This window comes from Pteropus medius, unplaced genomic scaffold (genome assembly GCF_902729225.1).
Source record: "Pteropus medius unplaced genomic scaffold, Ma_sr-lr_union100, whole genome shotgun sequence".
NCBI lineage: Eukaryota > Metazoa > Chordata > Mammalia > Chiroptera > Pteropodidae > Pteropus > Pteropus medius.
Window position 1 is genome coordinate 10,393,149 of NW_024349803.1, and position 71,271 is coordinate 10,464,419.

Sequence of the window (71,271 nt, forward strand, 5' to 3'; positions counted from 1 at the left end):
CCTTCAGAGCAGCAGGTGGACGTGGAGACGCAAGGGGCACAACAGTTGTCACCAAATGGCTGCATGGCTATCCAGGAGGCCAATCAAAACCTGCATCAAACTGGGAGCCCCAGAGTGGCATGAAGAACTCAGGGCAGTAAGGGTGAAGCTCTCAAAATAATAAGGGATGGGTTCCTTGGATGTGTAAAGCTGGTTTCAAGTCGTCGTCGAGGTCTACCCACAAAAAGAACATCTTCAAAAATGACACTGATAATAAAAACTACCATGAGATACCACTTTGACCCAGTTAGGATGGCTATAATAAAAAAATGACAGACAATCACAAGTATTAGTGAGGATGTAGACACACTGGAACCTTCATACATTTTTGGTAGGAGTGTAAAACAGTGCAGCTACTTGGGAAAACAGTTTGGGGGTTCTCAAAATGTTAAACATAGTTAGTGTATTACCCACAATTCCACTCCTAAGTATGTATGCAAGAGAAATGAAAACATATGTTCATATGAAGACTCGTACATGACTGTTTAGAGCAGCTTTATTCATAATACTCAAAAAGTACAATCTGTCCATCAGCTGATGAACAGATAAACAAAATGTGGTGCACACATACAATGGAATATTATTCAGTCACAAAAAGGAATGAAGCGCTTCTACAAGCTGCAACTTAGATAAACCTTGAAAACATTGTGCAAAGTGTAAAAAGTTGGTCACCAAAGACATCAGTTGTACGATTTCATTTATATGAAATGTCCTGAACAGGCAAATCCATACAGACAGAAAGTAGATTGATGAGTGGTTTCCAGGGTGTTGGGGTCTGGGGAGGCAAGGAGTGACTACAAATGGGTACTTTTTGGGTGGGGGGGGGGGAGAGGAGGGAAAGGCTGTAATGAAAATATTCTGGAATTAGATAACGAGGGTTGCACAACGTTGTGAATACACTATAACCCACTGAATTGTATACTTCAAAAGGTGGAATTTTATGCTGTGTGAATGATTTTTTTTTTTTTTAAGGGGAAAAAATGACGCCAATAGAGGAGTTAGCGGAACTGAAACAATGAAATAGAGCACGAGTGTTGCCTGTCCTGGTCGCATCCATCCAAATGAACTTTGGGCCCAGGAATGGTGTATCAAGAAGACCTGGAGAAGGGACGCTGGAGGCAGGATCTAGGGAGATACGAGTCCCAGGATTCTGAGGAAACGCGATTAAGGTGGCGATTAGGAATCACTTACGAATGGGAAGGCGTCCTTAGGCTCAGAAGTTGGCCAGGCCCAGCAGAGAACTCAAGGGAGCACGGAGGCTCTTAAAGAAGCCCGGGCGAATTCCCATTCTGCGTCCACCTTAAAGCCCGCTCCCTGGAGCCACGGGTCAGACGGCGGTCAGTGTGCGGGGCCCAGGCGGGAGGGGCTGAGGCTGCGGTGCCAGCCGCGTTCAGCGGCCGGGCTCGCGCGCCCTGCGGAGTCCCAGGACCTTGGCGCGGGTGGCTGTGACTCCGCGGGTGGCTGTGACTCCACGGGCTGCGTGTCCTGGAGCGTGGATGGAGGCCGGGGCGGCGGGGTCGCGGCGCCAGGCCGGCTCCCCTAGCCCCCCCGCAGCGCTCTATTTTTAGCAGGCGCTGTTGTAATATAAGGAATGCGCCGCGCGCCAAGCGCTCCGGGCGCGCGCGGGTGCGCGGTCGCTTTAAGGAGGCGCCGGGGTGGGGACGGGCCAGAGCGGCTGGCGGGCCCGCGGGTCGGGAGCCGTCAGTCCCGCGCGAGCATGGAGGCGGCCTGAGGGCCAGAGCCCAGCCGGGGCCGGAGCGTTTGGTGAGTGGTCTGGCCAGCCGAGCACGCGGGGGCGGGAAGGGGGCGCGCTGCCCGCGGCCTGGGCTGGCGCTTTGTTCCGAGGCGGGAGGTGTGGCCGCCCCCCGCCCGGCCGTGCTCTCCTAGCGGAATGCGCTCTGGGACTGGCGATGAGTGGCCTTTTGCCCCCACCGCAGGCTCCCGCATAACGGCGTGCGATCGAGAAATCGGCCACGACCGAGACTCCAGTGGGAAGGGCCTGCCCACCGCCCCAAAAGCCCCTGTTATGATAACCGTCCTTGGGCTCCTTGTCTGCCTGGGCGAGAACCCGCGGAGTGGTGGGCAGCGGGACTCGGGAAGAGGGGCACTTTGTCCCCTTTTAAAATGGCGTTAACGAGCGCCGAGCTCCGCCGGGGGAGTTGTCAAATCCAGCTGAATAACAAAAAGCAGCCTGCTTCATAAACAGCCCTTCACTGTGCCCGAGGCTTGAGGCTTGGGGTTTTGATCACGAGTAGGGCCTGGCCCATTCATTGACCGGACCTGACTAGGGCTCCCACCGTGTGTGGGACACAGTGCCAGCCAGCTTCCGCTCTTCGGGGAAGATAGGGGCACAAACCGAGAGACAGCCCAGCGTGGTCGGTACTGGCCTCAGGGAAGCATAGGAGTTGTGGTAGCAGACAGTGTGGAAAGTCAGGGAAGGACCGCTAGAGGAGGTGATGCCTGGCAGGAGCTTGGGCACTGGACACCCAATTAGACTGTCTGTGGCTGGGACAAAGCCTAGTCTGGAGAAGTGGGCAGAGGGCCACTTTATCAAGGCCCTGATCACAGAGCCCTGGGCTTGACCCTCTTGCCTCCATGGGCCCCTGCTGGTACCTGACTTCCTTGGGCTAGAATGGTTCTTGCCCCTCCAGGACTCAATTCTGTCCTGGGTCTGACTAGAGAGGGTGACTGATAAGGTTCAGAATTGTGGCCTCAAAGGAGTGACTTCCCTGGCAGCAGGAGTAATAAGGTGATCTGACTTAAAAAGCCCTGAAGCTCCATTGTAATAACCGCAGTCAGCAGGGCTTACACAGACCAGACTTGAATGTGCTTGCTCATCATTTGACAAGACTCCTTCAGAGGTTTTATTATTATCCCCATATGCATGTGGGAGACTGGGGCTAAAAGGGTCAATAATGTGCCCAAGAGACCATGATTTAGACTATGCAGCTGTCAGGCCCCTCTGGTGAGGGTCGCGGTCCTGGGCTTGAAGGGTCCAGGTGCAGCCTGTGTTATGCTCTATTGACATTCACTGGTGGGTTGAAGGGTGGGGTGGTGAGCCGTTAGTATTCATGACTGACATGTGTCAGGGGCTTTGCTGTGAATAAAGCACTTTCACTGAGACAGTTCTTAGAGTTTCTCCTGCTTCTCTTCTGAGGGAAGAAACTTGAGCCGGCTAACATTTTGTAAATCTCCTAATTTCCTGTAAATTGCATGTCCCTGCTGACTGGGGTTGAAAATGTTTCAGGCCATGGTTTTCACCCTTGGGTCTATTCTCACTGCCCAGCAGCCAATTACCTTCTCTGTCTGTGATTTATGGTGTAGTTTGCCCTTTTTCTGCCAGGGCAGAAGGCATGGGGCTTTAATGCTCTGGGGTTTTCAAGGCTGCAGGGTCTGCCAGCCTCTTTCTGGGGAGGAGGGGGTGTTGAGTAAGCCAGGAGCTCTGGTGGAAACTGCTCCTCCCCCCAGTGGCCTCAACATTTCCTTATGGAGAAGGGGGGTCAAGGCCCTCTGCTGAGCCCTGGTGAGGCAAGCAGCAGTCTTCCAGGGTTGCCAGCTTTGCTCCTGTATAAGGCAATTTGTATTTTTCCACTACTCATGTTTTCACCTACATAAGACGTTTTCGTGACAGGTATAACTTTTATTTTATTATCAGTTCTAACCAAAAGTGTTTCATGCTTTCAGTTATTTGAGCTGTTTATAAAGTGACAAGTTAGTTATCCCTGGGGTTGGTTCCTGAGCTTGACTGATCACCTGGAACCAGAAAGGACCTCTGGGCTCTGATGAACTGAACTAGCTCCTGGGGTGACTGACCCTAATATCAATCAGAATTCCATGTTGACTAGCCTGCTGGATTGAGTGAGTTCTCGGGGAACTGTGACCTCCATTTTATATTTCACATCTGGTATACTCATTGCTCTACCCACGAAATGCCCCTAAATGGAGTGTGCCTCCCTGCAAGTGATTGAAAACATACCTGCTCATGAGCGTTGTGTCATTTATGCAAACCACACTCGTGAACTAAGTGGGAACACATTCTTGTGGAAAGCCGAAATGTGCTCAAGTGTCCAGAGAGTGAGCATTGAGTTCCAGGAGTTCTGTACCTGCCAGGCCCTGGGCAGGCATCTGGTTGTCTATAATGTACTGTTGCCTTTGGGGATGAGAAAAAGGAAGGAGCTGGGTGAGCTCCCGGTGTGCCCTGGGACATCTGGTAGATGCCCATTGTCTAGAGACTGAGCAGAGAGAATTCACCTTTTGAGGAGAAATTTGTTGGTGGATCCTGAGGCCTTGCCAGCCCTCATAGTCTTAGGCGATGCCCCTGGGCCCTGTGGTACTCGATCAGTGGGGATGCTTTTGGTTGCAAATAACAAACTTCAGGTAATAGTGGATTAAGCAGAGTTTAGATTTCCCAAAGATGCTCTCAGTTCACATGAGGTCTGTATACACAGGGAAGGGATATTAGTGCCACTTCCAGCAAGTTCTTGCATGAGACAGGTAGCCAACAAGACTGAGGATCCAATGTGCAGAGCAATGGATTTTACCTTTTTTGGGTCACAGCCTCTTTAATATGCCAGTAAGAAGCCCAGGGAAAAGTTGTTTGGATATACAAAGTTGGGCATGCAATTCAAGGGATTGATGGATCTCAGGTTAGATCCCTTGGTCTAAGCCACATTACTTCACTACTGTTTACCTAGGACCTACTGTGTCCCTCTGCCCACCAGGATAGCATGCCATCCTGGTAGAGACAGGTGTCAAGAATGAAAATAGAGAGGGACGGCTGTCAGTTCTCAGCCTGTGTTGAAGTCTGTGCAGTCAGCCAGTGGGTCTGTCTTGTGGAACTGTGACCAAGAGGGCAGTGCCGCTGCTGCCTCATGCTTCATACTGGCTAAGATGACAGCCACGTTACACTCCTTGGTGCCCATCTCCAGTCTTCTAGGTAGTATTCTTGCTGCATGTGATGAGATTGTCCTGCTTATTTTCAGAGACTCCACCCCCTGGTCTTCCTTGGCCTGGCCCCTACCCCTGAGCCCCTAGGCCTTTTTAGCTGTTGGCATGCTTCAAGGCAGCTTTCTGAAGCCATCCATCTTGTAGGGGGTCATGAAATATCAATGTGCATTTACCTTCTTAATGTCCCTGTCATTGTCATTTAGTATTCTTGGTAGCTTTACTAGCTGGGGCTTGCTGATGGCCTGTGGCCAAATGACAATGTGGGTCACTGCTGGTTGCTGAAGTGACATTCTGCATCTCATAGGGGCATATTCTTGTCAAGAGAGCCTGGCATCCAGTCATCTAGATGGATAAAATATCATGACTTACATCTGGGTTGTATTGCTCATGAGGTTTTGGAGAATGCCAGGAAAGGATTTGGCTGTGCAGCCAGTAGTGGTAGAATGATAGAGGGTGGGGTGGAGAGCTGGGAGCTCTGAGCTCTGGTTTGGGTCCTCTGTGACTATCTATAGGGCCTTGGGCGGGTCCTGAGCTGCAGGGGCCCAGGCACCATCTGTGACTTCTCTGCCCAGCCTTCAGGGTTGTCATGGGGATTAGATAAAATACACCGATGAGAACATACTTAGGAAGCCAGAAAGGGTTATAAAAATGAAGAGCATTATCAGCATTCAAGCAACCTTCAGATAACAGAATCATTATCCCAGAGGGGGCCCCTGGAGCCTCTGTGGTCTGGATTCAGACCCTGTAGAGCATATTTCTCATAGTGATGAAGGAGATGATTTTAGGTGGGACACATACAGCATCTTTTATTTTACTCTGTACTTGTTTATATATATTATAAAAAGTGTAGCTATCACATCCAACTTTTTTTTTTATAATAAGTATTTAGCTCAGACTAAAGCTAAAGAAAGATTTTTAAGTGACCCCTTGAGTAAAAGCTGGGAAACTTTCAACAGGGAAGTCCCTCCCACTCAGCCTTCGAGGCTTCAGCCGGGCCCTCCTAGAGATAGGAAGATTGCCGCCCCTCAAGTCAGGCCACTCCATTTGAGGATTCTCTTATCTTTGCAAAGTTCATTCCTTTCTTCCCTTAAGCTGTCTCATTGGATCTGTCCCACGTGAACCGTTGACAATCATGTTTTTTCTCTAGTGCCAGCAGCACTGCTTTCTTCAACTGCTCCTCAGATGATGTGATTTAAAGACAGCTTCTCTGTATGTCCCCCTGCCTTTCCCTCTCTCAATCCCTCCTCCCTTCCGTCTTTCCTTCAACAAAGACTTGTGGGCTAGACACTCTATATTCACCATCTCTCAACCTAACAATTTTACTGTTAGCCTTTTGCCAATATGGAAACCAAGGCCCAGGGAGGTTAAAGAAACCACTCATAGTCCTCGTCTGAGAAGGAGTCTGACCAGGGTCTGCCTGGTCTCGAAGTACACATTCCTTCCATCACACTGCACTGCTCCCAGAACTGGATGACCAGAAACGACCTGCCTCTTCTCTCCTAGTACTCTTGGGACATATCCTATGGGGGCACGATCATACGTAATCAGTGCTGCATTGGAGCAAAGGCTTCAAGAGGAGAGAGGACAGAGCAGCCTGTGCACAAGGACGTTAGGAGGCAGCAGAAGCCACAGAGGTGCAGAAGCAGCTTGTTGGCAGAGAGAGAGCCTAGATGGCAGTGGTTATCCCTGACTCTCATTAATCATACAGGCAGCAATGAATCCCTAAATCATTTGCGCACTTGGTAAATTTTTTTCAATTTTGAAAAATAAGAAAAGGAAATGTAAGGGATGATGTAACAAGCACCATGTACCCATTACCCAAAACGAACAGATGCAACTGTTTGGTCTGTACTTGACCCTTTTCAGGGTAGGGCAGGACCTAAAACATATCCCTCATCGTTAGGCCTGGCTGATCTGGGCCTGTCCTCAGCCTGTGGTAGACTTTTGGAGCCTTGTTCCTGAGTTTCCATGTGTTGGCTCTTTTAGCTAATATTCCCAGCTAATTCAATGAAAATGCCACCTACGTGTCCATCAAGGTTGCAGCTGTTTCACTATTACTATCTCAAGGTTGTCGATACCTATGACCACACTGGGGAGAAACCACCAGAGAGTAGGATGAGTATGCATTTTTAGATTTAGCCCTTTTCAAAAAAGTTGATTGACCCTCAAAAAACACCTGCCTTGACCCTTGTGGACTCAGGCCAGGCTATATATAGAGCATAATTTAGTCACAGCCGAACTGAACTGTCATTTAAATGGTGAATATTTGGAAAAGAGAGAAAAAGATGATTTTCTTTTTATAATTAGATGACAATGATTTGTTAAGCAGCTCATATTAAAAGATCTTTAACAAAATGCGTTTTATCATCTAAAGTAAAGAACTACTTTAAAGGAAGGAAAACTACAGTACAGCGTAGAACCTTTCTAATCCCTAACTTCGTCTTTGCAAAGCTATCCCTTTACTCAGCTTTCCCAGAAAAAACACTCAGGTACTTGGTCCTTGGTCCTGGGGTGGGGGTGGGGTGGGGGACGCAGCTCTCCAGCTGCAGAGGGTGGACGCTCTCCATGACAGTTTCTCACCCAACTATTCGCGGCTTCTTCTTTCCACCCCCTGACTGACTCTCCAGCTGGAGCCTGATGCCATCCTGCTTGCATGGAGCTTGGGCTTGAGTTAGAAAAGCAGAGGAATACCGCTTTTTAAAGCTGGGCAGAAAAGATTCGAACACATCTGGAAAAGCCTTTTACACCCAGGCAGATCTCATTTTCAGGGCGTCACGCATGATAGGGGACAAAGATTTAAATGAGTTTCATAACAGAACACTGGAAAGTCCTCTTTATTAAGTGATAAGAATGAGTTGAAATGTTTTCTGTCCCTGGGTTGCCAAAAAGGAACAGTAGTGCCTGTATCCTTTTCCCTTACTCTGATGGAGATGCTGCAAAGCCAGCGAGGGCTGGGAGCCCCAAGACCTCAGGAAGACCTGCTTCGTTGGTGTTTGTCCCACCATAGAAGCCATCGGAGCCTGTACCAGCGAAGGCAGTAAACCATATTACAACACCAATTCCTATTTGATTATACAGAAATGTACATACATGTTATATTTACAAGCACACTTTTATTTTTTCTCCAAATCCTGGTAGTTTGGGTTATTTCTTCTTAAACTTCTCCCTTCTAGCCATCTCTCCTTTGGCCCCAGGCTTAACATCTCTCACTTGGATTACGGCAATAGCATTGCAACTGTTTCACTATCTCTAATTCTGCCCCCTCTAAATCCATGCTAAAGTTGACCAAAATGAAGTATTTCAAAATTACATTGGAGCATTGCTTATAGACCCTCGATGAGTAAGGAGAAAGGACTAGTCCTAACAGATGTGTCGTTCTGGCATAGGAATAGACAGGTAGGTTAGTAAAACAGAATAGAGTACCTCCCCTAAGCGCAACCCCCCAATATTTTTATTTGAAATGAGGCTATAGGGCCACTTTTTAAAGAAGTGTTCTGGTTTTAAGAGAATCTGCTATACATACTATGTATTAGGCTTCCCAGATTAAAAGTGAAAGTATATGGAGGTTGCTGAAGATGTGCTGGACTTGGGGGTGCCCACTCTCCCCTTAGGAGCTGGCCATTTTGGGGGAGTTCTGGAGACAGGCTCTTGCTTCCCCAAAGCATTACATATTCATTTTAAAAGCAAAGTTAATTTTAATTCACGTTAGGGGTTATTTTTCTCTTTTTTCTTTAAAATTTCAGAACACCTTTTTGAAAATATCTCCCCTTTTAGATAATCCACAAACTCACCCCTTTATATTTTCATTACACTGGAAATGAGGTCCCAAGGAAGAGGTAGAGGCAAACCCGTCTTTCTGGGTGAGTACCATTTTCTCACAAGTAGGCTCAGCAGCCCAAAATAGCCTCTTTCATGTTCTTTTTTCAATGCCTGCTTTATTGTAACAGCAGATGATAGAAAAGGGTGGAGTCACTGTCCCCAAGCCTCGGGGACATATATGAATAAAATAACTTGTATGAGATCTGTCTTCTCGGCCATCCCTCCCCACCCACATTCCGCAAGTTGAGATTCTTGGGGCCGCAGAGCTGGGAAGGCCTTGCGCTCTTCACACCCAAGCCCCTCTCTTCCTGCTAGAGAAGCCAGGCCCAGGTGCCCTGGTGGCACTCCCAGGGGCTAGGGTCAGCTGGCATCAGAGCCTTCCCATCCACGCCCACTCCCTGACCCGCGACTCCACCCACCGCAGTGGACATCGGCCTGAGTCCACTTCTCTGGGACTGGGTGGGTGTTTCCTGCATGTTTGAGATTTTACAGAGGAAATCAAAATAAAGAAACAAAGCCTTTGTTTTACTTCTGGACTCAAACTGGGGATGGATGGGTAGAGGGATGGAAAAGGGGAGCAGGAACAGGTCACTTGGCACTTCAACAAGATAACCATTCTAATAAAGCATTTAATAGGGACTTTTTCTATTTGGGGTTGGTGTGAGTGAATAGGAAAGCTGCTGGGAGGGGCTCTGTGTGGAAGGAGAGGGCCCCAGGCTCGGTGTCTGGCAGGGTACTGGCCCACCAGCAGGGCCTGCAGAACAAGCAGCCAGAGGGTCTTGAGGAAGAGGTTAACAGCTCAGTCCTCCCTCCCTTCTTAGAAGACCCACAAAAGAGTGGGCAAGGCCATGGGCCTGGGCTCTAATTTCTGCCCCCTCTTTGTTATCTGTGTGACCCTGGGCAAGTCTCCCACTGCTTCGAGCCTCCTTTGCCATGTTTATAACAGGAGACAATCCTGCTGTCCCAGGTACCCTGTCCCTCTCTTTGCTCTAGTCCAGTTATATGGGGTCAGACCCTCATCCCACGTATGTGGAAATGGGGAGGTGCTCCCCCCAATATTTCTTCATTCTTCCCAAAGGATTTCTCCTTGGAGAAGTTCTCTGAGTATATCATTTATTTTCTTTAAAAATTACCCAAGCATTGACAAAATGCTAGTATTTCTGGGGATTTCAAGGTGGGGACTGTGCCCACTTGCCGTCCGGCCTCTGGCAGGGGTCAGCTGCCACACTTTGCATGTGTACGGTAGTCCTGGCTTTCCCCATTTCCTAAGCCCCACCACGCCATGGCTGTTGTATATAACAGGGCTTATATACACACCCAAGGGCCTATAAGAAAGGGAGTTACCCATCACTCAGAACAGGGCTGAAGTTAAAACTTTTCAGACATCCCTTCCTTCCCTGCTCACACTGTTGGAGAATTTCTCCCTGGCTGTCTCCTCAAGCCTAGTTTACTAACTAGGATACTTTCCCCTAGAATTTGTGAAAACTCAAAATTTCCTTTACTTTTGATTGCAGAGCAGTAATAACATCTATTCTAGACTAGGCTGTGGACCTAGTCGACATCTGAAAAGAGCCATTGAAGGAAGAGCTTGTCTAAACAAGAGTTATGCACCCTAGTTCTGCACCTTCACCTGCAGAAAGAGCCCAAGGAGCTCTGGGATTATTACTATCATTAATACTCGCTACATCGAATTCCTAAGTTAGGCCTTCTTTCCCAGTGACCAGAGCAAACCCAAGTGTTAATTTTTCTTTCCTCTGAACATTTTAAGAGTAGCTGTGAAGATTAGAGCTGATGTAGGTCAACAAATATTTATTGAGCACGTTCTTTGTTCCAAGCATGTGCTGGAGGCCAGACATACAGTGGAGAATAAAACAGGACAGGCCCTGCCCTAGTGGAGCTGCAAGTCTAGTGTGGATGTCATATTACATCATATACAATTAGGCAGTTAAGTACCAGCATGCAAACTACTGCCAAGACAGACAGCTGGGTGTTTTGTAATTGTGTAACAGTTATCTCACCTAGTCTGGTGTGAGGAGTGGTGGGGGTGAGTGGGCAGGGAAGTATATGTAAAGTGCTTAGCACATGGTCAGGACTTAATAAACAGTTATTATAATGATCATCCCTGGCCACAGGACTCAGCCTGATTCCACCTCCAGCTGGTTGCTGTTACCATCCACCAACACCAGTTTTGCCCAAGAGAGGTTTATAATTTTTCCAAGGTCACCCAGCTAGTAAGCGGCATAACCAGGATTTAAAACCTGACCTGCTGGAAGCATTTCCACGTTCCTAACATCTGCCTCCCGCTTTCCCCGCCAGAGTTCGTCCCCATCAGATGGGATGTAGGGTGGGACATAGCTCTGCAGCTTCCCCCTTCCTCAGCACCCCTGAAACAAGCCAGCACAGATTGTGGGTCACAATTATTTCTCCAGTCATCAGAAATGAAATGCGCTTCCTTGTTGAACCCTGGGGTAGCCCAGCAGTAATACTTCAGCCCAGCCGAGTGGCTAAGGTCTCCCTGTAGAACAAGTTGTAGGAGGTGAAGGAAACACCTGCCTCCCCTTGGCCTGAGTGCTTTGGGACAGCCTGGAAAACAGCTCGTTTGGCCCCAGGCACCCTTCTGGCCACTTTGGTAGAGGGGTCATTGGCAAGACTTCCTGCAACATGCTGAGGATGATAATCGTAGCAAACACTTCACGTGCCAGGCACTGTTCTAAGTACTTGCATTATATTAGATCATTCTGTCCTTAAAACAGCTCTGTGAGGTAGATACTGTTATTAACAGGTGAGGAAACTGAGGTACAAAAGGGCTGAAAAATGTGCCTGAGATCACACACTTAGCAGAGGGGCAAATGCTGTGGTCAATGACTTCTTATAAAAGTGTTATATGTAGAGTAGAAAGAAGAGGGATGAGAGGCTGGCCCACCTGCCAGTAGTGGCTTCTGGATGGGTCCTACCCCTCGGCAATGGAGCAGGTCTGCCAGCTCTGCCGTTTGCCCGACTCTGCTGTCCAGGGCTAGCCATCCATCCAGGCCAGGCTGCTTAGGAGGGCAAGAAAAACACAGCAGCTATTTAGAGCTTGGGGAGAGAGATGTGAAAAGTGGCTTCCTGCCTTTCCAGTTGAATGGGCTTAAAATCCTGAGTGTAGAAGGGCCCCTGAGAAGTCATCCCACCCGCCTCTGGCCCTGGTTCAACCCTGCAGAACCAGGCAGCCAGACCCTCCTGCCTCCCAGGCCTGCTGCATAGCCTTTGCCTAGAAAAATTCCATACCGCCTTAGGCTGCTCATTGCCATGCCTGCCTCGTTTTCAGGAAGTTTCTCTCTTATTTTGCTCCTGCTCAGTTCTCTAAGTCTGGTTACTCTTTTAAAATGGAGGTTAGATCATCTGTCCCCACTCCAGGGAAGAGCCTAGACCCTGTTTCTTCTCATTTTGGGTCAAACGTAAAAATTGCCACATTTTTCAATAACGGTGTTTAACAATTTGAGTATAAATGGTGGAAACAGATCAAAGCAACGGTCATTTTTGAATGTACTTTTCTGCCCTCCGCCTCCCTGGGTTCTGATGCACTCCTGGAGTGGCTGAGCCCCCGCCTAAAGGCTGTTGGACTGGAAAGTCTCCCACGGGGCTGAGTAAGCCCCGCCCGCCGCCCCACCCGCTGCTCTCTGCACGTATCATCTGCACTTCCTCTCATCTCACAGCTCATTGCTGCCAAAGCCAGGCCAGGCCAGGCCAGGCCAAGGCAGTGCAGAGTGGTCTGCTTTGGAGTGGCTGTGCCACTCTGTGTTCATGCCAAGAAGCATGCTGCAGGAGGTCAGGTGGCAGCAGGTGCCTTTGGGGGCTGGGGCCACCCAGCGGGGGGGAGAAGGGTTAGCTTATTAATGTGTAAAACTTTCAAATCGATAGCCAACATTAAAAAATCAGTTTCATAGAAAAATTCAGATTTCTGGCTACTCTTAAAAAATTTAGACTATCTGGCCAACCCCGTTGCAGATATGCTCACGTTGCAGCCGTCAGCTGGTGGAGGGCGACATGCTCGCCTATTTGCCACAGTCCTCACCTTTTTCTATTGCCTGTACCCGTCCACTTCTCTCATTTATCAACCTTGCTTCTGCCAACATGCGAGTTCGGGTTGTCCATCTGTTTCCTGCTGTAGGGTAAAGCCGTTGAGATGGTGGGCAGCCAGTTCTTGGAGGGCTGGGGTTTGGAAGTCTCCATCTGCCTGCCCTCTGATCTCTGTCACCACCTCTGTTCTTCTCCTGAGCCACTTAGCAAAGGCGACTGGTGGGGGCCTCGAAGTCCCTGAGACAAGACCTCTGGGCTGGGACAGTCCTAAGGGTGAACCCATGAAACTGTATTCTAATTAGCGCCCCATACCCCCACTCAGGAGAAAGATAGTATGAGAAAATTTGTCTTGCTATCATCAGAAGACTCTGGGGTTGGGGAGTGGTATCCCCAGCCCAGGAGGCAGAGATGGCCAGGGAGCTGCTGAGGGCTCAGTGTTTGGGAGTGCAGGTGGCAGGGAAGGAGCTCCTCATTGTCACCTGTTCCTCCTGCTGGGCTGGTGCCCGTGTGTGTCTACTGGGATTGTTCCCCTGGCATCTTCCTCAGAAGGGCTGCTACCACTCCTGGATCTGCGTGGCCCATGGACACGATGCCCATAGCACCCCTGTCTGTCCTCTACCCAAGCCAGACTCCTGGCCGGTTCCCAGTGTCAACCCTACATTTTGGAAATGCAGGCAGCGGACACCTGGAGTGTCTCCGTAGAAAGTTGTGCAGGGCTCTGGCAGGACCCTTAGATAAAGAAGACGAGGTATAGCCCTCAGCCCTGCTGCCCAACCCGAGCAGCGGAAATGTGACAGTGAAACAGCTCCCAGCTCCTGGAGTTGATGGGAGAAGTGGAGGGGCAGTCTCTGAGAAGAGGCAGGGTTGCCATGTGGCTGGGAGCGTGTGGCCACTTGTAGATGGAGAGGTGTGGCCTTGCACAAGCCACAGAACCTCTGTGATCTCAGGGTTCCTCATCACTAACAGCCTAAACAATGCCATCTCGGTAAGGTGGCTGTGAGGAGTCAGAGGCCATAATGGCTGCAGAGCACTCTGGCTGCCGCCTGCCGCCTGGCTGGCACTCCGCAGATGCAAGCAGGGCAGCTCAGTGGCAGGAGGCCTGGGGAGGGCGGAGGGGGCCCAGGAGGGAAGGGTCACTTTGGGAGGCTGGGTTTAAGAAAGGCTTCCTGGGGAAAACAGGGAGGCTGCTCCTTACAGAGGGGGCGTTTTCACAGAGGAATGGGGATGCAGCAGAGAACAGTCACCGGCAGACAGCACCCTGCCAGGGGCTGGGGCCCTGACAAATCAGGAGCCATCCCTGTCATACTAGGAATCAGTGGGAGCAGAGGCTGCATGAGGGGGGAAGGAGTGCTAGGGGCAGCTCAGGGAAGGTCCATGTGCCATGTCGGCAGGGAGAGCTTCAGCCACCCATGGGTGGTTTTTCCAGGAGGAGCGGTGTGCTCAGGGGTTGGCTGAAGGGCGTTAAAGCTGGCGTGGTGGGAGGGCACGGGCGGCCCAGGCAGAGGGCAGAGCCGAGCCACTGAGGTGGACGTGCCTCACGTGGCAGAGTTGCTAGGCCTTGGCCTCAGATGTGAGTAAAGGGATGTTCGAGCTGCTGAGGGAGGAAGAGAGAGCGCTGAGCAAAAAGGAAGGAAAAGGGGTCTAGAGGCGGAGTGGTGGGGGGGCCACTGAGTCCAGTTTGTAACAGGTTGAACCTGAGCAGCCCAAAGAGGTACTGTGAGGAGGCAAGGGGCTCAGAGGAGCCCTCCCTGGGTGTGGGATGAGGGACATTCTGATGGGGTGAGGTAAGTCTAGTGGCCTGCCAGGCTTTGGGGAGTCCGAGGGCCCTCAGTTTTAGGAATCTAGTCCTGAAGCTGGCCCTCCCTGGTGGGGTGACTAGCAACAGGACCTTCCCAGTGGGCATGGAGATTTCTCTCTAAGGCTGAGAAGTTCTCCTTAGCTAGGGGTGAGACTGCCCCAGCCCTAGGAAAATATTAATAGGCCCCCAGGACTGAGAATGAGAATTTAATTGTAAAGCCACTTTCTGCCCCTAGCTGCTACCCAAGGAAGCTATGAGCAGGTTCCGACAGAGGCGGGGTGGTAAGCCTGGCCCCTCACCCCTAGATGGAGTTCACTCCTACCCTCCTTGTCAGTACTGGGCATGGGGACACAGGTGGGGGCTGGAGTGGGACCTCTGAGGTCGTGAGGGCCAAGTGGCCAGGTGGCAACATCGGATGACTCAGGGATGCCAGTGGGGTGTGTCATTCCGAAGGGTTGTGTGGACTCGGGACACTGGGGCCCTTGTCAACCCCTTGGTTCTGAGAGCCTCTCGGACCCACCAGGCTCCCCGGACTAGCCGGGTGGGTGAGTGGGTCAGAGTTTTAGTTTTTAACTGCCAGGTCTGGGTGCCAAATCTCAGCTTTGTCTTTGACCAAGCTATGCCCTGGGGCAAATGCCTGACTGTCCCTGACTCTGTCTCTCTGCTGGCAAAACGGGGAGATTAAATGCCACCCCGCACATTCCTGCCCTCGGGCCTTTGTGGCTGAGCCTCCCTGCCTGCGCGACCTTCCTGCCCCCACGTGACCCCGGAGCCCTTTCCCATCCGCTCTTCCTCGCCTGTGAGCTTCTGGAACACTTGGAATTCGCCGCATGCTAGTTATCTGGTCTCCTCTGGGCTTTTCTTTCTGGTTAACCTCACTGCGGTCATCAGGAAGATTGGTGGACCCCTTGGACTGGGCAGCCACCCAGCAGGCCGGCGTCACACTCCTGTGGGCCTGTGGGAGAGGCATCACATTGCTTGCAGTACCTGGTGCCTCCTGAGTGCCTCATGCCTCCATGCTTTACGCCTTTGCAGCTTCTGATCCTCACATAGGGCCTGCTTGTCTCTATTGTTCACCTTAGCGAATGCTGACTTGGCCCCGTTTTGGCCCTGCTTCCAGAAAGCCCTCTGCAGTGCCCTCAGGCTAGGTGAGAGGCCCCTCGCTGCTCCCGTGCTCCCACATGACTTAGCCCTGTGCCCTGTCACCCGGTTGGTGCACCCCTCCCCACACACACTGGGAGCCTCAAGGCCAGGGGCTGGGGCTCATTCATCCTGCCATACCCAGCTCGCAGGACTGAGACAATTTACTGGAGGTGCGAGTCTCCTGGAGTCTGAGCATGTGTGTATTTTGGGGGAAAGGCGGCCAACACTGGTGGCTTGTCCAGTTTACTCTTCCTGGGTCAAAAATCTGGGCCCTTTCTTATGTCACGTGCCCTGTTTTTTCTTTCCAAGGAGGCACCCAGAGAGGGACTAGGTTTACAATGGAGAGCACTTCTGAGTTTAAAAACCAAAGAGGGAAAACCATATCTAATACTGAGTTCCCAGCATTTTGATTTCTTCCACAGTCTATTCAGTGAACAAGCATCTTCTGAATACTTGGGAAAATGTCTTTGAGGAGCTTAAGTCCCATCCGTCATTCAATCAGCAAGCACTTGGGGGCTTGCTGTTCTCCAGCCTTGTTGTAGGGATGACAGTGGCTGGCTGAGATGTGATGCTGTCCTCCGAGGCAGAGTGTGGGAGCCGAGACCAGCCTGCAGCTGGTGTGAGAGCATATCGAGGAGTGTGTGGTGAGGGGCTAAGATCTGTTGAGCTGTCTATGGAACTTGCAGTTTGTAGGCGTGAACTCAGGAAGGACTCTGGAGAGGCAGGAGGGCTTCCCGCAGGAGGGGAGACTTGGGGTGGACTTGGAAGGATGCTATTGATAATAACGACTTCGTTTATCAAGCACTCACTGTGGGCAAGACACTGGGCCAAGCAAACAAATGTAGCCTTTCACGACCACCATGAGGCAAATGCTGCCACGTCCCCACTTTTACAGAAGAGGTGACTAAGGTACAGAGGTAAATAACTTGCCTAAGGTTGCAGGCGATCTGAGTCCGTAGCTCAAGCTCCTTGGTAAGGGGTTCCAGGTGAGGGGCCTGCCCCAAACTGGGTGGGGAGCTGCTGGCTTGTAGGATCACGAGGAGACAGGCCTGGGCTGGGGCAGGGGCCAGCACAGCAGAGAAGGTCCTAAACAGAGGTGCTGGATAATGGGGGGCTCAAAGCACCTGATGTTCCCACAGTGCTGGCCAGCCGCCTGATTCCCCCAGCTGCCCCTGGTCCTCAGGGCAGGAGGCAGCCTGGCTGTACCAGCCCTATGTCCTGTTGGCATACTTGTCCCAGTTGGGATGAGGGGCGTGTCTGTTCCCAGTGACTAGCACTTGCCCTGGGTGCCTGGCCTCCTCAGCTGCTCCTCCCACAGGGACAGCGATCTGGCCTCGGAGGCCTCCCTGACTCTGACGCCACCTCCCCTGCTGACCTCCTCCGGGCACTCCTGGATCTGCAGCCTGGCCTGATTCCACACCCACTCACCGCTCTGCCATCCACAAGAGGATGCCTAACGTGAAGGGCTGGCCGTGGGCTCTGGCCACACTACATGGTTTCGGATCCTGGCATTGCCACTTTCTAGCTAGGTGACCTTAGAACAGTTATTTTACTTCTTTGTGTCTCAGTTTCTTCAACTGTAAAATGGGGATAATCAAAGTTACACCTTATAGGATTTGTTGTGAGAATTATGTGAGTGAATTTTGTAAGATCTTCCAACGGCATCTGACACATTGCTTGCATTATTTAAGTGTTCCTGTTATTTTTAACATGATCACTATTGTAATTCTTATGCCAGGTGGTTTCTATATACCTACTCTGGGACTCATAGTCCTGGGGCATAAATGGCTAAGCTCCAGGTCCTGTCCACGAGGCACTCTCACGCTAGTGTTAACAGTTGTGATACAAGGAAGCACATGGTACTTGGGGATCGTGAGTAAGCCCAAGGGCATTGTGTCCCTCACCTGGACTGGCCTTTGCCTGGATCTCTGAACTCCTGTCTGATCATTTTTGTCCAGCTGCCTGCAGTCCAGGTGTGATCAAGGCAGAGGAGTTTGGATTCGATGGGGTAGAAAAGCAGGGCCTGAGGTATTAACAGAAGACTTAGGTGATACAATCTGTTACTTGTATCAGCAGAAGACCTGGTTCTCTCCAGAAATAACCAGTGGTGCAGTGACAGTGCTGGGCTTGGGTTAGTTAGCAGAGGCGTCAGACAAAGGGCTAGAATAGTCTTGAGGAGGGGAGAGTGAAGCCTTCAGGGTTATTTGCAGATATAACCAGGCAGGCTACCCCAAGGTCCCGACCCCTTCCTATGAAAAAGATGGCCACTAGGTGTGATGTTTTGAAAGGAATCAGATGATCAGTGGGTTAGATCTGGGATGGCAAATAGGTTTCCTCTCTGGACCAGTCACCTGGTTCTGGCTGCCAAGGATGCTGCATTGAAAAGGGTTCTAAGACTGAGCAGGAAAGAGGACCCTAATTGATTAGTGATGTCTGCCATGGCTCTGGGAATGGGAGGGAGGGCACCCATGCCACATACTCATCATCTAGATCTGATGATGTCAAGGTCTTTTACAGCAGGGGTCCCCAACCGCTGGGCTGCGGACCAGTACTGGTGGCCTGTTTGGGACCGGGCCGCACAACAGGAGCTGAGCAGTGGACAAGCAAGTGAGCAAAGCTTCATCTGTATCTGCAGCTGCTCCCCAACGCTAGCATCACCACCTCAGCTGCACCTCTGATCATCAGGCATTAGATTCTCATAGAAGCACAAGTCTCTGGTTCCAAAACGTTTGGGGACCGCTGCTTTACAACAGAGAATAACACACACGATTGAGCGAGTGGTTCGTCTCAATAATGGAGCGAGCCGAATGCACTGGTGGATTCCTGAAGAGGTTGAGTGGTGCGTGACAGTGCTGGGCTTGGATTGGTGAAGGTATGAGACAAAGAGTCAGGGCACAGTCTTAGGGAGGAGAGAGTGAAGCCTTTAGGGGTGCCAAGTGGCCTAGACCCCGGCAGGGCTGCACACCATTTATGCATAGCCTGCAAATCAGCAGCCCTGGGGAAGCTGCCCATTTCTGGGAATTGTGCAGAGGGGAAGGGCAGCTCTTGGAATGCAGAGCCGTTTCCTCTACACGGCTTGGGTCACGCCTCCCAGTGTGTCCTCATCCCCAAGCTGGGCACACCCAGATATCACAGAGATAAGATAAGCTTTCCAGGGCTGATTTGGCTCAGTGTAAATGGAAGTCCGTTCACTCCCAAGAGCTCCATTAGTCGTGAACGTGTCCTCCTCTTCCATCTTTATTTACCTAGAAAACTTGTAGCTCAACTCATGGGGTTTGGGAGAGTCTTTAATATAATTAGTATAGAAATAGAGAAGCAAAAAGCGGTAAAAACTAAACCTTAAATAAAGTTGGCACCATTTTTGGGAGAGGCCACGGGTTGGCCACTATTCCAGCTCTGAGAATTTGTTGTCCTGTAGTCGGGGCCAGGGAAGCAGCCACAAGGATGAAGAGTGCTCCGTAGATTAGGAAATCATGACAGTCAAAGAAAAGTCTTGCGATACTGCAAAACTAATTTCCAAAAGAATTTAAGGCAGTGTCGTGTGATGGTTCCAAGTATGACCTTTGGTGTCCGACCAGTCCACCGTAGATGTCCACTGAATGGTGGAGATGTTACTGCTCTGTAGCCTCTCCCGGACACTGCTTGTTCTGGCCAGGACTGTATGACACTGCTTAGGAAGTGGCGGTGGCTGGTGGGGTGGGGTACAGGGAGAGGCCAGGAAACCCATGGACCCCTTGACTGTGTCTGCAGCCAAAGCCATTTCTGTCATATGTGTCCACTTAGAAAAATGGGCTGTGTTTAGGGGTATTCTTTTGGGAAATAAGCTCTGTAGAAGCCCTGGAAACTGGGAACCTGGGGTGAAGGGGCAGATTTGGTGATATTACCACTGAGCACTGCTGACTGGGGGAGCTGCTAGGGCTCACTGCTATCCTAGGCATTTATATCTGGTACAGGATTAGGTCCCCTGGCAGCCCTAGGTGGTACAGGTGCTCTTAGGGCTATGGATGGGGCAGGTGAGGGTCCAAATCACAGGGGTCTACCTGATTAGAGGAGGCCAGGCGCCCAGCTACTTGGCATGTCAGTGCAAATATGCCTTTGCTGGGGAGCCCTCCAGTTTTTGGAGTTTTTTTGTTTTTATTTTTCCTGGGGCCTCATACATTCTTGAGCATCCTGTTCCTCTGTTTTATAGATGAGGAAACTAAGATTCCAGGTCACACAGGGAGCCCATGTTGGAGACATGAGTGGAACTCAAGCTGCCTGGCTGCAAAGTTGAAGGCTGTTACTTATATGCCCACTCCCCACAGGCTGTCTCCCCTAAGAACTGAGGGGGGTTTTGCACAAGACTTCTCCCAGGAGGTCTTAGACATGCCCCCCCAATATAATTTGAAATTTTCTGGGTGGAAATGTTACCCTGGGGTCATCAGTCTACCCAGCCCCACCTCCCAGAGGCATGAGTCTGCCCCTTCTTGGCCCAGGGAGGGCTGGGTGGCTGGAAGGCTGCAGTGGGGCAGTACGAAGTCATTGGATAGACCCTGAGCCTTCCATGTGTTGGGCTCTGCCTGACCCTGTGAGAGGCAAGGGAATGAGGAGACGTGACTCTTGTCCTCATGGAGCTTTTAAGCTGCTTGGGGAGGTGAATCTGCCATTCAGGAAACAACTTCAAACTATGCAAGATGGTGCTAACCCTGAGAAGAGAGGGAGCAAAAGACAGCAGCCACCAAAGCTTATTGCTCAGCTTAAAGATGCTTCGCGTTTTCGTACACATGTTAAGATTGTCAAGGCAGCGATATTGCCCTTTAGGAAGAAGTTTCCGGTAGGAGTGAGGGTTTGGGTTGCCTGTAGACTGGGAGGGACTCTCAGCTGGAGTTGCCATAGGAACCAGCACTCAGTGGCCAAATGGCTGCTCTTCCAAAAGTTGGTTTCTGAGTGGAGGGGGCTGCCTGGAACCTCAGAGCCATTTCCCATGGAAACAGTGTTCTAAATGATGGGTGTCGTTCCCACACAGGCCTATTTAATCTGACTGCAATGGAGCCGAGATGAGATGGCAGCGGGGGAGGAGGCTGGGAACTGGGGGGGGGGCCTCAGAGCAGAGGAACCATGGGAGAGTCAGATTCATTACCTGCCCCCGTACACACACACACTAAACAAGGCTAGAGAACAAACATTTGAGCACCTTCTCTGAGCTCGACACATTTCATACTTTTAAATTTTATGCTTAGGGCAATGCTATAAAATATGACTCCTAACCAACCCCATCTTGCGAATAAGACTCTGAGGCTGTGAATGGTAACTTGCCCAAGGTCACTCAGTTGGTCAGTAGGAGAGAATCCAGCACAGAAAATTTGTGGGGAAACTTTAAGGAGAACCTCAGGTCTATCTATACCCCCACTCCACACGCACTTCAGAGGGGCCATCCATGACTCCCAAATGGTAAAGAACTGCCATTCTAGAGTGATCTCTAAGATGCTTTCTAGTTGAATAGACTGGAGAAGAGGGGTGTCGTGAATGTAAGCAGTTTGTTCCTTAACCACCAACCAGCTTTTTATACTGTAGTGACTTTTGTCATAGCCTGTGGTGACTTTAAAAAAATCTTTCTTTACACCACGTGAGAACAGCCTGTTTTGTAGAGAGTGATATACGCCCTTTGCCATTTTGACTGCCCTCCCCACATTTACAAAGACATCATTTAGTCAAGGTTTATTTGGGGGAGATTGAAGACTAGAAAAACATGCCCGTTGCCAGAAGATCTGGCTGAAAGCCTTTATGAATTGAGGGTTCTCTGGACTCATTCTCCCGCCCTAGTAACCCCTTATTTTCTTCCTGGGCTCACAGTTGCTACCAGAAAGGTCTTATCTGTGTGACTGGTCTGACTTGGTAGAGGAAGGGAGACAATCCCAACTTCTGGTTGTGAGAGTTGCCCCTTAACCCTCTGCATGGTGAGGGCCAGGGCTGTGGCTAGTAAGTTGTCTGACAGTCGTTCAGAAATTCCAGTGTTGAGCTTCCAGTTCCTTCAGCAAGCATCTGCTCCGTGCTGGTGCTATGCCAGGCTTTGGTGCTACAGACAGGGACAAGATGCATTCCCTACCCTTTTGTGCATAATGAATGTATAGGAGATTTTAGGTGTGATGGTGGCCTCTGTACTAAGGACTTCAGGGCTCAAACCTGTGCTAGAGGCAGTCCCAGGGGAGGCGATTCTGGGGCCCAGGACTGTTAAGAGTGCGTGCTCTCCCAGGGGCCCTGGGAGTGAGCAGAGGACTCAGTGTGGCCACAGGGCAAACTGGGAGAACACAAAGCCAGTTGGGGGAGAGAGTGGAGTGTGAGGGGCTGCAGCACAGGTACTGCTAGAGAGGTCAGGGGCGGAAGACAGTGACAACAGCCTTGATTGTCTGGTGAAGGAGCCCAGACTTGACCCATCAGTTATGAACAGCACTAAAGATTTTTTTTACCATGAGCAACCCAGTCAAATTTTTGTGTTAACTGTGCACTCTAACCCTGTTCCATTGAAGCTGAGTTGGAACTCTCAGTTGGCTCCCCGTGGTCTCTCTGGGGCTCAGCCCCTGGTGCAGGGCACCGTGAAAGGAAGGGGGCCCTCACATGACCATTTCCTGCCAGCTGCCTTGCATGGCAGGCAGAGGGCAATTTTTAGCAAGTCCCCAGGTGATTCTGCTGTGAGTGGTCTCAGCACCGACTCAAAGGTTCAGTTCACGTCCTCTATCATGTTTACTAATGTATTTCTTATCTCGTTTTACTTTGAGAAGAAAACCAAGAGAAACAATTTTCCTTCCCAATACCTTCCTATCCACTTAGTATTTTTTATTCACGTCGCTGCCAGCAAAGAATGGAAAGGAACTTTAAAAAACAGCCTTTCACGTGTTTACATTCACTCTGGCCCAGTGTCACCTTCCACGCCCGGCAAGGACAGCAGTTAAGGAGGAGCAGTAAGGAGCTGACACCGTGCGCCCCTGACCTGAGAGGCAAGTGAGAGAGGGAGCCGACCTTCCCCTTCTCTCCCCATTTCTGTCTCCCCGAAGCTCCCCTCTGGCCCCTTTGCATCACCGTCTCTGTCAGGTGGGAGAGCTCAGTGCTCTGAAGCTCAGCTTGTCCCCATCTTTGTAGGGAGATGTGGAACCAGCTGTTGGGGCTGCGGCTGGCACCTCCCTGGCCTTCTATCCTGCACCAAAGGAACTTAATCCCCACTTGAAAGAGGGAATTGCACGTTTTCAGGTGGCCCGAACATTTTATTTTGTTGGGAGCATTTTAATATTGTTGAGCTTTTCTGGTATACAAATATAACCCATGCTTGTTGTAAAAAATAGAAACATCGAGAAAGGGCCCTGAACCCTGCATTACAGACAGCCACCTGCTAAGCCTCTCTATGCCTGGATCCCCATCTCGATGTGTAGTTCACAGATGGGTAATTTCATGGAAGTACAATCACAATTACTTGCTGTTTTGCAGCCTTTTTTTTTTTCTCATACATGAAATAAACGTTTTCTAGCGAATAGCATCCTTTCTCATGGCTGCGTGGATAAACACTATGTGGATAAACATTTTCTTTAACTTCTCCCTGCCCAAAGTTTAAGTTATTTTCATTTTTTCCTGATTTTTAACATCTTTGTGCACTTGTCTGAATATCTCCTTAGGATAAATTTTTGCCTTCTAGCTGCGAGAGAGGGTATATACATTTGAAATTTTAATAGATTTATGCAAGTGTAGTCTTAACTCTGTTTGGACACATTTTCACTTTCACCCTCAGTGTTTGAAAGCCCTCACTTCCCCACACTGCAGGGAAATCCTAAATGTCAACATCAGGCTCCAGTAACTGCAAAGATTATGCAATGACCTTGCCTGTAACCCCCATGCAAATCAGTGTGGCCCGATAATCCACATTTATGTCTAACACCCTTTCGATTGAAATCTAGGCTTAAGGACTCATTTAATGCTGAAAAAGAACTGTAAAAATCCACTACCTTAATCTGGTAGGCAAGGAAGCTGTGGCTCAGAGAGGTCAATGGCCTTCCCAGCAGCAATACACACAGGACACCGCGTTCATTGTCTTCCTGGTAGTAGGCTGCCTGACAACCTGCTACCAGGCACACACACACCGCGCCTTACCCACTCCCAACTTGCACAGACTCCTTCTTTTCTAGTACATTGAAGTAAGATCAAGTTTTAACCCCCTCGGCTCAGGGTCAGTTTTCATGCTACCCAGGCATGCCCTCCCAGGAGGTAGTATTGCTTCTCCCTGGCAAGACCCGAAGTTAGCAGCTCAGGTCCCTGGCAGCAACCCCCAAATTGTTCTCTAGGTGACTCTTCCCTTGACGCCACCAGTGTTTAACATCTGGTGCTGGCATCCCCCTCATTCTGGAAACGATGGACTTCCGTCATTACGCTAGATCCTGGTTTCCCTCCTATTTTTCTAAGTGCTCCTTTCATGCTCCCCTGCCTGCCTCTCCTCTGTGTCACTTTGTGACATCCTTTCCAAAGGTCACTCTCCTCTGCTATGGCCTCTTCACAGTCAGCCCTTATCTGTTAAGGTCCAATTATTCTTCAGAATCCTGGCCCACATTTCCAGCTCCCTCCTAGCCACCTTAACTCGAGGTTTCTCAGCCTTGGAACTATTGATGTTTCAGAATGAATGATTCTTGGCCATGGGGCAGGAGCTGTCCTGTGCATTATAGGATGTTGAGCAGCATCCCTGGCCTCTGCCGACTAGGTGCCAGTAGCACCCACTTGGTTTTGATAACCAAAAATATCTCCAGATGTTGCAGATTTCCCCGGGGGGCAAAATTGTCCCTGTTTGAGAACCACTGCCTTAGCTGGACTCAACATCATCAAAACAAAACGTAGCCCTGCTCCTCCCCTTCCTCCTCCCCAACTAGAACAGGGTTGACCAAATGCCTTGAGATTCTAGCATGACTTTGTGCATAATAAAGGTCAAGAAGACTGAGGAAAAGGAGCTAGGATCACAGAATTCTGACAGTTGGAAGGGGCCCCCGACACCCTGAGCTTAGGGGTGCTAAGCTATTGGGAACCTTTCCCTTTAATCAAAGATGGCCTCAAATCCTTCTCATCACTGCTGTCCAGTGATCAGTTGATGAGGAAGGTGGACCTCTGTGCTTTCCCTGCTCAGACTAACGCCCTCATGTTTACCTGTACATAGGACAAAGTTTAGTGGTGGGAAAGCTTCTTCGACATGGCTTTTGGCTGTACTTGTTAAAGACCACACGGCATCTAGTAGTACTCTGTCCCCAAGATCAGGCCTGGCACATAGTTGGTATTTAATAAACGATTGAATAAATTATTTTAACATTGTCTGTGGGTGGTGGGACTAGGAGTGACATTTTAATTTTCTTTTGCATTTCATTTTCAAAACTTTCTATAATTGGGAGTGTTCATTACTCTGTAACAAGGCAGGAAAACCCACGAATATTTCCCCCTAAGTCAGAAAGGGAAAGGCCCCTGCCTCATTACACATGTCTTGCTTCCCCAGGTCTGACCCACCAGAAACATGGCAACCAGCGCCGTCCCCAGTGACAACCTCCCCACGTATAAGTTGGTGGTGGTGGGGGATGGGGGCGTGGGCAAGAGTGCCCTCACCATCCAGTTTTTCCAGAAGATCTTCGTGCCTGACTACGACCCGACCATCGAGGACTCCTACCTGAAACATACAGAGATTGACAATCAATGGGCCATCTTGGACGGTGAGGCCTGGATGGCAGCCCTGCATGGGGCTGGGGCATGAGATGCAGAGGGTCAGGGAAAGGTGGCAGGCTTCAGTGGGGCATGATGGTTTCCTTCAAGTTGCCATTATGAGGCAGTTGGTACAAGGCCATGCATGGTTTCCAGGGTGAATTCTGAACAGTTTTATGGAAACTAAAATGTGTATTCAACAAAGAGGCAGAGCTAGACTCATGCCAGCTCAGTGATGCCATGTTTGTTATTTCTTGTTTGATCAGAAGCTCTAACATTTACTGATGTCTCTAGTTAATAAAAAAAAAAAAAGAGGGGGGGAATATATTATTTCTTAATAAGCATAGTTTATTTGGTAATTTTCCCTTGGGGGGAAAAAACTTGCATCTGACATCGTGTTTCTAGTTTAATCTAAATTGGTCCAGATTAGCAGTTCTTAAAGTGTGGTAGCCAGGCCAGCAGCAGCAGCACAGGGAACCTGTCAGAAATGAAAATCCTCAGGCCCTACCTGTTCAGAAATTCTGAGAGCGAAGCCCAGGAATCTGTTTAACAAGCCTTCCAGGTGATGCTGAAGTTAGAGAGTCACTTCTCTAGATTCTTCCTGATTATTACTTTGTACTCGGAATCCCTGTCTTAAACAGTCTGAATCATACAATGTCATTCTAGGAGGGGAGTTTTGAAAACCGCTGGGATACAAGTCCTCCGTCAGATATGTGATTTGCAAATATTTTCTCCCAGTCTGTGGCTTGTTTGTCATCCACTTAACAGCGACTGTCAAACACCAGAGTTTTTAATTTTCGTCAAGTCTCATTTCTTAGTTTGTTCTTTTATGGATCATGCTTTTGGTGTTGTATCTAAGACATCATCACTTGACCCAAGGTCACAAAGGTTTTTTCCTATATTTTCTTCTAGAAGTTTAATGGTTTTAGATTTTCCATTTAGGTTTATGATCTATAGCGAGTAAATTTTTGTATATGGTATGAGATATAGAACAAAGTTCTCTTTTTTTGTATATGAATGTGCAGTTATTTCAGCACTATTTGTCGAAAAGATTGTCCTTTCCCCCACTGAATTGTCTTTGCACCCGTGATGAAAATTGGTCATCTGTATATTCTATTTCTTTTGATCTGTGTCTGTCTTAACACCAATGCCATACTGTTTTCATAACTGTAGCTTTACAATGAGTCTTGAAATCAGATACTCTTAAGTCTCCAACTTTGTTCTTTTTCAAAGTTATTTTGGCTAGCCTAGGTTTTTTGCATTTCCATATGAACTTTAGAATCAGTTAAATTCTAAAATTCTAGATTTTGATTGGAATCGTGTTGAAGCTATAAATTGATTTGAGGAGAATTGACATCTTAACAATGTTAAGTCTCCCTACTCATGAGTGCAGAATCTCTGTTTATTTGAATCTTTACTTCTCTCATCATTTTTTTTTGTAGTTTTGAGTACATATTTTATCAGATTTATACCTACATCTGTATTATAAATAACATTGTTTTTATTTCAGTTTTCAGTCATTTGTTGCTAATATATAGAAATACTATAGAATTTTGTATGTTAATCTTGTAACCTGCATCCTTGCTAAACTCACTTATTCTAGCTTTTTCATAGATTCCACTGGATTTTTTGCATAGATGATCATGTCTGTAAGTAAATATAGTTTTACTTCTTCCTTTCCAATCTGGATGGCTTCTATTTCTTTTTTCCTGCCTTATTTCACTGACTAAAAACATACTTGTCTTATTCTTATCTTAAGGAGAAAGCTTTCACTTTCTGCATTGAGTATGATGTTAGCTATAGGTTTTTTCATAGATGCTCTTTATTAGTTTGAGGATGTCCTCATCTATTGCTAGTTTACTGAGAGTAAATATTTGATTTCGTCAAATGCTTTTTCAGTGTCTACCGAGATAATCATATGATTTTTCTTTTTTAGTTTGTGTAACAAATGATGTTGATTCATTTTTCTAATGTTAAACCAACATTGCATCCCTGGGATAAACTTTACTTGGTCATGATGAATTGTCCTTTTATATATTGTTGGCTTTGATTTGCTAAAATTTTGTTTAGAATTTTTGCATCTATGTTCTTGAGAGATATTGGTCTGTAGTTTCCTTATGTTGAGTAATGCTGGTTTTGTAGAATGAATATGAAAGCATTCCTTCTTCAATTTTTTGGAAGACTGAACAAAATTGGTATTATTTTTTCCTCTAATATTTAGTAGAATGCACCTAACAGGATATCTGGTCCTGGAGTTTTCTTTGTAGGAAGGTTTTAAACTACAAATTCAATTTATTTAATAGATACAGGGCTATTCAGGTGATCCATTTCTTCTTCAGTGAGCTTTGGTAGTTAGTTTGTGCCTCAAAATTTTGTTCGGTTCATCAAAGTTATCAAATTTATTGCCATAAAGTTGTTCATAATAATCTCTTATTGTCCTATTAGTATCTATAGAATCTGTAGTGAGGTTGCTTCTTTCATTCCTGATATTGGTAATTCGTGTCTTCCCCTTTCTTCCTGATCAGGCTGGCTAGAGATATATCAATATCATTGATTTTCTGAAATGACCAACTTTTGAGTCTATTGATTTTTCCCATTTGGCTTCACTGATTTCTACTCTTATATTTATTATTTCCTTTTGTCTGCCTATTTGAATTTAATTTGCTCTTCTTTTTCTAACTTCTTAAAGTGGAAGCCGATCTCATTGATTTGAATATTTCTTTTTTTCCTATGTATTCATTTGGTGCTATTAATCTCCACTAACTTCTCATTTAGCTGCATTCCACAAAATTGAATACGTTATGTTTTCATTTTCATTCAGTTCAAAATACTTCCTAATTTCCCCTTTGATTTCTTCTTTGACCCACTGGGTCATTTAGAAATATATTATTTAGTTCTCAAGTATTTAGGGATTTTACAGATCTTTCCATCATTGATTTCTATTTTAATTTCACTGTGTCAGAGAACATACAGTATATTATTTGAATTCTTTGAAATTTATCGAGGCTTGTTTTATGGCCCAAGATATCTATCTATCTTGGTAAATGTTCTATGTGCACATGAAAAGAATGTGTTTTTTGCTGTTATTGGGTGGTATGTTCTATAAATATCAATTAGATCGAGTTGGTTGACAGTGTTGTCCGAGTCTTCTATATCCTTACTGATTTTCTGTCTACTTGTTCTATTACTAAGAGAGGGATGTTGGAGTTCAGAGTATAATTGTAGAATTGTCTATTTTTTTTTCCGATCAGTTTGTGCTGCATGTATTTTGACATTCTATTATTAAGTGCATAAATGTTTGGGATGGACATATCCTTCCGAAGAATTGACCTTTTATTATTATAAAATGACATTCTTTATCTGTGGGTTTTCCCTCTCTGCACTGTGTCCTGGAAATTTTCTCATGGCAGTAAGCTGGGCATCTATAGGTACCCACATCTATTTTATGTCCCATCTCTCAGGGGTCACCATCCTTCATTGCCTGAACAGTGTTTTGGAAACCATTATTTTATATATTTTGTCTGTTTTTTGGTTGTTTCAGGTGAGAAGGCAAATCTGGTCCTTGTTACTCCATCTTGGCCAGAACCAGAACCATATCATCACTTAAAAAAAATTCAACTTTGTATATATATACCAAAACCACTGAATTTTCAATCGAATTTTAAAGTGAAAAACACTGTTAAAGAGTGAATAGGATGATATTTGAATTATACCTTGATTTTACAAAGCATCATCCTTCGGGGGCTTGTCTGCAGCCCTGGAACTTTGAATAATTCCACCAGGTACCAGGCACATCCCCACCTTAGGGACCTGGCATTTGGTGTTCCGTCTGCCTAGAATGTTCTCACTGCAGAAATATATTCTCACTTCATTTAGGTCTCCACTTAAATGTCACATTATCTAGGAGGTTTTTCCTGAGCAAACCATCTACCCTGTTATTCACCCCACCCCTTCGTTTCTGTCCTCCTGCTCAACTCTTTTTCTTTATTCTACCTTTTATTGTTGCATATATATTTATATTTGTTTAATACATTTATTTGTTTGTTTATTTGTCACTCCCTACTAAAACAGATATGAGAGCAGAGACTTTATTACTGCTATATCCTCTAGCATCTAGACTACTGCTTGGCTCATAGTGAATCCTCAATAAATGTTTATGGAATAAATGAATGAATGAATGCTGAACAATATATGTGCCGTCACAGGTTTGATGTGCTCGCTCTATTATTTCTAATGCACATTAAATATGTATAACTATTAAAATTTAAAACCTACGTTTATGAACTTTCTAAAACCATTTCATACATCACACATTCGAATATATACTTTGGGATACTGAGTTAAAGGAACATAAACAGTTTTCTTTACTGCAAGACTTAAAAGAACCTTCAATATGAACTATATTGGAAGCATATTTCTAGGCTATATTGTCTTTAAGATTTCCTAAAAGGACCATTTTTTGCATATCATTCTGGGCTATTTACACAGAAAACATTCTGAAAAACTTTGCATAATGCATGTAAGAGAGTAACACATCGGGCCTGATACATAGTTTGGAATTCAGTAAACAATTGTTTCTCTCTACAGTCATATAAACTTTTCAAACTTTTAAAAAAAGTAACTTTGAGTATTAGATCCATTTCTGAGGGAAATAAAAGTTTTCCTCCAGGGTGTTTTTGAGGAAGATTTCGTGCTAACATTTATAGCAGTAGTGGCAAGGAGAGGAAAGTGTGGCCAGGCCCCACTCTATGAGCATGAATTTGCAAAGCCTATGTTCTGAAGCACCTGGGGTCCCCTTAGGTGCCACACCTCTAATCCTGCTACCAGGGTCAGGCCTGACTCAGAGCACTGCCCACCCAGGCCTGCCTCCAGAGCAGGAGATTGCCACTCTACTAGGTCTTTTATTAAGGAAAGGAAAGCTTAAAACATTACTGCTAAATATTAATTAGTTTGGTGTTTAAAAGGATGCCCCGTATTTTGAGAACTTTAATCAAGGCTGGTTGGTTTAGGCTCAAGTGTAACTAACACCTTCTGGGGCTGAGGCCTTTTGGGGTGGTTCGCAGCCCTGGGATAGACAGGACTTTCCTCGGGTATCCAGCACCCTGAGGTCCTGCTTCCCTGGAGGCCACCCCATCAGGGTGGAGGGGCGCTAAGCCTGGGATGCCTTCCAAGTGCTCCGAACTCTGAGTTTCTCCCAAACTCGGGAAGTGCAGACACATGGCATCGTGGTAATGGTAATGATGGCAGTGATGAGGAGGAGAAGAGTTCAATAAGGACGGTATTTATTGGGCAATTACTGCATGGGAGGCCCATGCTAGGCACTTTGCTTATGCTTTTTTTTAATCCTTACAAACAACATTGTGGAGGCTTCTGTTGTTATTTCCATTTGTAGATGGAGAAAATAAAGCACAGATGTACACAGCTAGCAATGATTTGAACTCCCCTTTGTCTCCTATACTGTCAGTCTGTCAATCCTCTCCCACCTCACGGGGCTGACCCCTATGCCTCTGGGAGTGGGAGTTGTAATGGGGGACAGGGGAGATGGTGGTGTGGACTGGATTATCAGAACCAACAGGCACACCTACTTGCCCTTCTTCCTCCTTGCCCAAGGGCCTTCAGAGAGCCAGGTACTCCATTTCTGATCTGAATTTCAAATTGGATTCATAAGCTTGCTCAGGAAGCCTTCTCTGTGGTTTCTACATTGAGGGTTGTCGCAGCCTTCCTGTGAGAATCACAAACCTGTTTCTTGTTTTCTTTCAGGGGGCCTCATTGCCCTTGTCCTCCCAGAATCCACGAGACAGGAGATAACTGACCTCAGGGGCCAGAAACGAGGCTCTCTAGTACCTGTGGGACCCCCAGGCTTTGGAGCAGGCTGGCTCTGAGTTCTCGGCTCTGAGCTCTTTCCCTCAGGGCATTGGGATCTTTGTCTCACCTTCCATTGTTAAGGTCCCCACTCTGGGAACATCTCCTCCCCACCGACTGGGCCTCACCTCTGCTATGTGGTTGCATCAGCTCCCCCATTTCCCGGCCGTCCAGTCTTCTCTTCTGGTCTCTGACTTTGGACCCCACCTCTCCCTGGCTTTCAGCTGTGTGGCTCGCTGTACCCCAGTTCTCAGGCTTCATGAATCAGGAAAACCCAAGCATTAGCAGAGTTCTGGAGGGTGTGTGTGTGCGTGTGTGTGTGTGTGTGTGTGTTTATTGTGTTTATTTTATTATATACATAACAAAACTTACCATCTTAAGTATACAGTTGTGTGGCATTAAATACATTCTCTGCAACCCCACCACCATCCATCTCCATAACTTTTTCATCTTCCCCAATTAAGATTCTACATCTATTAAATAATAGCTCCCCATCCCCCATTCCCCCAGGCCTTGTCTATCATCATTCCACTTTCTATCTCTATGAATTTGAGTATTCTAGGTACCTTTTATAAGTGGAATCATATAATATTTGTACTTCTGTGATTGGCTTATTTCACTTAGCACTATGTCATTCAGGCTCATCATGTTATATATGTGCCAGATTTTTCTTTTTAAGCCTGAACAATATTCCACTGTAGGTGCATACCACATTTTGTTAATCATTCATCCAGCAATGGACATTTGGGTTGTTTCCTCCTTTTGGCTTTCGTGAATAATGTCACTATGCACGTGGATGTATAAATACCCGTTCCAGTCCCTGCTTTCAACTGCTTTGTCAGAGTCCCGTGTGCCTATATTTTCTGTTAGGTTGGGGATGGAAGGCACCTGAGCTCTGCGGAGTCAGCCCCCACCCTTTCCACCTGAGGAGACTGTGGTGCAGATGGACAACAGACTTGCCTACGGTCAGACCCAGCTAGAGGCAGAGCCAGGCCTAGGGCCTCTCGATTCCGCCAAGCACGTCCCCATCCTGTCAAGCTGCCTACTCCAGTGTTGGCCCAAGTCTCAAGCCTTCAGGGTAAGGTATTGACCAAATCCTTTGCCCACTTATAAGAGCAGGTGTTTCTGGGCTTTCCCACTCATATGGCCCCCAGCTCCACCCTCTGCCCAGTCATCTTCTAGAACCTTGCATCTTCTTCCATCGACAGAGAACAGCAGTGGGCCCGGAGTCTCCAGACACCCTATCTCACCTAGGGGCCCTATATTCTAGGCAGGGGCTCAGTCTTTGTAAAGAGCAGAAGCCCTGGCTCTTCTCCTGCACCCTCAGAAGCTGAGACGTTTCCACCCTGGCTTCTGCCCAAACCTCAGACACAAGTGCTGTTGTCTTCCCGAAAGAGACTGGACCTGGCTTTTCCCCAAACACTTGAATCCACATTTTTTCTTGAGGAGGGGAAGGGGAAGAGGACATTGGAAGGGCAATGAGAGGAAAAGGAGCATTTATTAAGTTTTTTTTGGATCTAGGGGCTTTACATGGTGGGCTTCTATGCTCAGTAGCACTTCCCCATGGCCCCAGCTGAGAGCAGGGTGCAGGCAGAGCTGGCCTGTCCTTCCACCATCCTCCCCTTTTCCTGCTGGCAGTGATGTGGGAGGAATTTTCCTCTTTTCCTTTATAAGGGAACATGGCTACTGGCCTGAGATGATGAAATCCAGCCCTGTAGGCCCCTGCCTGACCCCTTTATCCTGGTTCCATTAGCCATCACTGTTTGGATGCTTCTGGGGACATGGCGCTCACTGATCTCCAAGGTGCCTGGGGCAGTGCTTGCTGGTAGAAAGCCCTTCCTTACGCTGAGGCCAGATCTGCCTCCCAAGCCCCCTTTCACTCTTGCTCCTTCTGCCTTCGCAGCGATGTTAGCAGTTACTGCTGCCCAGACTTTTCTTGAAGGCCAGACCCAGTGCTAAGGACTGTTTCATCTCATGCTTATAACAATTTTGCTAAATTGAAATGAGTGTCTCCACTTTACAGGTGAGAACAGCTCTTCTTAAGCCATCATGCGCCAGTACTACTGTATTACTTGATAAAATGGTGCAATGCTTTCGTATCACTGGAAAATCGCTTCTGCCACTGCAGTGCTGTGTCCCTGAGGGCTCCAGTGCCTGTCCAGCAGCCCTCTGATTGGTCGGGCCCCTGCAGGCGAGGGAACGAAGACTCAGAGAGGGGAAGTAACATGTCTAGGGTCAGGTAGCTGATTAGAGCCCAATTTCTCCAACCCCAAAGCCAGGGATCTTAGCCTGCTCTGTGCTCACCTTAGCCCTACTAGGCAGTCTGGGAGTTTAGAGACCCACCAGCAGCCAGTGACCTAGAGTCAGCTCGACAAGGCCGAGTGTTAAAGGTGCAACATGCACCCTCCCCCTCCAAAGTTACTGCACAACCAGGGGTCATACCAAGCTTGTCAGCACCCCAAACCCCAGGTGGTTTTCCTCTTACTCATATTGCTGGCAATCAGGTCCTATACTCCTGTGGTTAATTTTGGGGTTTGTCCTGATCTCAGAACATCATGGTGATCGCTATTAGAAGTCATGTGAGCAGTTTAGGCTGAGTGCATCAGCCCGATAGGTTTGAGACCTCACTAGTCTGCCCTTGTGTTGGGTGATGCCACCAGCTCCAGGCCCCAGTGTAGCCACTGTCATTCTGTTGTTACCGTGCCCCAGGTCTGAGTGACTGTGGGCTCCTCTTTCCTTTGGGCACAGACAGCCCCCGGACAAAGATCATGTGCCCTTAATGGTAGAGTCTGTGGGATATAGCCTCACAGTTGTTGCAAAGAATAAATAAATAAAACATTATCAATTGTAAGCTCTTTGAGGAGAAAGGCTTTGTCCACCATCCTATCTCTGATGTCAGCCTGGAGCTGGCACCTGTTAGGTGCTTAGTTCTTGTTTATTGAGTGGGTGAGGGAATAAGGCACATTGTGAGGAGCTTGGCACATAGTAAGTCTCAGTGTTTTATTCTAATATGAATTTTGTCCTAATAGTATAATTGTTCTAATATGATTTATGTAAACATATTAGAATGGGGGAGACAGCATAAATGTGCAATGTGTCAGGTAGCGGTAAATGCTGTTACTATTTATGAGGGTGGCTTGGTGCTTTCAAAAGCAGACCCTCTCGCATGTGCAGATGAGGGGCCACCAACCCATCTGCCTGCATCTGGGGAGGTTCAGGAGTGAGGCTGGAACCCCTGACTTGGAGCTACTACCTTCGTCTATTCCTCTCTATAGCCATCACCTCCAGGGATGTGTGCTTTGGTCCCTGTGTACACAAGTGAGTTCACTAATTCATTCAACAAACACTTCTGCTATGTGCTTGGCTCTCTTTTGGGTTCTGAAGATGCAGCGGTTGGCAAAGTAAAGTCCCTGCTCTGATGAAACATATTAGAATGGGGGAGACAGCATAAATGTGCAATGTGTCAGGTAGCGGTAAATGCTGTGAAGGAGAATAAGGCAAGGGAAAGGAGATAGGTGACCAGGAGGGGGTTGCTATCTTGTGTAGGCTGGCCAGGGAAGACCTTCCTGATAAGATGATCTTGGAGCAGAACCCTGAGAGAGAAAATTGTGCCTGTACCTGGGGAAAGAGAATCTCAGACAGAGAGGGTATCACGTGCAAAGGCCCTGAGGCAGGGCTGTGTCTGGCCTGTTTGAAGACCATCTAGGAGGCCAGGATACAGAGCAAGTGAGAGGGAGGGTAATAGGAGAGGTCAGAGAGATAGCTGGAGGGCACTCATCTCCTAGGGCCTTGTCGGGAGACAAGCCATTGGAGGATTTTGAGCAGAGGAAGGACGTGGTCTGACTGGTGTTTTAAAGGCCCATTTTGGCTGTGGTGTGGAGAATAGGGGAACCAAAGCAGAAGCAGGGAGACCAGTTAAGAGGCTTCTGATAGTAGACTAGGGCACTGGCGAAGGAGACAGTGAGAATGAGTTAAATTCTGGATGTATTTTGAAAAAGGAAGTGGGATTTGTTGGAGGGAGTGTATAGGTGGGGCAGGGGCAGAGTAGAAAGAGCCTTTGGCCTGCACAACTGGTACAACAGAGCTGTTTATCAAGATTAGGAAGACCGGTGAAAGCAAGTTTTGGGGGGAAATCGAGAGTCTAATTTTGGACATATTAAATCTGAGATGCCTTTCACACACGCAAATAGAAGTCAAACTGGCAGCTGGATGTCTCAGTCTGGAGTTAGGGAAGATGTGTGGGCTGGAGATGGAAATCTGAGAGTTGACTTGTAAAGCCATGAAATGAGAAATCACCAAGGAAGTGAATGTGGTTAGAGAAGGGGTCCCAGGACCGAGCACAAGGACCCCCAATGTTTAGAGGGTGACTAGGGGACAGAGCAGGACCAGTCACTGCAGTAGGAGAACCAAGGCCAAGTGAAAAAGGCTCTTCCGAAAGGAAGAAACCATCAGCTGCACCCACTGCTGCATCCAGGAGGTGAGGACTGAGAAGGGCCCTTTAGATTTAATGACATAGAGGTCATTGGTGACTTGACAAGGTCAAGTTTGATAGAGCAGTCAGGAATGAAGGTTGATCGCAGTGGGTTCAGGAGTGAGTGGAGGAGAAGGACGGTGAGAACAAACGAGTCAGAGCGCGGCCGTGGAGAAGAACAGAGACATGGACAGCAGCTAGAAGGAGGAGATGCGAGGTCAAGGAGTGGCATTTTTATTTTTAATTTCCGGCTCTTTTATTTTTGTTTAATTTTTAAGACGAGAGAAATTACAGCATGTTTACATACAGATGGAGATGAACCAATAGAGAGAAATGGATGATACAGGAGAGGGAGGAGACAACAGTAGCAGCAGTGCCCTTTTTGGGGACAGGGGACAGGATCTAGTGCCCAGCTGAAGGGGCTGGTCTTAGGCAGGTGCAGGACCAGGTCATGCCCCATAGCGAGGGCAAGCTGAGCATGTGTTTCAGAGAAAGGAAGATGGGATTTTTTTTTTTCCCCCCTTATACAATGTTTTAAATTGAGATATAATTCATGTGTAAAATTTCCCCTTTTCAAGTATATAATTCAGTGGTTTTTAGCATATGCGTGAAGTTATGCAGTCACAACTTGCTGATTTATTCACAAATCAGCAATCATTAGAATCATCACTACCCAATTCCTCAACATTTTCATCACCTTCCCCCCACAAAAAATCCATACCCATTAGCAGTCACTCCCCATTCCCCGCTATCCTTAGCCGCTGAAAACACTAACCTCCTTTCTGTCCTTATGGATTTGCCTCTTCTGGATATTTCATATGAATGGAATCATGTGGCATGTGGCCTTCTGGGACTGGCTTTTTTCACTTAGCGTGTGGTTTTCAAGGTTCACCTATGTTGTAGCATGTATCAGAATTTCATTCCTTTTTATGTGAGAGTAATATTCTGGTATATGGATATACTATGTTTTATCGTTTCATCAGCTGATAGACATTCGGGTTGTTTCCATTTGGGGCTGTGATGAATAATGCTGCATGAACATTCGTGTGCAAGTTTCTGTGTGGATGTGTGTTCTCACTTCTCTGGGGTCTCTCCCTAGGAGTGGAATTGCTGGGTCAAAGGATCACTGTATGTTTAACATTTTGAGTAACTACCAAACTGTTCTCTAAAGTGGCTGCACCATTTTACCTTCCTGCCAGCAGTGTAGGAGGCCACTGTCTCCGAGGTGGGTTGGTTTCGGGTGGAAGCTTATAGACTTTAGTTCCTGATTTTCTGTTTCAGATCCTCAGTTGGGAGCGGAGGCTCGTGGAGAGAGGAGGCGGTGGGAAACGATGTCCCCAGGATTGGGAGAGTGTTTAGAATTGTTGGGTGCTCTAAAGGCCCTGGTTGTGGGTGCTCTCAGACTCCTCCCAGCCACATGTGACTGCCCAGGGGCAGGTGTGGAGCAGGTAGCGGGTTTGGGGTAACCAGGTGAACGTGGATGTAGGAAGCATAGCCTCCAGGCTTTTGTCTTCTGTCTCTGCAAACCTCAGGCCTTCTGTCCTCACCCACTCCTTTCAGACCTGTTCCTCTTCACAGGCCTTGAGGACGCTGCTGCTGGCTCCCCATTTAAAGACAGGCAAGTGCCAGGAACTCAGCAAGGCTTGGACCCACACAGGCTTAGGTTCAAAAAGTGCCTCTTATGCTCATTAGCAGTGTGAACCTGAGCAGGTAGGTCAGTAACCTTGCCTGCCTCCTTTTCCTCACCTGTAAATGCTGGCCTCCTAGAGTAGTTGTGAGGTAGAAATAGGGTTGTGGGTCTACACTTTGCCTCCCTGTTCTTCTCCATGGCCAGGGACCCCAAGTTCCCATCTGTCCCTGCATGTTCCTGAGTTCCTGATGACTGAGATTCCCTGCTGCTCTTTCCTCTCTTCTCTTTTCTCCCTGAGAGTGACATGGGGAAAGGGGGTACCCCAGGCTCCTCTAAAAAATCCCACAAAGCCATAGTCTGTCTCCAAGAAAGAATGTGTACCCACATATGCAATTCGTCTGCCAACTCGGGATTCACGGACTTCATGAAAACGTATCCCAAGGACCCCCTCACCCACTCCCCCAGCTGTGTCCACTCCCCCAGCTGTGTCCTCTGAGTTGGGGGGCCAGCACTTCTCCCCGATGCCTTCTGAAGTCGGGGCCACCGCCAGGGGGAATCTCCCTGCCTGCCAAGGAGCCAGCCCTGCCTGCCGCAGGATTCTAGCTCCCACCCCTTCGAGAGTCCCAAGTGGCCTGACTTTGCACACCCTGCCCACACCTTGGAGAAGAAGAAAGCGGCCTTTTTCTGGGAACAGTGCATGGTCGATGCGGCCAGCCCTTCTGCCCGGCACCCAGCCTGCTCCATACACACCCTTATCCAGAAACGGGAGAGCAAGTTACAGTGGTAAAGATGCTCAGCGAAGCATTACTTTATTGAAGTCTTTTCCTGGCAAGGGCACAGGCTTCCCCACCTGAGTCCCCTGTAAAATGCACACAACTCCTCCGCCTCCCCGGTGGGTCTGTGGATTAGAGGCGTAAACAACAGCAGGCACAGGCCTTGGAAGCATATTGTCTCTAGAAATTATCATCTCTATTGTTACCCATCCAGAACACTTACTTTACCCTGAAGAGTGCATTATAAAAGTTAAAACTCAGTCAGTTTTCAGTGATTTCCCTTCAAGCCAGCATGGCTGTTTGAACACAACAACAGCGCTTCGTCTAACATGCACGTGATGTGTTCAGTCATCCTCAGTTACTTTTTGAGCTCTCGTTGGGTGCCGAAGCTTTGGGGAGAAACAGAGAAAGGAAAGCTAGGCTCAGCCCTTTTGGGGCTCCACCCATGGTGGGGAGCTGAGCCAGGCCTGGAGGCACAGACTTGGAAGATCCGATGGCACACACGACAGGAAGGGTTTGGAGACTGAGGTCAGAGGCTGGGACCTCAGGAGAGAAGGTGGACTGTAGCCAGCTAGAGAGCAAAGGCTTAGAGTCGAGACAGTCTGGCTGGTTCTGGGTGGCTATACCCACACTCTCTGGTTGAAGGAAAAAGACTGGACCGGCTGGGGCAGCGGGGCCCTGAGGATGTCGGAGTGCCCTCTTCCCAGCACGTGGTCTCAGGCAGATCCTTTAACTCCCTGGGCCTCAGTTTCCTCATCTGTACTGGGGACCAGTAACAGTACTTTCTTCCCACAGTCGCGAGGAGGACTGAGAAGGCGAGTGTGTATAAAGCCCCTGGCACAGCGCTTGCTGCCAGTAGGAACACGGTGGGTGGGACTACTTTTAGTGAAAGAGCTCAGACTGTACCCTGGGCTGCAGGCCAGTGTCAGAGCCCCATGCCAGGGTTTGCCTCCCTCCAGAAGCCCTGGAAAAGGAGGGGTGGGGAGAAGGAAAGGAAGGGAGAGCAAGAAGGACAGAGAAGGAGAGAAGAAAGAGGAAGGGGAAGGGAGAGGAGGAGGAGGGCTCAGTAGAAACCGGGCCTGGTGCCCCTTCCATGCTGGCCCACCTGCCTGGGGCTCCATGCCACACCAGCATGTGGGGCTTGGCTTCTGAAATCCCCAAGATCCAAGAGCAGCCCCAGGGCTTCCACTTTAATCCTCTTCAGGGACATTGCTGACCCTGTCAACCTTGGAGTGGGAGGACTGGGGCAGGCCAGACAGAGGCGCACAGCACTCACCCTCTCTGTCTCCAGAAGTTACAATTTCTGTTACTTTTTTCTCCTCCTTCCTTTCAGTGCATCCATCTCTCTCTCTCTCTCACTCTGACGCACACACACATGCAGAATACCTCTTCTCTCACAGTGACTAATTCTGTCTTGGGAGTCCTCCTACCTTCATGACATCAACAAGCAGGAGGAATGCAGGCAGAATCATTTCTTAAAAGCATAGCTGCCTGTTATCTTCAGCCTCCCCCAGGAAGTCTTGGAGGCAGAGCTGCTGACAAGGGGCCCGTGACCAGGCATTCCCAGGTGTATGTGTGCGAAGGGGTGGGCTGGACGAGGGATGGGACCCCACACCAGACTTGGCCCAGCTCAGCCCGCACCTCCTCCTGCCTGGTTGTAGCTGCCCTCCCAAGGCCCAAAGTTTATAATTCCCAAGGTACCCTCAGCTCTCATCTCTCCCGCTGGCTCCACAGCCATTTGTGTTCTGTGTTCTCAGGGTGGCCCCATTCATTCTTCCCTCTCCATCTCAAACACCTACCCGTCCTTATGCCCTTGTCGCCTCTGCCCAGGTCTCTCCTCCACCTCGTCACAGGCCTCCTGCCTCCATGGCCCTCCCACTTTGGCTGCCAAACTCCCCCTCTTCTGACTATATCTCTCTCCTCTCTGAATCTTCAGTAGCTCCCCAGTGCCAGTGAGGGATTCAAGATTCAGGGTCCCCAGCCTCTGGTCTCCCTGTCTCCTCTTTCTCTCTCTTGTTCCCTGTCACAGACTTTTTACCCCAGCACTCAGCCTCCATACTGCTCTCTTCCTTTCAGCTCCTAGGCTCTTGTTCATGCTGTTTCTCTGCCCGGAAGACCTTTTTCCAGGCCCCATCTTTTTATGTCAAATTCTATTCTTTTTTCGAGGGCAGGATTAAATGTCCCCTCTTTGCTAAAATCCTCCATTATCTATCCAAACTGACGGGACCTCCCCCTTTCCCTAGATTTCCCGTAGTATCACTTTCTGTTCCACATTGTATTTCTTCTTTCAGTATCAGTCCAACTGGCCTCTATGTACCTTGATAGAGAGATACATCTTTAACCACCTAAAGTACCAGGCAGACTGGTTGGCACGGAATAGGTACTTAGAAAATAATTTGCAAATGGATAATTGAATACACCTCTTATGGTCCCACATGCAGGCTGCTTCTGCCCCCCAAGGTGGGTGGGTCTGGCAGTCACCACATACCCACATGCCATCCCTGTCCAGTTTATTAGGATTATGCTAGAAAGTTCCTATATTTTCTGTGCTCTGAAACAATTTTTAGATTACAAGAATAGCTTTGTGCCATTCGTGGGGTAGATTTTATCCCTTCAATTTCATTGATAATCGGCCTATTCAAGTTGTATATATTTTCTTCAATCAATTTTACTTATTTATATTCTGTTAAATCACCTATTTCATTGAGAATTGAAGATTTACTGCTATATAGTTTTCTCTCATAATTAAATATATATCATATCCATAGTCATAGGCCTTTTCTCTTTCCAAATGCTTATTTGTCTTTTTTTCCTCCGATAAGAATTGCTAATGCTTTGTTTGTTTTTTTTTTAATTTCGTTCTTTCAAAGAATCAGCTTTCTATTTTTAGATATCAATACTTTTTCCTTCCTCTCATTTTCTTAATTTCTACTTTTAGTGATGATTTCTTCTTTCTTTGGTTTTATTTTATTTTTCCTTTTCTAGATTCTTGATTTAAATGCTTACTTAATTTTTAGTCTTTCTTGTTTTCTGAAGTGCATTTAAAGTGCATAACTTTCCTTTGAGTCTCTCTTTGACTTCAAACCAGAGGTTTGATTACTGTTGTTGTTTAGTTCTAAATTATTTGTAATTTGTGATTTGCTTTTCTCTATAACTGGAGAGTTAAATAGCAGTGTAACTTTTTAAATTTACAAGTGGATAGATTTTTTTATACTTAGTTTCTATTACTTTCTGAGCTTATTGCATTATAGGCAAAAGATGGCGCATATGGTTTCTGCTTTCTGGAATTTTTGAAATTTTTGTTGATAGCCTAACATACTCATTTTTTGTGATGATTTCATGTGTGTTTAAAAATGCTTATTTCCTCTTTAGGTGTAAAGTTTGTTCTCACTGTCTCTCGTCCACTTATCTGTTTATTTCTAAGAGAAGCCTGTTCAGTTCTCCCACAATGATTATGGGGTTTGTCAATTTCTATTTTTTAAATCAGTTTTTTATACATATATGTATATTTAGGTAAAATTCTTAGATGCTTATGATTTGTGACTTTGGCACTTCTTGATACCCATACTGTTTTCCCATTATAAATACCCTGGTTTGTCCTGTTTAATGCTTTGGCCTTGAGTTTTGTTTATGGATGTGTGTCGCTGGCATATTCTGTTTTATTCTTTCATTTTTTATTTTCCTATGCATTTTGTTTTATATGTATCTTTGTAGGAGTAGACAAATGGATTTTTTGTATTTAAAATGCTGTTTTTAAGGTATAATTGACATATAACATTTTATTAGTTTCAAGTATACAATATAATGATTTGATATTTTTTTATATCACAAAATAACAACTACAAGTCTAGTTAACATCCATCCTCATACGTAGTTATGAAAAATTTTTTTTCTTGTGATGAGAACTTTTAAGGTCTACTCTCAGCAACTTTCAAATATACAATACGGTATTTTTTACTATAGTCACTATTCTGTAGATTATATCCCATGGCTTACTTATATGATAACTAGAAATTTGTAACTTTTAATCCCCTTCACTCATTTTACACATCCTCCACCCCCTCACCTCTGCCTCTGTCAACCACCAATTTGTTCTCTGTATCTATAAGCTCTTGATATAGGTCTTGGAGATGATTTCTGGATTTGACACCAAAAGAAAGGTAACAAAAGCCAAAATAAACACATGGGACTACATCAGATTAAAATCTGCACAGCAAAGGAAACCATCAACAAAATGAAGGGTAACCTACTGAATGGGAGAAGACATTTGCAAATCATAGATTCGATAAGGTGCTAATATCCAAACTATATAAAGAATTCAAACAATTCAATAGCTTAAAAAAAAACCGTTCAATTAAAAAATGGACAAAGGATCTGTCTGAATAGGCATTTTTCCAAAGAAGATATACAGATGGCCAACAGGTCATGAAAAGGTGGTCAGCACTGCTAATCATCAGGAAAATGCAAATCAAAATCACAATGAGATATCACTTCCTACCTGTTAGAATGGCTGTTATCATAAAGGCAAGAAATAAACAAGTATTGGCGAGGATATGGAGAAGGGAAGCCCTTGTACCCTATTAATGGGAATGTAAATTGGTACAACCACTTTGGAAAACAGTATGGAAGTTCCAAAAAAAATTAAAAATAGAACTACCATATGATCCAGCAATTCCACTTCTGGATATTTATCAAGGTAAATGAAAACACTAATTCGAAAAGATGTATGGCACCCCCATGTTCATCGCAGCATTATTTACAGTAAACAAGATATGAAAACAACCTAAGTGTTCCTTGATGGTGAATAAAGAAAATGTGAGCTATATATATAGTAGAATATCATTCATCCATAAAAAAGAATGAAATCTTGCCATTTGCAACAACATAGATGGATATTGAGGACATTATGCTAAGTAAAATAAATTACACAGAGAAGGACAAATACCGTATAATCTCACTTATATGTGGAACCTAAAAAAAAAAAAGCAAAACCAAAACCAAAACAACCCCAAAATAAGCTCTTAGATACAAAGTATCTGCTTTTCAAAGCTGAATTTAACCCATTTGCATTTATTGTCATTAGGCACAGTTAGATTTATTTCGGCCATCTTACTTCATGTCCGCTGTTTTAACTTTCTCATTTTTGTTTAATTTATTTTTGCCTTTCATTGGATTGGTTCCATTTACTTTGTTCTGTTTTTCTTTCCTATAATGATTAGGAAGTTTTGAGCTTAATTTTTATACTAGTAGTTATCCTATGTATATAGACATGTGTACATATACTCAGCATCTTGATGTAATCCTATGTTTAGCCTCTTCCGAAATGCGGCGAGAACTTTTGTAGTAACTTACTTTTTACTAGCTCCCACCCTCAAAAATGGGTCATCATAGATTTTAGTTGTAAATTGTCATTCATTTTCTTCAAATTGTGTAACAATATTTATTTAAACTTACCTCATGTTTTGTTTGCTTACCATTGTTTATAATACTCATTTTTCTCTTTTATGGATCCATTTTTCACTTTTCCGTAGTATATCCTCCAAGAATTCTTTTAGAAAGCATAGGTAATATAATTTCTAAGACCATCAATGTCTGAAATGACTATTTTTTTTCCCAGATGGTCCGTTTTGATTTTCAGCTTCCTACTGAGTTTTTAAAATTCTGAATGATCATATTTTTAAGTATCCTAGGTCTCTAGTTTTTGTTTTGAATAATAGACACACTCAAAATCTGTGAATATATTAATTACAATATTAACTTAATGTATTCGGTTCAATATAGGCCTTTCCATCCCCACTTCAGCCCGATCCACATTATTTCATCTCTTTCGTTGATTGTGGTTCTGAGTGGGATTTATTTAGGAAAAAAGGCTCCACTCCCTCCAGATGAAAGTGCAGTCTTCCTGCCCTTCCCTAGGGAATACTGGCGCAACTGCCTCAGTCTGCGCATTGGTCCTCAGCCATAGATCCTATTTTCTTGGGCCGTCCAAATAATTCTAGGATGTCAGAGCTCAAAGGCCCTGAGTTCTAGGAACCCTGCCCCTCATTTCATATGTGAGGGGAACAAAGCGGGGATAGCCATGTGCCTCCCTCTGTGGGGCACATCACAGATCCTTGTGTCCACCGAGCCTTGCCCCTCTGGCACCCTGAGTGACTCGAGAGCATGTGCGGGGATGATGACAGGCTGTGGGGACAGGATCACTTTCTCGGGCACTAGGTAAAGGTGCTGCCTGAGGAGGTGTGGATTCCTGGGTGTCTTGATAGTTCATCCTGTGGCTTTCCTTGCCAACACACACCGCAGCTCCCACACCTGTAACTCCTGCCTCCTCAATTTCTGACTTACGTCTCCAAATGCCTATTCGAAGTCCCATGTAGATGTCTGAGAGGTTCTGAAGCCTGTGTCAAGAACTGAGGCCCCTAAACCCTGTTTTTCACCCAATTGTCCCCACCTCAGCATATGACACCACCATTTATTTGGCTGAGGTCCAAAACAGCCATTGTCTTCACAGCCACTCTCTCTCATCAACCCCATCTCCACATTTTCCTCCAGAAAGCCCTGCTCCTGTTGATTCTGTCTTAGAAAGTAGCCTGAATTAGCTCACTTCTCATAGCATCCACCCCACACTCCAACTCTGCCCCTTGGTCCTTAGTCCAACCCTCCATCATGTCTTGCCTGGCTTATTACACTAACCTCCTAACGAGTACCCCAGCTTCCACTCGTGGTCTGTGCTTTCCCAGCAACCAGGGTAGACTTTTCAAAAGTCCTACAGATCACGTGACTCTTGCTCAAACTCTCCGGTGGCCCCTGTCCTATCTGGAATGAAGTAAGCTTACCCCAACGCAGCAGGCCCTGAGACCTGCCCCCGCCTCCTCTCTCTCCTCCACTCACCCTTCCCTGAGCTCCCCCAGGCCATCAGGCCCGCCCTTGCACACCTCCCCTCCCTGGTACCCTCTGCCTGGAATGCTCGTCCGCTAGGCCACATGGTTCTCCCCTGCTATCATTTAGTCAGTGCTTAAATATCATCTCCTGAGAGATGCCCTCCTTCCCTATCCAAAATAACACCAACTTCTGCCAGTTACCTCCAACCGGCCATATTGTTCTTCACAGTATGTACTCATCTCCACCAGAAATTATATTATCCATTCATTTGTTTATCTCCCTACTAGATTATAAGTCCCATGAGAGCAAGGTTTTTACCTTGTTCACCCTGTATCTATAGTACCTAGAATACTGCCTGGCACATAGTAGGTGCTCAGATAGTTCTTAAATGAATGAATAAATGGATGAACAAAATTGGATAGACTTCACATTAATTTTACGTTCAACTACTATTTGGATACTGTTTATGCCAAGCTCCGAGTAGATGGGTGGCTCACAAAAGCAGGTCCCTGCCTCAGGGAGCTGAAAGTCCAGCTGGAGGCTGATTAAATGTGCAGCAAGAACAATAACAAGAAGGGTCCATATAGGGGTGGGAGACTCGTAGGGGCTCAGGCAGCAGAATGCAATGGGTCAGAGTCAGGGTCCAAGGCAAGGGAGTGGGGGAGGCGGGGGAGGGGTGAGAAGGAATCTCAGGCCCAAAGGTGGGGTAGAGCACCCCAGGTGGGGAAAGCAAACTCACAGAAGACAGTCCAGGCACGGTTCTAAGGGCCTTGGTATAGTGACTCAAAACAGCCCTGCTGATTCCCCTTTTAGGAAACAGAGGCACAGAAAAACGAGTTGCCCAGGGTCACACTCTGGGAATGAGCAGCCGGACTCAACTCAGAATCTGGCTCCAAAATCTGTAACCAGCCACTCCACTGCCTCCAGGGAGAGGGAAAATTGGGTCAAGTCAGAGAAGTGAGCGAGAAAGAAGAATGAGGAGAGACTAGCAAATGAGTAGGGGCTTGCCAGGACGCTGAGGGGTTCAGACTTCATGGTGCCCATAGGACTCTGGCAGAGCCTGAGGGAGTCAAGCTTGCACTTTGAAAGTGAGATCGCCACCCCCACCCCAGCTGTGGCTGTGACCTCTCTGACACAGGCGGGGATGAGCATGTTATCTCAGAGCAGGCACCAGGAATCCACGGGGTGGGGTAGTGAGAGGGGATGGATGAGTTGAGGCGGGGAGACCCTTTGCTGAGAGAGTTCTCCCCAGCTCTCTGTGCCTGCCTCCCACCTTAGCTCCCCTTCCCACCAACCTGTATCAGCCCCTTCCTAGGAGGTAAGTGACGCTTGCTCACGAGGGGCCAGTCCTTCCCCATGGCCTGCCTGGTACCTTCCTGACCCAGATGGCCTCTCCAGGGCTTGCCCCCGACACATCCACAAGCAGGCTCTCCTCCCTAGGGACTGCAAAGTAGAGGCACTGTGTCCATTTACAAAGAGGGAGAGAAATCTCAGACAGTCAGGTAACTTCCCCTAGGAATCATTTTGGAGCATCTGAGCCCAGGTCTGGGCACTGGCCAGAGGGACTGTGAAGCAGAGTTGGTCTGACTTTCTGACTTTCTGAGGCTTTTCTATAGATAATTAAGGACCGGGGAGCAGCATGGGTTGGAATTGGTGGGCCCCAAAATGAGTCAGTTAGAGCCTTACATGAGGTGTCTGAAGCCCTACCGGGACCCTCACATCACAGCACAGGGAGCATGAGTGGCTTTTGTAGGGACAGTTAAGATTGAGCCACAGAGGGGACAGAAGCAGCATGGGGGTCTGCAGGCTGCTGGGGCTCCAGGGTGGATGGTGACAGCTCCTGACCGGCCCCATCCCACCCCAGTTCTGGACACAGCCGGGCAGGAGGAGTTCAGTGCCATGCGGGAGCAGTACATGCGCACGGGGGACGGCTTCCTTATCGTCTACTCGGTCACAGACAAGGCCAGCTTCGAGCACGTGGACCGCTTCCACCAGCTCATCCTGCGTGTCAAGGACAGGTGAGCACACCTGGGCCAAGAACCTGCTGGGCTCCTAGTTCAGAGCAGGCTCTGTCTGCCTCTGCCTCGGCCTCTGTCTCTGTCTTTCCCAAACCCCACCCACACAGCAGCCCGCACCTACCCACCTCCCTCCCTTTCCTCCTTCCCTCCCTTCCTCCCTGCCTCCTCCTCCTCCTCCTCCTCCTCCCTCCCTTCCTCTCCCTCTCTCTCTCTCTCTCTCTCTCTCTCTCTCTCTAATTTTCAGGTGAAAGCCGAGGCACAGCAGGGCAGAGCTGGCTTCAGACCTTGGGCCCTCTGACTCCTACTCCTACCCTAGTTCTTTCTGTGGGGTCAAACTGTTTCTAGGGCCTCAAGGGGTCAGCTCCCTCCCATCTCTCCTAAACTGTCCCCACCAGTGAAACATCATCTCTGTTTTTCAGCTCCAATTTAAGCAAAATTTTATTATTAAAAAAATGAATTTCCTCCCCCCGTATACACTGTAAATGGTTACATTGCATTTGTGAGATTTACAGTCCCCTAATTAAGGGCTAATTTTTATTTCTTAGCATTATGTGGAGTAGTTAAATAATTTGGAGTCTGTTATAAGCCTAACTGGTCTTTTCAGTTAACGGGATCTTAAACAGGCACTGTAAAGAAAGTAACAGGACAAATAGGAAAATAGCAAGCTTTGAGCAAATCTCAGTAAGTTTGAAAAATCTAGTTAACACCTATCCCAAAGATAAAGGGTTAATAACTTTATAAGGTAAAGGGGTACACAACTGACACACACACTCCTCCAAGAAAGAAATGTGGGTTAAGCCCCTGACTATAGGAATCTCAAAAAAGAAAACATAAATACTCAGATGTGGGAAATATTCAACATTTTTGCTTATCAGAGAAGTACAAGGAGAAATAATAAAGTACCATTTTCACCTGACCAATTATAATTTTCTTACTGAAAATAGCCAACGGTGACAAAGATGCTGTGAGACTAGCATTTTGTTCACTTTGAACAGCAATATGGCCACATTTGTCAGTGGGAATCCTTAAGGCAGACATGCCTTTTGATTTCACCCTCTCTCTCCTGAGAGCCATCCTGATTTTGCAGCTGCCATTTACTGAGTGCCAGCTATGTGCCAGGCCTTAGTGCTCCTCACAAGCCATGGCTGATGGCCACAGCAGCCCTGCACGGTTCGTGCATCAGGGTGACCAAGAGATGGCATGAGCAAGTCTGGGCACCCAGCCCCTAGCCCAGCAGCCTCTCGGTGCCCTCACTGACAGTGTCGAGCCAGGGGGTTCCCCGGAGGGCCCCTCACTCACCTTGCAACAGGCCTAAGGCTTCAACCAAGACAGCCAGTAGCCTCCAGGCCCCTTCCCTTTCCAAGAGATGTGGAGGAAAGGACTCAGGTCAGGCCCAGGCCAGCGGGGAGGTGCCGTGTGCTGTGTTATGCCTGAGCTGTGGCTGTACTGCCCTCACCGGGGTGGGAACAGCAAAACCTCATGAGCTGCTGTTTCTTTATTCCTCAGGGAGTCATTCCCGATGATCCTCGTGGCCAACAAGGTGGACTTGATGCATTTGAGGAAAATCACCAGGGAGCAAGGAAAAGAAATGGCGACCAAACACAATGTAGGTTGTGTGTGTGTGTGTGTTGGGAGTGCTTAGCAGGCATATGCAATGTGGGGTATTTTGTGAAACAAGACAACAGACCAGAGAGAGAGCACCCTCTGGTCAGTCATTAGAGGCTCTGAAGTACCTTCACAGTGGACTGCCGGCTGTGGTGTACAGGCTACCTCCTGAGCCCTGACACAGGAGATTCATCGCTGGGCTGTGCAGAGGATTGGCTTCTGTCTCCTTCTCATCAGATGAGCTGCCATTCACTAAGCCCTGCTCCGTGCCAGGCATTGTGCTGGGGGAGCATTCCTCACAAGCACACACTGAAGTGGGTACAATTATCTCCATCTCACAGATACTCAAGTTTTGCCCAGGCCACACAGCGAACGTCGGCAGACATCTTTGTTTTGTTTTGTTTTTCACTGTGATGCTTCTTTGCCCTCTGGATGGTGCTGGGTAGGGTCACTGGGCTTCTTCTCACCCCTCTCCCACATCGGCACGGCCCATGGCCTCATTGGTCAATTATGTAGAAGTCTACCCTGCCTGCTCGGAAGTCTGCAAGGTTGCTTCTTCCCTGGGCCCAGCTCTGTGCGTAGAGGAAAGGGGCTCATGCGATGTAGCTCTGCTTGCCTCTGCCTTCTGTGTTCGTTCACATATTCATTCAGCAGCCCTAGGCCCTGGAAAACACAGCTCCTTGCCTCATAGTGACAGGAGACAGACAATAAACAAAGCAAGTCAGAGTGTGTCAGAAGGTGACATGTACTATGGGAAGAAGGTGGGGAATGTGGGACGGAGGGGTGCTGTTCCAAATAGGGTGGTCAGGGAAGGCCTTGTGGGGAAGGGTGCACGTCCACGATGGCTGAAGGAGGTGAGGGGATTAAGCCCTGCGGATATCGGATATCGGGGGAAGGAATGTTCCAGCAGAGGGGATCATCAGTGCAGAGGCCCCTTGCTGATCATCAGGAACAGCAAGGAGGCCAGGGTAGCTGGAGTGGAAGGAGTAGGAGGGGGTGAGTAGCAGGAGTGAGAGCAGAGAGGCCGCGAGGATTTTTACTCAATGTGAGAGGGGAAACCATCCGCAGTTTTTGAGTGAAGAGTGACGAGGTTTGACTTATGGCTGAACAGCTTTTCTCCGGTGGCATGCAGAGAGAACGGTCTGTAGGGACAAGGGTGGGAGCAGCGAGACCATTTAGGGGCTGCTGCAATAACCCGGGTGCAGTGGACACGGACCAGTGTGGTAACGAGCAGTGGTAGGAATCTGGATATATTTCTAAAAGAGCCAACGGGATACGTTCACAGACTGGATGGGGGGTGAGAGAAGAAGAAAGGAATCGAGGGTGATTGCAAGGTTTGAGGCGTGAGCCACCTTCAGAGGACTGGGGTCACGGTAACTGGGCGGGGGAGACTGTAGAAGCGAGTATGTGGGGACACCAGGAGCTTGGTTTTAGGTCTCTTTAGTTTGAGGAGCCGAGTAGATACTCCAGTGGAGGTGTCAAGACAAGCAGTCAGATATACCAGTCTGGAGGTAAATGCTGGAAATCAGCAGCACGTAGATAGGATTTAAAGCTATGAACCCCACCAGAGTGGGTGTAGCTAGGCAAGGGGCCTCTGGATTGAGGCCGGGGACACTTCTGTGTCGTGATGCGGGGAGATGAGGAAGCAGCAGAAGGGACCGAGCAATCAGTGATGTATGAGGACCAGAGTGGGATGTCATGGAGCCAGATAAAGGAAATTCCTCAAGAAAGATGGATGACCAGCCAAGACAGGTGCTGCTCAGAAGCAGCTGAGGCCTGGGAACTGACCCCTGGGTCTAGCACTAGACGCATGCCTCCTCCACGGGCCCGACATCCTAACCAGAGAGAGGCCCGAGGAGCCATTGTCACTTCTCAGTCTTGGGCTCCATACAGTGACCTGAAGAGAGTTTGCTAATGACTTTCACAAATACCTTCTTGGTCCCTCCTGGGTGTGTGAGAGGGGAGGGGAGAAGGGTACCGCAAGGGGGCAGCTCTAGTCCTATCCTGCAAATAAAGTGAATGAGACACAGGAGGTTAGGTGGTTTCCAGGGGCCTCAAGCTGGTAAGTAGGGCCCCACCCCCGCCCCACTGGCACTCAGGTCTCCAGTCTCTCGGCAGATGCTTCTCCTACAGCCAGCACCACCTCCTCATTTATCATTTGACCAAATACTCTACAAGCTGCTTCAACAACACCCTCATTTTAGGGATGATAAGGCAAGTTCCTCTTTAGCTGACCAAGGCAGGTTGCCCCCATCCTGAGCAGGAAGATGGCATTTCTTAGCCTTTCGGTGCAGTCAAATGCTACTACTGTTTACTGCAAGGTTTCCCTTAGTCTAAGTCTTGTTGCTACTGAAATCCTGGAATTCTAAGAACCCAGATAATGCACATAGGTGTTTCTGCAGTGGTAGAGGCAGGACCCCCAGAAAGAAGGTGGAGGGTATCTGGGGACCTGGAGGATACTGCAAATCATGTACTTCTCTGAGCAGTGCAGTAGGACAGGCAGCAGTGGTCTGAGGCCCTGCAACCTGAGACTTACTGAACCAGCAGGATTATAGAACATGAAAAGGCTCCAGGTAGGTCCCAGACTCAGCTGCAGGTGCCTTCCCGCTTCCCCTCTGAGTGTGCACAGGGAAGCACATAGTCCTGGCCTCACAAGGTCACATAGGACCCTGGTACCAGGAGCTACTGGGGCACCTGCCACTCTTAGAAGAAGCTCCCAAGCTGACCTCAGCATCCCCACCTGTCTGGGGGAGGCCAGGCAGGAAGTGGAACATGCACCCGGTTCAAACCTTAATTCTCTGCTGTGTGACCTTGGGCAAGTACGTCACCCCTTTAAGCTCGGCTTCACCAGCTGTAGAATGGAGATATTTGCTTACCTAAGAGGGTGAGCACAAGGACTAAGGGAGGTCAGGGACGTTGAGACCTGGGAAGCCAAACAGTCCACAGCCATCTCAGTGAACAGCCTGCAGTCCCAAAGCCTGCAGTGGAGAGCAGTTTCCTCTCAGGGTCATCAGTGGCACCAATATTTGTTGAATGAGTATTTCAAAGGCCTAATCCTTGCCCTTTGTGCTCTGCCCTTTGTGTCTGGTCAGCTACAAGACCCCTGCTTGAAGCCACAGCAGCACGTGAACATCTGATCTCTCATGATAAGAATCGATGGCAAGAACCTTTATGATGTGTTCTGGGCAATGGTTTACAATATGTTCCTCTAAAATAACAGCTTACTGTCACCCCACCACCGCCCACCCAATGTATTTAAAGTGTTGATCATTTTTATTTTATTAACCATGCTTTTAAAAAAAAAAAGGTTATAATGAAAAGCCTTAATTGTAATGAGGAAAAAGTTACGAAAAATACCAAAGTTCTTCAGTTCAGTCACAATTGGCTTATCTCTATCTCATCTAGGGAGACCTGTGTATGTTATGTGAACCCCACAGGCTTTCCACTTGTGGGGGAATGAGGGGGAGCCTTTCCTGCTTTGTGGGGTCCCTGTTATGGGGGGAGACAAGAGCTCAGGACTGTGTTCTGACCTCGTGGAGCCTTTGTTTTCCTCCCTATGCCTGTCTGAGGCTTGGTGTGGACATGGCTCTCACATCCCATCCTAGAGGGTCACCTCGGCCACGTCTCCCCATGTGCTGCTGCCTTTTAGCCCAATGATGATTACTGCGCATTAAATATGCAGACACAAGCCTTCTGCAAACACTGCTGAGCTTGGCGTGTGGATGCAGACCAGGAGCTGGGCCAGGCAGGCTTACTGTGGGTGAGGGGCACAGACAGACCAGCAGTCACCAGGGTGCAGAGTCTGGCCCATGGCCCAGCCCTTCCTCGGCTTTTCCTGCCAGAGTCCCCTCTGGATGGCTCAGGAAGAGAGGCAGAAGTCTACCTAAAGTAGAGAAATAGACCTCAGAAAGAAAAATTAGTAGAATCAGAGTGTATTTTAGTTTGATAAATGAAATAGTCTTTAGTCTTCAAGTGTATAAAAAGATCATTTTAATCCTATTTTAGGGAGCTATTAAATATCTCTGTGACTAGAGAACAAGGGAGAATTGAAAAAGCTGTCAGTAAAACTTTCCAAGCTCTTTAAGGTTGAGGAGCCACCGAGGGGACTTGGTGTTGTTAAAAGCATCCGGGTCCTCGGGACCTCTGTGAATTTGCGTTTTTAGGAAGCAAGGCTTTGTGGACCTTGGTGCCACTTTTACCAAAAGTGAGCTTTGCCTTCCAGATTCCGTACATAGAAACCAGTGCCAAGGACCCACCTCTCAACGTCGACAAAGCCTTCCATGACTTGGTTAGAGTAATTAGGTGAGCACTGCACGCCTCCCCAGAAACGGGGCCTCTGCAGGGCGATGGGCACTGGGAGGGCTGGGGGAACACACGGCTCCTGGATCCGAGGCCAAGGCTGGGCGTTTCCAGGCCCGTTTTGGGATTCCTTATAGTTCCGTTCATTCCTTTCCCCTGCCCTTCCTACCTACCTTTGCCCTCCCCTCTACCCGTGGGTGAAGCTGATCACTAGCTAAAGAGATGTGCTTTCCTGTCTGAAGCAGCAGCTCAGCCTCCCCTCTGGCCTCCCCTCGGTCCTGCAGCTCGGCCTCCCTGAGAGCCCCCTCCATCCTGCCTTCACTGTTGTCCCAGTACTGCAGCAGTCAACACCGTAAGAAGTGGGTCCATCTCCTCTTCCCTGCCCTGATGTCAGAGCGCCCTTGACATGTCATCTGAACAACCAACATTCCGATTCCCAGGCTCAAATTTCAGAGGCATTGTACATGTGCCTCCTTTCCGGACTCCAACACTGTCAGTCTCCAAGGAGCGTCAGAAACCCCAATCAGTAGCCTCCTATACACTCCTGTGCATAGTCAGGGTTCAAACCTTAATCACCTTGTACTCAGATGACAGCCTCCTGGCTGGTCTCCCTGTCACCCACCTTTCCCATTTCCAACATCAACATACAGAGCAGCCCAGCCAGTGGTTCTCAGACACCATGCATATAGTATGTTGCGTTATGCTGGTGAACTCTTAAGGCTGCTGCTTAGTTATGAAATCACATACAGGGCTCTATTAGTGTCTTTCCCGCCCCACGGACACACAGAGGGGCACACTCACACGCAGACCCAACAGCCTCCTCTCCTCTTTATTCTGCAGCGTGGACTGTAACATTGCAGCCTCCACCTTATACTGTCGCTGGCAATTCTGCACTCTTGAAGTTATTTTTTCGTAGGCATTTTGCCTCCGATTAGGATACGTTATCACCAGGAGGTCGTAGGTTCTTGGTTATAGACCTGTACTTCCAAGGGCAGGTTTTAGACATAGGAAAAATTAACAGAAAACATGTAAAAAGCTTTTGTATTCAGCTGACCTGTCATTTTAACTAAAATATGAAACATGGAAATAGAGACCAACACTGTGTGTGTGTGTGTGCGCGCGCGCGTGTGTGTGACACATACTTTGATTTAAATAAATGTAGCCATAGCATGATGTCAGGAACTCTCACCAACAGGATGACAAGCTTTGCCCTCTCCTCTCTCCCTCCCCACTTTCCTTGCCTCGGAGAGGCTGTCCAGGCCAGGCCCTCTTTCGGTGGGTGTCCATGAGCAGCAGCATCTCTGCCCCCTAAGCTAGAACAGGCCTCCCTTCTGCAGACCCAGGGGCAAGGGAGGAGAGGGGCAGAGAGAAGCAAAGCCCACTCTGACTATGATTTTCTGCCCTTCATTGTCTCAAAAGGCAACAGATTCCAGAAAAAAGCCAGAAGAAGAAGAAGAAAACCAAATGGCGGGGAGACCGGGCCACTGGCACCCACAAACTACAGTGTGTGATATTGTGACGGGCCTGAGGCCTTAAGCACAGTGACCATGAACTGGCCAGTTCTTGGGACCCCTCCACTGCCTAACCTCACTGAAATCCATTTCTAACCATGACCCTTGAACCCGAGGACTTGGCACAGAAGGAAAAGGGAGGGAGGGCAGGGAGGAAATGGGGCCTGGCTTTGCCGGAAGGGCACAGGCGTTCCCATGTCTCATAAGACACAGGAAGCCACGCTAAACAGAGGTCGCATCCAGCCCCTCGTGTCGATTCAGCCCAGTTCCTCCCCCTCTCTAGGTGGCTGTGCTGTTTCTTCGAACTACATAGTGTTGGTTTGATGTGGAAGTGCTTATCCACGTACAAAGTACAAAACAAGCCATGAACAAGCTCCCCCCTCGTCTCCAGTCCAAAGTGTCTGAGCTTGGGTGTCTTTTGTAGATTTTTAAATTATTTTAGTGGTTATTATTGTATCGAAGGGGTCTGTGCCCACTGCCTGGCGAAGTTTCAGGTCTTCGGCAGACCTCTCTAACAACGTGTCTGGAATATTGTTGTTGTTTTTTTTTTTTAACTGAGCTTTCCCAGCAGTGCCAAAACTCAACTCAATATGAAAGTAGAATGACCGAGAGACTGGAAGTTAACGAGGACTGTAGGTGGAAGCCTCAGGAGAAACAGACGCTGCTCATGGCCTAGAAACGAGAGAGGAGAGAGACGTGTTTACCTGGAGGCTTTTACAGCAGATATTAGGAGACAATTTTATTTTGCTGAGGGGAGAGGCTGGAATGAGCATGGCAGTTCTAAAAGGAGTTTTCATTATCCCGGAAATGTGTAAACCAAATAAGTGGATGGACTTTGCCGAAGTGTTCATTTCTTTTTCAGCCAGTGTGGGCTGAGTTCTGTTCTTCCCAGCCAGGTAAGAGGGCTTCCTCACGTCGCCTGTGCTGCCTGGTGCCTCTCTGATACAGACACGGTGACACAGGCGTGTATGTTTCTCCACGTCAAAGTAAGCTAATGTGGACGCCATCCAGGAAATTCTAGTTTGTGCCGACTCAACCAAAAGTGATCCAATACTGGTGTTACCAAAACAGCACCAAGACCTAAAGCCATTTCCCCTCTGACAGCCACTTCTTAAGCCTGGTAAATGAACAAACCCCTTGAAGCATTTGCAAACTTAGCATTAGGTTGCCTTTCTGGCACACACTTTCATTAACCTCTCAGATATTAACTATAATATATGATTGGAGGAGAAAGGAAGGTTTAGGTGATGGCATGGCTCCCATACACCTGTTTCTACAAGGGGACAGTCCCCCAACTCCCTGACGATGCCCACCTCCCTCTCAGGTGCTGACAGTGTGAGCCAAAGACTAGATTTTAGGGGTCAGGAAGGGGTGGAGGGGCAGCAGGAACAGAAGTGCACCTCTGAGAGATGGTCAGAAGATGAGGTGGCACTACTAGTGACCTCATCTTCCATATGTTACAAGTCAGATCACTAGACAAACTAGAGCATACCTAGCGGGTGGCCTGGCCACTGTTTGGAGAAAGAACCCCGGGAAAGTGAGTGCCAGCTGGACATCGGGACACCTGTATTCTTTTCCAGTTTTGAAAGCGCGCCGAGTTCCTAACTTGGCAAGATCACCAGCACCGGAGGGCCCAGCCGAAGAGTGATTCTGCTGCAGAATGAAACAGTTGGAACTTTCATTAGTTGAAAATCAAACTTCTTTGTCTAAATGGCCCTTTTTTCTGACCCTAAAAGGCAGGATAACAAGGAACATGCCAGATCAGGTGCCTCAGAGCTGCCCAAGATCCTGTAATGTTAATGGGCATTTTAAACACTAAGGGGACAAGGCTCTTTCTGACCCTTATGCTCCTCTGAGCCATGTCTGCAGCAGCCCCGTATGCAGTTTGGTGGCTGGAGACAAGGAAGAGGCAAGGCAGGCGGAGAGGGGATGCCTTGCACTGAAGGAGTGGTACAGTGGTACGGGAAGCCCTACACACAGCGCAGCGTCCACTGCTGGGGAAATTCTACCGGGCGTGGAGCACCACCAGATCACCCCTGCCCACTGCGGAGCCTGCATCTCACTGACAGCACTGCATGGCACGTCTTGTTGGAAGCAGACCAGCTGGCCTAGAGCGAAGCTCTCAGCCATGAAGGTAACCAGACGGAGGGGCGCCAACCGCTTCTGCCCTCCCAGCCCCCACCCGCAGGGGCAGTGCATCTGGCCCACCCCTGGCCCCATCTTCCAGGGCATCTGTTCCGCACTCAGCCCACAGTTTAACTCCACAATGCCCAAGAGAGAAACTGGTTAAAGGGTGGCCTTCTGCAGCCTCTGCTGTCGAGCCAGTGGTCAGCCTTCATCTCCTATGACCTCATCGTTCCCATAGGCGAGATGGGTAAATAACACTTTTAAAAGACAGTTCTTTGTATTTTAGAGAACCGTGGGCCCTTGTGGCAATAGCGGCTTCCAGATAGGCCAGAATAGAGTGTGCCCGGGGGCATCCCCATCCCTTCCATGGTCACCTGGCAAGGTCAGTCCAGGGAACCAGTTGGCCATGCTGTTCCATGACTGAGGAGCCCAGTGGAACTTTTGTCTCTGGTGACATCCTGGTGTTCCCACTGGTTTTACAGGCCACCTGATAACCCCTCACTCCATGCCTTTACCACTCTGTGTGCTCAGATTTCCTTCTAAAATTCTGGCGCACCCCATTCCCCTGCCGCCCCCTTCGAGGGCTCCTTTTCTCTCCAGCAGGGAATCCTAGCCATCCTCTCCATCCCCACAGCCTGGGGCTGTGGCCACTGACTTCCTCTGCACTTTGCCACACGGCGCACCCTTGGATGCTTTCTCTTAGGACTTTTCCCCCCACCTTCCTGTGGCACTTACTATAGAGAGTGCCTGGTAGCCTAGTGTGGCCTATCTCACTTTGCCAGGAGGTGTGACCCATTAATACGTGGCAGCTCTAACCCAAAGGCCCTTCACGTGGTACAGTAAGTCCAGAGCCATAGACACACTTCCTCCATTAGCAGCCCATTGGATTAGAAATTCCATGTCGGGTTTCCTTAGAATGAAAGATACTTGAATTATGGCGCAACTGTGAGCGCCCAGCCTTTGTTACACAGTATTAACAGATGGCCATGGTCATGAAATGAGGGCGATGCCTGAAGATCTCGATGATGCTGGAGCCTTTTATGTAACTTTTTATTAAGTCTTTGTGTATCTCAACTCATTAATAAAAGAAGAGGAACACTTGTCTGTCTTATTCCCTCCTATTCAAATATTCCTAAAGTTTTGCTGAGAACATTGTCAGTTGACAGTGTTCTAACACCCCCTCTCACAGGCAAACCTGAAGCGAGGAAGAGACTGCGGGGGCCATGTGAGGTCTCTCCTTCCTGCACGGAGCCAGAGGAGGAGGGTGGGTGAGAGCAGCATTTGGAGACACAGCCTCTTGATGTTCAGCAGCCCTGGGTCTGAGCTCTGCCATCTACCTTTCTGTGCCTTTGAGCAGATTGCCCGCTTTAATGTTCAGCTGCCCTGGCTATGACTAGGACAGTAGCGTGCGCCTCCTAAGTAGACGGAGGGCTGAAGCTGAGCGTGGGACTCATGGTGAGAAGCCCATAAATGGTGCTCTTTGTTAAGGGACACCCGTTGGATTGATCATCTGACCTTGCGTTTCATGGAAACGGCCCCCACCGCCATCCATAAGGTTACAGTCTTTGGTACAATGTGATTTTATTTCCCGCTGATGGAACTTGGTGGGTACTCGACCAAGCTGAGCCTCTCTCTCCTGCATCATCAGTTCTCTCTCTACTGGATCTTTCCCATCTTAAAACAACAAAAAAGTACAAAACCTTCCTTTGACCCACCTCCTCTGGTAGACACCACATGCTTTCCTCTGCCGTCTTTTGCAGGAAGCCATCTTAAAAGAGTAATCTGTACTCACTGCCGTGAATCCCTCTCTCTTTAAAGGGCTCCAAATAGGCTTCCACCCATCATTCTATCACTGCCACCCTTCTTCTCAAGGCCACCAATGGCTTTCCTCATGCTCAATTCAATGGCCATTCTCAGTCTTCTCGTATTTGATCTTCTTGCACCAATAAAACAGTTGGCCACGCCCTCTTGTTAACCTTTCTTCCATCAGCTTCTAGGGTCCTGCTGCCATCTCTTAGTTTTTCTCCTTCCTCATGTCCACTTCCTAATCCCCTCCTCTGGCCCCTGCACTTTCACCTAACCTGTTAACTTTGGAGCACCCCAAATCTTAGTCCTTGGGTCCCCTTCTCTACCTCAACTCACTCTCTTCGTGATTTCATCCAATCTTGAGACTTAAATGCCTTTTATGTTCTGATGACTCCCAAAGTTATATCTTCAGTTTGACACTCTCAAACTCCACACATATACCCGACTGCCTACTTGATATCTCCCCTTGAATGTCTCAGGTAGAGTGTCTCAGAATTAATGTGTCCAAAACTGAGCTCCCGACCCTCACCCTCCCACACCCGCTTTGCCCATAGCCTTCCCCTGTTCAGTCAACGGCAGCTCCGTGCTTCCAGTTGCTCAGGCCAAAAGCCTTGGAATTGCCCTTAATCCAGCCCTTTCTCTCACACCTCACATCTCATCTGTCAGCGAATCTTGCAGACCCTACCTGAAAAACACATCCAGAATGCACCCATTTCTCATTACTTCCACTGCTAATGTTCTAGACCAAGCTACCGTCATTCATGCCCGCTCCACTCTTATCCTCCTGCACTTCGGCCAGAGAAACTGGTGAAATGGAGGTCAGACTATGTCTCTACTCTGTTCATGAAGAGGGCTCATGCTCCCTAAGGTTTGAGAATCCTTGAATTACTACATGTAGGTAAAAATAAAAGTTCCTACCACATGAAGGTAAATGGGAGCGTGTCTTGTTCTCATCAGCAAGACAGCATCTGGCTCGCCAGGCAAAGTTGCCCAGGTCCTTCCCCTCCTTCCTGTATCTCATTAAGGCGGGTCCCTCAAGGTCTGGAACTTGGGACCCCAGCGTGGGTAATTAACTTTGGCTCCTTGAGATGACAAAAGGGGCTGACACCTCCCACCCAAAATCATAATGCAAAATAGTGTGTGCATGTGTTCTTCTGGGGGAGACAATCACCTGTGATCAGATTCTCGCTGTACCACCGTGTGGTAACCCAGTGAAAAAATGAATTGCCCCTTGAACCTCCTTTTCGGACTTCAAATCCTTCTGGTAATTTCACGGCCATTGAGAGTGGGAAGAGGAAATGAAAGGAGCAAAGATCCATCTACTCTTCTAAGAAGCTCTGACAAAATTCTTCACTTGGTTGACACATCCTTGAACTCTCCCCCACAACATCCTGAGGGAGGGGGCCAGCTGCCCTTCTCCCAGTCCCCTTACATGACTAAGTGTGTGACCCACACATGACTCACTACCACCTCCCCCACTGTGGTGAGCACCACCTGCAGCCCCAACACCCTGGTCCAGAATTAGCAAAGGGGGAGAGGAAATCCGGGATGCTATGACCGCCCAGAGACAGAGGAGGGATATGAGGCATGTAGCAAGGCACCTGAGGTCGGATGCCATCATCTCGAAATTGTAACCACTTAGGCCAGCGTATTAGCAAAGGGCTCTGTATTAGTATTAGAGTCACTTCAGGAGGTTGCGGGGAAAGCTCACTGCGCAGGCCACACCCCCAGGGAATTGGGTGCAATCGGCCTGGGTTGGGACCTAGGTATGAAGACTTTGTAAAGCACCCTAGGTGATTTGGCTACAGCCAGGGCTGAGACCGCTCGTGGGTTCCTGTTATTCTGGTCCCTTGAATACTGGTCACGATCTACCATGATACCTCATTTGTTCACATCCCCTCCATTTTCATATCCCCAGGGCCAGTGGAGGGCCTGGTGATACACAGTTAACAATGTTTATTAAATGAATTTAATAATTACTACGGATATCAGCAGGGGCCTCCATGCCTTAAAATCTAAGCCAGATGGGCTCCTACTACCCTCCTCTGTCCCCAGCCCCATGGCCTGTGGCAGTCCCGAGACCAGCTGCAGGCTTCAGACCATTCCTGGGGGGCAGGTTCTCGCAGTGACTTCCATTTCTGTCTTTGTTCCACGGCCTCGCTACTCAGGTTCAGCTCCTGTCTCAGTTTCCACAAAGCCCACTCTCAGTAACCATCCTCGAGCTTTGCTGAGGACTTGGAGGTCCCAGGGATGGCCCCTCTGCAGCCGGGGCCTCTCAATGGACCTTCACCCCAGGCCACACTAGAGCCTCCACCAACCCTCACTGCTCCCCTGCAGCTTCTCTCACCCTCGGCTGGTTTGCTTTCCTCGGCCACAATCCCATGATCCCTTTCTAAGCTGATGTATGGTTCCAGCTATTACTAGGGTGACCAAAGTTTTCAGTTTACCTCAGACTGAGGGGTTTCCTGGGATTTGGGACACCCGGACAGTGCTGGGCAAACCAGGATGGTTGGTCCCCCAACTAGTAAGAATAAAAAATGTCACCTTGTTCTATAACAGTACTAATCACATCAATTAGGTGGTGGTTTTCAAACATCATAATCACCTGGGAGGCTGGTTGAAACTGGAGGATGTTCTGATTTGGCAGGTCTGGGATAGGGCCCGAGAATTTGCACTTCTCTCAACTTCGAGGAGACGTGATGCTGCTGGTCTGGTACCACACTGTGTGGACTCTGAATTAGCTAATCTACATTACACATTCAGCTGAGGGCTTGGCCCGGAGCACAGAGTAAATGCACAGCAATACTAGTGACCAGCGAACGTTTTGCTGAGTCCTTACTGTAAGCCAGGCACTATGCTATTTATACATATTATCTCATTTAATCCTTGTGGGCAGGCCCCCCATGGGGTAGGTGATATGGTGCTTGTTTTATACAAAGGAAAACCAAAGTCCAGGGACAGATGGGAGTGACTGAGCCCACACTTGCACCCAGTTCTATCTGGCTCCGAAGCCGATGCTCAGTTTGTCACCACCCCCACCACACTGAGCACAAGCTCATCCCAGCCTGCTACCCTACCCTTTCTCATTTTAACTTGTTTGAGGAAAATCTTTCAGTGCCTCTCCCACACCCTCTCCTCCTTCCCTCCTCCTCAGTGAGCTGAATGCAAATCAACTTCCCCTGTGACTCAGCACCAGCGTTTTGAACCTAGCTCACTGTCACTTTCTGGAGCTTCTGCACTGGGCCTCCTCCCAGGGCAAAGCCCCCAGTCCTGTCCTCCTGCTGCTTTCTTCCAGCCTCTTTGTGAGCAAGGCCAGGCCAGCCCAGCAGTTAGCACAGTGGGTGAGACCCCAGAGGCCTCATGTGCATTCCGCGGGCCTCTGGCCTCTAGTCTTGGGGCACACTCCGCGGTCAGGGACCCCACCTTGGCCCTACTTCCTTGTAAGGTGGCCTGAAGGAGCCCTCGGTGTAGGGCACTAAAACTGTTTTTTGTTACTATAACAATCCCCCGACCCCACCAAAAAAAAAAAAAATTTGTCCATACTTTTTGCTCCATCTTTATGGTTGGCTTTACTAAGAATCTGGTATTTGGGGTGAACAGAAGTTGTGTGGGGCAATGGCGCAAACACGGGTCACCAGGTCTAGCCCAGCTATGCTGTGGCCGATGACCTTGACAAATTGCCCGACCTCTCTATGCTTTGATTTCCTTGTTTGTCACATTAGTTTGATGATAATAATTGTACTTTTAAGGCTATTAGGCTATTGTTAGGTTTGAATTCAATATATACTTTCAGAAGAACGGATGGCACATAGAATCCCTATTTAAACGTTAGCCAAGATCCCAAAAATCTCATCAGTAAATGCTTTGGGAGTGCCTACTAGTGAAGTCAGACACCACTGATTGAACTGTCATTGTCTTTGCATAGGTCACCTCACTCAAGGCTTGGAGGAGCTGGGCGACTTGCCCAAGCACGCAGCCCCGGTCACTGGGGCACTAGGATGCCAGCCCAAGCCAACCTGTCCTGCAGGGTCCCCTCGGCCTCCCTTGTGGGGCCGGCCCTGGGCAGAGCATCAGCTAGGAGGCTTAGCATCACCCCACCGCCACTACCCCTTGGATTTCCAGCCGGAAAGTCTCTGCCCTGCACCCCATCCTTTCGCCACAGTCCCTGCCCTCCCACCTCTCCCCCGTCTTCCTCACCCCCAGGGCCCAGTGCTCTTCACCTGAAAAGCAGCCTCCATAGTCTACTGACTCCACCCATTGTCCTCTCTTCTCCTGGGTTCCAGGGGCTACTCTGAGCTCTGCTCTTACCTCGCTCCCCCTGTCAATCGAAACAGAGTTAATCTGCATGGCAAACGAGTTGGCATTGGGCATCAAGAGGTTTAAAATCCTCTATCTTAAAAATTCCACTTCTGATACCCTCTTCTACAGAAATCACCAAAGATGCCAAGAACAATGAACAAAGCTTATCTTTGCAAAGATAAGACAAAAAAACTGGAAATGATCTAAGTGAACTATAATGGGGGAATGATTAAATAAATAATGTTACACCCATAAAATGGAGTATTACCCAGCTATTAGGAGCAGATGTGTGACCCAGCATAAGAATTATTCATTTCCTGCACTTTCATCATCCCTGGATGTTATCATCTTTTTTGAAATCTTTACTTAGTGGAAATGTGAAGAAAATGGCATCCAACTTCTATTTTATTTTCATTTCTTTAATCACCAATAAGATGAGACATTTTATGATTTGTCAGGTTTTGTTCCTTATAGATTGGCTATACTGTCTCTTCAATTTTCTATTGGAGATTTCATTTCTTTATTTATTAGCTTTTATGTATTAAGTTTACTAACCACTTATATGTTGTATTTATTGCACGATTTTCCCCTAGTATGTAATTTCTCTTTTAATTTTATTTATGATTTTTTTTTTAATTTATAGACTTTTTTTTTAATTTAAATGTTCAGTGCTATCATTTTCTCCTTTATGGTTTTTGTCTTTGGTGTAATGCTAACAGGATCTTTTCTCATCTAAATATTTTTTTCTAATACCTTTATATGGACCTTTTGTTTTCAGATAACTTCCTAGTCATTAAATAATAAAATGAAATTGTCCATACTTCCTACCATTATAGCAAAGATTAAATATGCTGATTCATGGAAAGTTCTAGGAACAATCACATAGACATAGATGTTCTGTCATTGTTGGCTATTATTATGTAAACATTAATCCATTGGAAATTTATTCCGGAGTTAGGTGTGAAATAGGTTTTAGCTTTGTGTTATGTTAGTTGTCTCAATACTACTCAATTGTATATTCTGTCCTCATCAAAAAGCTTGTGGCTGGAGTGCAATCTCTTTGTTGACCGCAGAGTTCAAGGGAGGATTCTGTTTACAAAGCTATAAGCTGGGGATGAGGCTACTCCAAAACTCCAGGCTCCCCCTCTCAGTCAGTACTCTTCCCCCATGCCAAGTTCAAGGCTTCTGTCACAAACTTCCTAAGGACAGGGTGCAAAGCCACGACACGCTCGGCCTGACTGCCATCTCCTTTCCCAGCCCAGGTTCAGCGCCTCATAGCATCAGCCCTTCTACAAACCCTCCTTTCAGTCTGGCCTCTGCGGCCAAAGAGATCCCTGTTTGCTCTCACTACACTCCTCCCACAACCCGCTCAACCTGCTGAGCCAAAATCGCCCACTGCCCCGCAACTTAGCATGACAAGGTAGGAGCCAAGGAAAAGACAGGCCCTTTGTTTTGCACTGGGTGGTCTCGAGGTGGTAAGGGGTGCTCTATGTCCTAAGGGTCACCCAGCCAGGCTTTCTGGCCACTGCTGCTTCCTGCGTCCACTAAGGACCAATTTTCCTCTGTCTGAACCTCAAGCGTTAATTCCTTTCCCTTCTTATTACTCACCTCTGCAAGGAAGCTTTTCAGACGCGATACATACTGTCTCTGAGGGGCATGATATCAAAGGTTAGAGAAGGAGAAGGGCTTTATTGACAGAGATGCCTCTCTTTGTTAGGCAAAGAGCTGAAATGCCACCTTTGGAAGGCTCCCTCTGTGCCGGCAGAGTTAGGGAGCCGCCCGACCCTGAGGGCACTACTGAGGCATTTATGTGAATGGAGCCCCCTGGCCTGCATGGCAGTCATGGCAAGTGCCCAGAGCTTTCAACCTACTTATTGCGTCTGATGAGGAGAAATTAAACTCCTCCCAGGTGAAGAGACTGAGCTGCAGAGATGTTAAACAACTCTCCCAAGGTCTCCCAAGCAGCACAGCCAGGACTCTTAGTCTGCCTTCCGTGCCAACCCCAAACTGGAATCAGAGCGCACTTCCTCCCTATGTGTCCTTGGCAAGCTATTCCAACTCATAAGCCCAGGCTCCCTCTTATGAAAAACATGGCTCATATGAGTATTTATCTCCGTTTACTGTGAGGATTTAATGAGTTGATGAATTCGAAGAGCTTAGAATAGTGTCTGTCATATACATAGAAAGTTCTCAGTACTCAAGTTGCTATTTTTAGCATTTCCAACATCAATGCTGAAGTAGAAGTAGTTGGTATGATTATCTCCATTTGAGGTTCCACAAAGCCCGCCCGCTCTGAGAACGCCTAGGAAGCCGGACTAGTGTTGTTCTTGTCCACCAGGTGGCATCATTGCAGAGCGAATGGGTCTGTTTCCAGGCTCCTCTGAGTGATACGTAGGGAAGCGCTTCTGCGCTCCCACAGGTGCCCGGGGATAGCAAACCCACCTGCTCCTGCTCTGGCACTTCTTGTTCTCTAGGGCTGCTTATACATATATATATATATGTGTGTGTGTATATATATATATATATATATATATATATATATATATATATATATATATATATATATGTGTGTGTGTGTGTGTGTGTGTGATATACATATATACATATATATATACATATATATATATATACACACACACACATATATATATATATATATATATATATATATATATATATATGTACTTCCTGGGGACTCAGAGTCTGGAGCATAGCAAGTTCACCCTACGTGTTGTGTTTGCCAATGGTTCACCCAGGGCCAGGCCCGAGAATCTTCTCAGGAACCGTTTGATGAACTTCTCTGGGTCTAAACTTCCTCACCCCAGGCCAGGCTGGCTCCTTCTGGACACTTCACGCTGAAACCAAACCTTAAACCTTCACGGTTGACTTCCAATGACTTCTGGGGTTTGATTGCTCTGTCTGCTTTAAGCTTCCCAGGTAGATTCAAGGAAATGTGGGCCCCCCAAGAAGGAGTTTCACACAGGCTCTTCTTGGTTCAGTTCTCACAGGGCTTCATATACATTCACAGTCTCAGCACTGTCACCAAGGCCCTGACCTCTGGCTTGTTTACTCTGCAGCCAGCATTTCACAAAATGCTGTGTGAGGACCTCCTGCCTCAAGCACAGATGGAGCCTTTAACAGGGCAGATTCCAAAGCCCCACATCGTGGGGCTAGTGGTTCTCAAGGCATGGTCTCAGGACAGTTACTACACATCACCTGGGAACTCATAAGAAATGCAAATTCTCCCCACCCCAGGCCCACTGAATCAGAAACTCTGAGTTTGGAGCCAGCAGTCTGCCATTAACAAGCCCTCCAGGTAATTCTGCTACACTGAGAAGTATGAGAGGCACTGGCCTGCACTCTCCCCTCTTCTGTGGCTGCAGGATCCCTCTCCGCAGACATCGCCAAATCTCTCTGCAGTGCTCCTGTAAGTCTGATTCATCACTTCCAAAGAGCTGAAATGTTATGCCAGTGATGTGGTTGGTGGGTTATGTGGTATGTCATCTGACATAGTTGTGATAGGTATTCTCCCATATGATGGTGTTCAAAGCTATTGTGGTTTTAGTTTTATCTTGATGAAAATGTGTTAATGTTTTCATTACAGTTGCTTAGCAAATAGAGCTCTGACTTGTGACAGCCAACTTCACAGATGATCAGATTTCATGATCTCTCCTGTTTTCAACAGCTATGCTATTTTTCTCCTCTGCGGTAAAGGGTTGCACTGAAACATTGAGGTGGCCCTATTATAATGCGAAAGAGAAGGAGGTGCAAGCCAATGCTCTCACCTCCTCCTCCCACCCCCTATTGTTAATGAGAGCCCCTGCCCTGGGGAAGGACAGGCCTAGGATGAGAGCTGCATGGTTCCTGGAGGAGTGAGAGGTACAGACCCATTCTTTTGGAAACTCACAATCTCAAATAGATTATAAACTTTTGGCAGAAAGTGTAAACAGTTCATTCCTTTCCCTCTTGGTCACCTCCAAAAGACGAATTTCATAGAACTCAGCATTGCCAGTGGGGAGAACTTGCATTTCACTCCAACACATGTGGTGAGAGTGGAAAGACAGACTTATTTCTTGGGAAATGGGGCTGGTGGCATCATGTAAACAAGGCTCTCAATGATACTGCCAGAAAAAAAAAAATATATATAATATATATATATATATATATATATATAGGCTATACTACAAATAAACTTGCATGTTTCTTAGAAACCCTCAACCCAATTCTTATGATTCTATGAATAGAAATACAGTGGGTTGAATAGTAGTCCCAAAAAGATATGCCCACATTTTAACCTCCAGTACCAGAATGTGACTTTATTTGGAATTAGGGTCTTTTCAGGTATAATTAAGTTAAAGATCTTATGATGTGATTATCCTGGATTATCCTCTCTGTTATAAGGACACTAGACATTGGGAGGAGACTAGATCAGAGACACACAGAGGGAAAGCAGGTGATGATGGAGGCAGAGATTGGAGTGTTCCGTCTACAGGCCAAGGAACGCTGAAGATTGCCGGCAGCCATCAGAAGCGAGGTGAGAGGCATGGAATGGGCTCTCCCTCAGAGGCTTGAGAAGAAACTAATTCTGTCAACACCTTCATTTTGGACCTCTGTCCTCCAGAACTATGAGAGAATAAATTTCTGTTGTTTTAAGCCACCCAGTTTGCGGTAATTACAACAGCCCTAGGAAACTAAGATAAAAACATCATGTGCTACTTTATGGCAATAAATGTGAAAGCCTGGAAAGAAAATGGATGATTTTTCCAACAAAGTTTATATTGCTAAATATGATCCAGAAAAAGGTAGAAAACTTGAACAGTTCAATAATAATAGAAAAACTTGGAAAAGTTTTTAAAGATTTATCACTTTTTTATAAAGCACCATGCCAAGATTGTTTATAGCTAAATTTTACTTAAATTTCCAAATTAAACGATTCCCTTGTTTTTCAAACTTCACAAAACTATAGAGAAAATCCCTCAGTCATTTTATAAAGCTAGAAATACCTTTGTATCAAAGTCTGATAAAGCAAGTAGAAAAATTAAATGAGAAATTTCACATATGAAAATAGATGCAAATATTAAAAACATACTAATAAATCTGGCAGTGTACAAGAAGAACACTATACCATGATCAGGAGGATTATTCCAGTGTAAGGGATACTAAAAGCAGCACTTCCTGATGTCTGAGTTTTGGCAGAAGCTCCACAGGCCAAGAATGGGGTAGTCAAGCACATCCCTTTCTTGAAGGAGACACCTGACCTCTGGCAGCCCATTAGAACTCTCCAGACCATGAGGTTTCTTATCTTAAGTTGGAAAGTTTTATCGATGAACATACATGCCTCCCCCACCCACACACACACATACACACACACCTGGCCTTCTACCTCAAGTCAAAAGAGTGTCTCCTGAAACCTGAGGGATATAGGAACCAATTAAGAGTCAAGGTCAGAGGCTGTGGCTGGAGCTGCCCTTGTCTGGTAGCAGATTATAGGTGAGGATTATCTTTAGAGAGGCTTGAATTTCCAGCCTTCAGCTTCAGCAATGGCACGTTCCTATTTCCTGTGAGCCACAGATGAACTCTGTGTTTAGTGGAGACTCTCCACACAGGGCAAAAACACAGGCAGGGGACTGGGGAGAAGTCAACACTGAAATTGAGGAGGCGTTGCCTGAGTCAAAGGCTTTCTAGATGAGAGAGCCTCAGAGTTGGGGGAGTAAGGCCCGCCTCAGTAACTGTAAGTGCAACAGGCACCAGGCAACAGTGTACCAAACTATTGGGACCCTCCTGCTCCTCATCTCTGTTCTCTCCCAGAGGGTCTTTGTGATGGTTGATTTTGTGTCAGTTTGACTGAGCCACAAGGTGCCCAGATACTTGGTTCATTACATTATTCTGGGTGTGTCTTTGAGAGTGTTTCTGGATGAGATTAGCTCTTGAATGGTATACTGACTAAAGAGGACCACCCGCCCTAATGTGGGTGGGAATTGTCCAACCCACTGAGGTTCTGAATAGAACAAAAAGGCAGGGGAAGGGAGAATTCACTCTGTCTGCCTGGCTGAGTTACACCATGGGTCCTCTTGGTTCTCAGACCTTTGGCCCCACACCGAATTATACCACCAGCCTTCTGGGGCTCCAGCGTGCAGATCCCAATGGTGCAACTTCTCGTAATCATGTAAGCCAACTCCTTACAATAAATTAATATATATCCTATTGGTTCTGTTTCTCTGGAGAATTCTAATTAATATTGCTCCCAAAACAGCACTTAGGAAAGAGGTGAAGCCCATCTTCCCACTACAGATTTCTCAGTGGGAGGCAGAGCCAAAGGAGAGGAGAAATTTAAATTAGATGAAAGGTTGGAGTTTAAATATTAGATCGAATAGGGCTTTTCTATTACTAATATAAAACTGTTCTTAGACCAAAAACAATCATAAAAGCTGAAAGCTGTCCAAGATATCATCCAGAACAAGGAAGAGCATACCCAGCAAGTGGGATTGAAAGGCAGTGAGATTAGTTTGCTTTCTGCTTGCACCTTACTGAGTAGACATCTGTGCAATAAAGTGGTTCCACTAAAAATGCAAATATGACTCTGTAGTAGGATAATTTAAAAATCATGTGGTTAGATCTGTAAACCTTTGATAAAATTCAGTTCACATTCCCAATAGAAAACACTGGATAAAATAGAATTAGAAAGAGAGCACCTAAAAATTTAAAGACTGTGTACCCCAAACCAACAACTAACATCTATTTTTAAATATTTAGAAAAATATACAGAAAAACAAAAGGCATTTATATTGCCATCACCTAGAACTAATAAGTTGGCACATTTACTTAACCGAGTTTTTTTTAAAGAGTAATTATTCTGCTGCATGATACATGTTTGTTAAAAAGAATGCAAACAATGCAGAAAAGTGTAACAATGAAGTTTTTTTAAACCACCAACCAGAAACCATCATCATTAATATTAGGTAAACAGCATTCCAGGTATCTTTATACATATTTACAGAGAGAAGGTTAGAAATTCATACATAGATACACACATAGTTATTAAATTTGACTTAAATTTGCTTCTACATTCATGAGAAATATTGGTCTGTAGTTCACTTTTTTTTGTCTTAATCTGGCTTTGGTATTAAGATACTACTGGCTTTGTAAAATGAATTGGGAAGTGTTCATACTTCCTATTTTTTAAAAAAGAGTTTATATAGATTTGCTATTTTCTTTTACAATGTTTCATAGAATCCATGAGTGAAATCTTCCGGGCCTGGAGCTTCCTTTGTGGGAAGTTTTAAATTACAAATTCAATTTTTGAAATCATAAAAATATAGGGCCATCCAAATTTTCTGTTTCCTCTTGGGCTATTTTGGTAGTTTTTGTCTTTGAAATTTGTCCGTTTCATCCAAGTTGTCCAATTTTTTGGCATAAAGTTGTTTATAATATTCTAGTCTCATATCTATTGAGACTACAGTGATCTTCCTTCTTTGTTCCTGATATTTTGTCTTCTTTCTTTTTTTCCTTGGTCAGTTTAGGTAAAAGCTTGTTAATTTTAATGATATTTTCAAAGAATCTGTTTGGTTTCATTGATTTTTCACTGTTGTTGGCCTGTTCTATTTCATTAACTATTGCTCTTGTCTTTACGATTTCCTTCCTTTTTCCTACTCTAGGTTTAATTTGCACTTCTTTTACCAGTTTCTTGCAGTAGAGACACAGATCGTTGGCTTTAAATTTTTCCTCTTTCTAATATAAGCATTTAAAGCTATAAATTTTCCTCTTAGCATTGCTTTAGCTGAATCTCACAAAATTCGATGTGTTGTATTTTTCTTTGTCATTAAATTAAAATGTTCTCCAATTTCTCTTGTGAATTTTTCTTTGACCCATGGATTATATAGAAGCATATTGTTTAACTTCCAAATATTTCAGGTTTTTCTAGTTATTGTTATTGAGCTCTAATTTAACCCCATTGTGTTTGAAGAATATACTCTGTAGAATTTCATTCCTTTTAATTTTATGGGTTAGCATATGGTGTATCATGTACACTTGAAAAGTATGTAGTTGGCCATTTTATGATGCAGTGTCCTAAAATATCAATTAAGTCGAAGTGTGATAGTGTTGAGATCTTCTAACTCGTTGCTGATTTTATGTCTAGGTCTATCAATTTCTGAGAGAGAAGTCTTAAAACTTCCAATTGTGATTGAAGAATCGTCAATTCTCACTTCGCTTAATTTTTTTAATGGTAGAAGGAGAAAAAGGAAACAAATACCAGATTAAGTAAATTGAATATGAAGAGCAATACCGTAGACGTAAACCCAAATATACCAGTTATTACATTAAATACAAAAGGGCTAAACATTACAATTAAAGACAGAGATTGTCTGACTGGTTTTTTTAAAATGACCCAATTATATATATATGAGACACACTTAAATATAAGACACAGATAAGTTGAAAGTAAAGGATGGAAAGAGATATTGTCATATAAACAGTAAGAACAAGAAAGCTGGA

General features: G+C 47.1%; 1 protein-coding gene across 7 annotated transcripts; it reads left to right on the forward strand.

The window, feature by feature from the left end:
- The first annotated feature begins 1,188 nt into the window (after window positions 1-1,188).
- MRAS (muscle RAS oncogene homolog) lies at window positions 1,189-57,774 on the forward strand. Of its 7 annotated transcripts, XM_039837269.1 has the most exons (7): window positions 1,698-1,803; window positions 22,638-22,779; window positions 25,299-25,509; window positions 46,978-47,131; window positions 48,638-48,737; window positions 52,959-53,038; window positions 54,455-57,773. In XM_039837269.1, the coding sequence occupies exons 3-7, from the start codon at window positions 25,317-25,319 to the stop codon at window positions 54,552-54,554; spliced, it is 627 nt and encodes a 208-aa protein (XP_039693203.1). In that variant the 5' UTR covers window positions 1,698-1,803; window positions 22,638-22,779; window positions 25,299-25,316; the 3' UTR covers window positions 54,555-57,773. The 7 variants fall into 7 exon arrangements, with proteins under 7 accessions (XP_039693206.1, XP_039693204.1, XP_039693207.1 ...); XM_039837272.1 differs by lacking the exons at window positions 1,698-1,803; window positions 22,638-22,779 and adding an exon at window positions 1,189-1,208 and having other exon boundaries at window positions 54,455-57,774; XM_039837270.1 differs by lacking the exons at window positions 1,698-1,803; window positions 22,638-22,779 and adding an exon at window positions 1,252-1,376.
- The last annotated feature ends 13,497 nt before the right edge of the window (window positions 57,775-71,271 follow it).

Coding starts and splice junctions, on each gene's coding strand:
- MRAS (XM_039837272.1), top strand. CDS start 25,317: ATGGCAACCAGCGCCGTCCCCAGTGACAACCTCCCCACGTATAAGTTG. Junction 25,510..46,977: donor TCAATGGGCCATCTTGGACG/GTGAGGCCTGGA, acceptor ATCCCACCCCAG/TTCTGGACACAGCCGGGCAG. Junction 53,039..54,454: donor GACTTGGTTAGAGTAATTAG/GTGAGCACTGCA, acceptor TTGTCTCAAAAG/GCAACAGATTCCAGAAAAAA.